At 47.5% G+C, this 71420-nt stretch overlaps 1 protein-coding gene across 3 annotated transcripts; it reads left to right on the top strand.

Moving 5' to 3' along the window:
- The first annotated feature begins 43504 nt into the window (after positions 1-43504).
- Positions 43505-67058, top strand: RSPO1 (R-spondin 1). 3 transcript variants are annotated; one of them, XM_081017082.1, is made up of 6 exons: positions 43505-44235; positions 57718-58150; positions 62360-62551; positions 64076-64225; positions 64523-64714; positions 66360-67058. In XM_081017082.1, exons 2-6 carry the CDS (start codon positions 58033-58035, stop codon positions 66500-66502), a joined length of 795 nt encoding a protein of 264 aa, XP_080873208.1. In that variant the 5' UTR covers positions 43505-44235; positions 57718-58032; the 3' UTR covers positions 66503-67058. The 3 variants fall into 3 exon arrangements, with proteins under 3 accessions (XP_080873208.1, XP_080873209.1, XP_080873210.1); XM_081017083.1 differs by lacking the exon at positions 43505-44235 and adding an exon at positions 45503-45557; XM_081017084.1 differs by lacking the exon at positions 43505-44235 and having other exon boundaries at positions 58025-58175.
- The last annotated feature ends 4362 nt before the right edge of the window (positions 67059-71420 follow it).

Below are 71420 nucleotides of genomic sequence, written 5' to 3'. Positions count from 1 at the left end.
GATCAAGAAGCCTCAGAGAGCAGTGACCACATGAAAGAGCCCCCTGTCCTGCCCTTCCTCCTCCAGAGGCTTTTGTGGGATTAGCAACTCACCAGAAGGATTAGGGAGAGCAGGGAAAATACTCCAGAAGCAACATCTTCCCTCCAGCTTTGGAGGTCTGATTCCAGACCAGGCAGGAGCTGCACTGGGGAAAAAGCAACACCAGGAAGGCTCTGTGAAGATGATCTCTACAAAGGCAGCTGAGCAAGCAGAGAGGAACCAATGAGACTGCACAGGCAAGGAGGTGAAAGCTGGAGCTTGGCTGGTGCAATGAGAGAGATGCAGTTGCAGTGAGGCCATGGGGCCTCCCCACACCCAGCCCTTTGCACAGTGTAGTGTGATAAGCATGTGAGCAGCTGGTGGCCCTTTGGGGTCCCCAGGATCCCCATATGTCTCCCTCTTTCTGTTTTTGTGAGACAGAGCTTCCGTGAGACTCTCAGTCTGTCTTCCATCTGGGCTCAGATCAGCTGCATCCTGTCTGCTGAGTCACAGGGCTAAAACAGCAGCAGTTTTGCAGGTATGGGCTGTGGGCCAGACATGGAGCCACCTCCTCTTCTCATGCAAGCCCACCTAGTACAGCAGGTACTCTTCTCACCAGTTGAGCTTTTGAGGATCCCTCATCTAGAGAACCAATCTTGCCCACAGCCACTCCCTATGGCAGTTTTGAAAGATTAGATAAATTGATGTGTTTGAAGGTGTTAGCAGTGATGGCTCAGTGGAGCCTTCATGTTCAGAGGCATTCTGAATGCAGGTGCTGGGGCAGGTGCTGGGGATACACAATGGCAGATAGTTATCTATCCCCCAGCTGTCTACATTGGTTTGTGAGCGTTCTAGAGGCATCTGGGAGCTCTGTAGTTCAGTGGAGGTCCACCTCCTTTCCACGCAGAAGGTCCCAGGTTCAGGAGGGCTAAGAAAGACTGCTCCCTGAGACCCAGGAGAGTCAATGGGGAGGTAGTTCTGAGCTAGAAGGGCCAACAGTCGCACTCAGGAATATAGGAAGCTGCCTGGTGCTTCCTGTCCAGTCAGTGTTGGTTGAACTAAAAGGATCCACCTTGGTCTCATCTAACATGTCGCTATGGATATTCCTATTTCTTTCCACTCCTCCCTGGCTTCCTGGTATCACTAACAGTGGGGCTCTAGACACACTGCCACCTACTCTGGCTCTGGTGCACTCCCACTACTGGTGTTGGAAGGTGTTCACATGTGACAAGGAACTGCAGGATGGATACTGATTGTGGTTCATGAGGAATACTTCTATTCAATGTCTTTCCCCTCAAACCAGCTTCCACCCCACTTGGAAAAGTAGGCCGTGGTTAAGCTGAAGTGCATACAGTTCAAATAGCCATCATGCAAGTGCAGAGAACAGCTACATGAATAGGAGTTGGTGGGCTCAGGGGCAGGGAAACTAAACAAGTCATGTGATTCAAGTGAAGACATCTCCTTCCCCACCCCTGTCTCTGGTGTGTACACCCCATGTGCAAATGTGACTTGAAACATAGTGGGAGGAGAAGAGCTCACTGTGTTTTCAGCAGCTAATGGGTCCATAGCCTCAGTGCCAGAGGGTGACCAAGATGACCAAGGGTCTGTAAACTAAGCCTTATGAGGAACGGTTGAGGGAGTTGGCTATGTTTAGCTTGGAGAGGAGGAGACTGAGAGGTGATAGGATAGCCATCTTCAAATATCTGAATGGCTGTCCCATGTTTTCTGCTGCTCATGAGAGTAGGACCCAAACCAACAGAGTCAAATGATAAGAAAGGAGATTCCTACTAAACATTAGGAAGAACTTTCTGATGGTAAGAGCTGTTTGACAGTGGAATGGACTCCCTCGGAAGGTGGTGGATTCTATTTCATTGTAGGTATTTAAGCAGAGGTCCAATTTCCATCTGTCAGAGATTCCTTAGCTGTGATTCCTGCATTGCTGGTGGTTGGAGTAGATGACCCTTGGGACCCCTTACAGTTATACAATTTTGTGATTCAATGGAAAGAAGAGGGTGGGGAGTGAGAGGCCTGTCAAAAGCAGGAGACCCTGCCTGTTATGTACTGAGTTGAATAGGATCCAAACTGTAGCAGTCTGATTGGTCCTAGAACAATAGGATCCAAAAGGCAGCAGTCTGATTGGTCCTAGAACAATGCAGCAGTATGATTGGTTGGCAGGAACCACCCAATCCTGCTCCAGATAGAAGTGAATCCACAACCTGATTGGCTTACAGTAGAATTCCAGAATTAGCCAATCATGTGCAGCCCATTGTGTAAATAATGTATATAAAGCAGATACTGTGAGGGGACATTTATTCATTCCTCCTCACCACTATGAGCTGAATAAAGAGCATGAAATCACTTTGCGACTCTGAGTATATTTCACTGGCGACGAAGGTGGGATCCCGCTGAGCTGACTGCCACACACAGCACCGCAGCACCGCCAACTGCCGCACCGCTGCCTCGCACCGTGTATCCAGGCTTCAGCTCCGGGGCACAAGGAACTCAGAATGGCAGCCAACAGCAGCTTCTCGCCATTCAACCCAGCATCTGGAGACTGGGAAGCGTACGCCTCCCGTTTCACCTTCCTCCTAGAAGCCAAAGGGGTCACCGACGAAGAAGACGCCAAGAAGAGGGCGATATTCTTCAGCGTCTGCGGAGAGGAGACGTTTGAAATCGCCCGGGCTCTCCTTGCGCCTGAAGACGTCGCTACTGTTCCATACAAAACAATAATGGAACAGCTGAAGGGGCACTTTTCGCCGCAGCCCTCAGTGGTGGCTCGTCGAAATGCCTTCTACGCAAAGCGGCAAGCCCCTGGGGAAACCATAACTGGGTTTGTGACCTCTCTCCGCCAAGCCGCCCGGTTCTGCAACTTCTCAGAGCTGGAGAACATGCTTCGTGACCGCCTCGTCGGTGGCCTGAAGGATGAGAAGCTGCAACGACGCCTCTACGCTAAGAAGGACCTAACGTTCCAGGTCGCTCTGGAGGAGGCCCTGGCAACAGAAGCTGCCGAGAGGTCGACCCAAGAGGCACGGCCGAGCCTGCCATCCCAACCGAGGGTCCACCATGAAGACCTCACCGACGACTCAGGATCCGACAGGGAGGAGGTGCACCGAGTACAGCAGCGCACTCAAGCAGCGCACAGACCACAGCTGCCTCGACGAGAAGGAGGGAACTGCGCAAGCTGCGGGGAGAGTCACGAGAGGAGGACCTGCCGTTTCCGCAACGCAGAGTGCAGGCAGTGCAGAAAATCGGGACACATCGCCCGGGTGTGTCGGGCTCGGCTCACCCGACACCAGGCATCAGATGACCAATCCAAGAGCCCCAGGTCCCGGGGCCCAACGCACCAAGGCAACTCGACGGAGCTCACGGACTTCCAGGTATACCAGTTGCCCCACCCCAACGTAGAGAAAATTTATGTAGAGGTACAGATAGAGGGGACCCCATGCCGCATGGAGCTTGACACGGGTTCAACTCTATCCATAATCTCGGCAAGGACCTTAAGGAAACTGTGTCCCACTGGGGGTCCCAAACTCAGGCCGGCCCCATTCACCCTCCGGGACTTCCAGAAACGTAAGGTCCCCACAATGGGGGTGGGGACCTTCAGGGTGCAATACCGAGGGCGGACGCGGCAACTGGACTTGCTTGTGGTCAAGGGCCCCTACATTAGCTTACTGGGATTGGCATGGTTTGGACCACTGGGGCTAGCTGTCACCGGGGTGAACCACACTAGCTTACAAGTGGACGTGGACGCCATATGCAAGGAATTTCCAGGGGTTTTCGATGGGAAATTGGGACAGTATACGGGCCCCCCCATTGCGCTACAGCTTGACCCCGCAGTACGACCGGTCAGGCTCAAGGCCCGCCGGGTCCCGTTCGCCTTGAAACCCCGTATAGACGAGGAATTGGACCGACTCGTAGAGCAAGGAGTGCTGGAGCCGGTGCCTAATGCTCCCTGGGAAACCCCAATCGTCACACCCGTCAAGCCTAATGGTTCGGTCCGCATCTGCGCAGACTACAAATGTACCATAAACAAGGCCCTCACGGCCCACGCATACCCAGTGCCAGTGGTCAGCCATGTCCTTGCCACCCTGGCTGGGTCGAAAATTTTTGGCAAGCTGGACTTGGCCCAAGCATATCAACAGCTGCCAGTAGATGAGGCCACAGCAGAGGCACAGACGATTGTGACGCACAGAGGAGCGTTCAGGGTAAAGCGGCTGCAATTCGGTGTCAGCGTGGCACCAGGCATATTCCAGAATATAATGGACTCTCTCCTTAAAGGGATTCCTGGCGTCACCCCCTTCTTCGATGATGTGTTGATTGCCGGCCCCACACCAGAGGAGTTTGAGGACCGCCTCCGCACCGTTCTGCACCGTTTCCAGACGGCGGGTCTCAAGGTGAAGCGGGAAAAATGTCTACTAGGAGTGCCTCAGGTGGACTTTCTGGGATTTATGGTGGACGCAGAAGGGGTCCACCCGACTGGGGACAAGGTACGGGCCATTTGTGATGCCCCAGCGCCCAAGAGCAAGACTGAACTTCAGGCCTTCTTGGGGCTATTGAACTTTTACCATTCCTTCCTTCCCCACAAGGCGGCGGTAGCGGAGCCCCTACACAGACTCCTGGACAAGCGGGCCCCTTGGGTGTGGGGCCAGCGCCAGGAGGCCGCATTCCAGGCAGTCAAGGACTTGCTTGTCTCAAACTCGGTCTTGGCACACTTCGACGAGAGGCTGCCGGTGGTGCTAGCATGCGACGCCTCACCCTATGGCATTGGAGCTGTCCTGGGGCACCAACTCCCGGATGGAAGAGAGGTACCGGTGGCGTACTTTTCCCAGACACTCAACACAACCGAGCGGAACTACTCGCAAATCGACAAGGAGGGTCTGGCAATCGTAAAGGGAGTAAAAAAATTCCATGATTTCTTGTACGGGCGGCCCTTCACCGTGGTGACTGACCACAAGCCGTTGCTTGGCTTGTTTGCCCCTGAAAAGCAGACCCCCCAAGTGCTGTCTCCTCGCGTCCTCAGGTGGTCAATTTTCCTTGCCAGCTACCAGTATGCACTGATTCACCGACCTGGGAAGGCGATGGGCCATGCGGACGCCCTCAGCAGGCTACCACTACCGGAAACAGGCCCTGACCCAGCACCTGCACAAGAGGTTATGAGCCTGGAGCTGCTTCCCGACCGCCCCATTCAGGCACAAGAAGTTGCACACCATTCCAAGAAAGATAGGGTCATCTCCCGGGTCCTGGACTGGGTGTGGAGGGGATGGCCCAGCAGCAGCCCCGGGCCAGAATTCGCCGGCTACACAACCCGCAAACATGAACTGTCGGCCCACAAGGGGTGCCTGTTATGGGGAAGCAGAGTCGTTGTTCCCCAGCCCCTCTGCAAAAGGGTCCTCACAGCCCTACACGAGACACATCCAGGGGTAGTAAGAATGAAGGCCCTTGCCAGGAGTTATGTGTGGTGGCCGGGGATCGATGGAGAGATAGAGGCCTGGGTCAAACACTGCCAGGCCTGCCAAGAATCCCGCCCAGATCCCCCAAGGGCCCCAGTCCAGTCCTGGGAGTCCGCCCGAGCACCATGGTCACGCCTGCATGTGGATTTCGCTGGCCCCTTTCAGGGGAAAACATTCTTCATAGTGGTGGACTCCTACACCAAATGGCTGGAAGTCGCACTGGTACCGTCCACTTCCACGTCCGCAGCCATCCGGGTATTACGCAGGCTGTTTGCAACCCACGGGCTCCCTGACACTCTCGTCTCAGACAACGGGACTGCATTTACGTCAGGAGAATTCCAAACCTTCACAGCGCAGAACGCCATCCGCCACATCCGTTCGGCGCCGTTCCACCCTGCCACCAATGGCCAAGCAGAACGCATGGTGCGGACCACCAAGGACACCCTTCGCCGCATGACGCAAGGGGACTGGGAGTACCGCCTTGCCACATTCCTTCTAGCACAGCACAGCACCCCCAGCTCAACGACTGGCCGGAGCCCCGCTGAACTACTAATGGGTCGGCGCCTTGCAATCAGATTGGACCGCCTTCACCCCGATAGAGCTCAGGATGAGATAGTGGTGGGGGAAGGCAGGAACCCCCGGACCTTCGAGGCCCAGGACCCAGTGTACGCAAAGAATTTTGGGGCAGGCCCAGCATGGGTACCCGCCACAATCACCAGGGTCACTGGCCCCGTGTCGTACGAGGTGCTAACGGATGGGGGGCAATGCTGGCGCCGCCACTGCGACCAGATACGGCGACGATTCCCGGGAGAAAACCAGGAGGAGGACAGGTCAGAGGAGTCCCAAGGGAACAGCGGGGCAGTGAGGCCCATAGAGCAGGAGGGGCCAGCAGGAGAGGCAGAATCAGTAAATACAGAGAGGACCCGTGAGGCCGAAAGGACACCGGAACCAGAACCACGACTGAGCGAGCCGGTTGCACCAGACCAAACAGCCGCATCACAGCCAGCATCCTTGGAACACGAGCCAGAACCCGGAGCCCGGACCAGGGAACACCCCAGGCCACAACGCACACGTAGGCCGCCGGCATACCTTGAGGACTATGAATGCGACCTCCCGGGCAGGACTGGAACTTAGAGGGGAGGGGTGTTATGTACTGAGTTGAATAGGATCCAAACTGTAGCAGTCTGATTGGTCCTAGAACAATAGGATCCAAAAGGCAGCAGTCTGATTGGTCCTAGAACAATGCAGCAGTATGATTGGTTGGCAGGAACCACCCAATCCTGCTCCAGATAGAAGTGAATCCACAACCTGATTGGCTTACAGTAGAATTCCAGAATTAGCCAATCATGTGCAGCCCATTGTGTAAATAATGTATATAAAGCAGATACTGTGAGGGGACATTTATTCATTCCTCCTCACCACTATGAGCTGAATAAAGAGCATGAAATCACTTTGCGACTCTGAGTATATTTCACTGCCCAAGCTCTTACAACCTTGTACCGAAACCAGGGTTGGGAGATGGCTTTGCCAATTGACCTCCTTCACTCCTGGACTCTGTCTTGGTCCCCCAGGGGCCCTTCTCCAGAGCACCCAGCTCAAGTATCTTGCAAGGACTGTGATGAAAGGTATATTTATTGTACTTCATTGAGGCAAGTTGTTTCAGATGTTTCCAATTCATTGGCTGGTTCAGACATCTGTTCTTGGTTGGATCAAAAAAAAAAAAAAAAAAAAAGAAAAGAAAAGAAAAGAAAAAGGGCTTAACTTGCAAGAAAAAATGTGTTTATCTTGGAGACTTATGACATTCTCTCTAATCCCAGTAAGTTGTCTATTATTGCTAATGGACAGGTGAGCTACAGCAAGGGCCAGGCATCTTATATCCAGGGTTAGTTCAAAGCAGCCATGGAGAGGCCAAGCAGGTCAGCTCCAAGCAGCCCTCCCTTCCAGCTGAAAGGTTGGTCGGTCATATGCTTCCCTCCCATAGCACCAGAATTTCAACTGGGCTTGTACTCCCATTGTGCTCAGAGGGACCCAGAAATAGACTCTAGCACCTAGAAGCAGGGATGCTTTGGGACTTGAGTATTTGGGATATTTGCCTCAAGTATGCTTAATGGGAACTTATGAAGAAGGGCAATGGCTTAGTGGTGGAGCATCCGCTTGGCCTGCAGAAGGCCCTGGGTTCAGTCTCAGATTGCATCTCCAGGTAGGGGTGGGGAAGACTCGTTGCCTGAAACCCTGGAGAGCTATTGCTACCAGTTTGTGTTGACAATACTGAGCTAGATGGACCAATAAGGACATGAGAAGAGACAGCTGGATCAGGCCAATGGCCCATCTGGTCCAGCACCCTCTTCTCACAGTGGCCAACCAGATGCCTGTGGGAAACCCATGAGACGAACCGAACCTTCTCCCCTCCTGTGGTTTCCCACAACTGGTATTAAGAAGCATTGCTGCCTCCAACTGTGGAGGCAGAGAATGGCTAGTAGCCATCAATAGCCCTCTCCTCCACAAATTTTCTGACCCCCCACCCTTTGTAAAGCAGTTTCCTACCCCCATAGGATTAGCCAGAGGGTGGGATCTGCCACTTCCGGTTGAAGGAGGGAACTTAGTCCATGGGTTTTCTCATCCAGTTCCAGAACCATCTCAAAGTAAAAATGGGGTGCAAAGAAGAGAATCCCAGGTGGGACTCATGGCAGGAACATTAGGGAGTCCAAAGGCCAACACTAGTGTTGGGCTTGCAGTGCAGAAATGGCTGGGCTCTCCTGATACACTCAGCCAGAATTCCCCCAGCTAAAGGACTTGACATCCTTTGTGGGCTCAGCCCCACCATTCCCCCCCCCCCGGTTGCACCTGCAGGTGGAGAGGGCACCACTTGGACACCGTCATCCTCACGGCATCTTTGCGGTTGCCCTTTCTGCCCCCCTCCTGAGCCAGCCCAGCACTTGTTGCAGCTGCTGCTTTGCTTCCAATTAGCTCACATCTGTTACAGCTCCAGTGCCGCCCCCAGCACCCCTCCAGCAGAGCGCTGAGCCGCCTGCAAGTGATTTCATGTGGCAATAACGGGAATCACGAAACCTGAAAAGAATCTAAACAAGAGAAGCCACTCCAATTAACCTTAACCCTTGAGAGGCTGGGCGATACCCACCACTGAAGGGGGCTTCAGGGTGTCCTTTAGAGATCCGATATTAGCTGTGACCTGGGGGACCTGAGGAACTTCAGTGACACAGGCGTGTGTATGTGTGTCTATATGTGTTTAAGACAGTGTTTGGAGTCAGGTTGCTGAAAGGGTCTGGCTCAAGGAGGCTGCTCAAACCCTCACTCCTTAAAACCAGAGAAGGCTCAGAAGAAACCAAAATGGTTGCAACACCAATATGTTTAAATGCATTGAGCACAAACGGCCTCATGCTGCTTCTCCCAACCCCACATTCCAGATGTGCCTCCGGTTGCCAGAACCAGACCAGATCCTTGAAGGATGTTGTGACACTCTGGTTTGTGTTAGGCGATGAAATAGTGACCTTTTAAGTTTCCCAAAATTCCTTGGGGTTTTTTTTTTTTTTGGTGGTGGGGTTGAACTGCTAATCACATCTCTCATGAAAGTAATACCAAAAAGACCACAAAAGTGTTGTTGCTTTAAAAAAAAATTAAAATCAATTCAGAACTTTCCTTAAAAATGTTAAGCAGAACCAGAAATTTCCGTTTAATGTTTTGAATCTGCAGAACTGCTAATTTCAGAAATAGTAAGTTTCAATTCTGCTCCAAGTCTATCCAGATGTCAAAGAGCATTTGCTGCTGCTTGCCAGGGCTCCCCCCCCCCGAACAATTCCCCCTCAGCCTGGATAGCAGCTGAACCTGAGATGTGCCTGCAGGTCAGGGAGCTCAGCAGGGGCCTGTGTACCTTTGCAGGCTCATGTGCCTGGATGGTACTCACATGAAGCAGAAGCCTGCTGTTCGTGCTGCCTTTGGCATTTGAGCTGAGACCCACCTGGGCTCTCCAGCAGTCAGGGAAGAGGAAGCCACCCTCTTGCATTGTCTGGATAATTGGAGGCAAAGAACCAAAATTGGGATCCACCATGATCCAACTGGGGGAAATGTTTGTGGGTTCTCATGAAGTGGCCCCGTTATCCATAGATGATGACTGATGCTTGCAGTTGCCACACTCCTCCATCTTTGTTGGGAAAGCAGGGAGGCCATGTGGAGCAGGCCATGCAAAACTGCCTCCATTGCTACCCAGCTGTTGCAGAGTACACTTTGCAGAGGGCGGAACATGTGTTTGGATTAGTTATTTTTTTAATGGCATTTCTATCCCACCTTCCTTTCATCCTGAAACTTAAGGTGGCCTACACGTTCACTGGAGGCCCCTCCCCATCCAGTTCCAGAGGCACTTACTGTATTTTTCTGTGTATAAGACGATGCTTTTTGCTAAAAAGAAAATAGGCAAAAATTGGGTGTCATCTTATACACGGATAGTGAATGCTGAGGGGGGACGTGTGATTAATGGCAGCAGCAAGCAGGAGATTGGCAGCGGCAATTGGGTGGGTGATTGGTGGCTGCAACAAGGCCTGCTGGTGATTGGTTGTGGCTGCGGCAATTGGGCAGGTGATTGGCGGTGATCGGCTGTTGGCAAGAGATCTGCAGTGGTGAGCTGGTGGGTGAGCGATTGGCAGAAGTGACCTCCCCCACCCCCCAAAAGCTAAACAACTTAATTTCTTAATTTTGGTTTTAAAAAATAGGCATTGTCTAATACATGGGGGCGTCTTATACACAGACAAATACGGTAGCTTCAGCAAGTTGGTGGCCTCAGGCACCTGCATCATCCAGAGAAGGAGCTCAGGGGGCAGAACTGGGTCTTCTTGAGAACTCCCAATGCCAGCAAGGGCAGGCAGGGATGGGCCAGGGAGTTCCACTGTCTCTTGCACATTATTGGATTGTGTTTGGCAATGGGTGGATGTGTGACAGTAGGTCTTCCAAATTTCCAAACACTTCTTTGTTTTTAATGTTCTAGTTATAACTAATTCTGCATTATTAGTGTGCTTTGCCCTCTGTTGTAGAAGCAGCACAGTAATGCCACAAGCCACTCAGTGATACTGAGGTGTCCTCTGACAGATGGGCTTCCAGCCTAGCCACCTTCTCAGACTGTGTTAAGGTCTGATCTGGTTGACCATCCTCTTTGAAAACTGATACCAAAGAAACTAAATTAGCCCCTCAAGGTGCTGTGGTCAATTTTCCAGTTATTTTTCCAAGGGACACATACGCAAATATTTAGTTTTGTAGTTCCAGTTTTGTACTTCCCTTTTCCTGTCGTTAATTAAAAATAGCATTTGGGTTTGGGTTGATCCCATGATATGACAATAAAAAAGGCTAATTGAATGGTGTAGGGAGTGATGGGGGGGGGGTTGTGTGCAGAGAGCCCCAGAAAGCCACATATGGTGTAATAAAAACAAATGAAGAGACTCAAATGTGTGTGTGTTTTTTAATATAAAATATTTATTGAAGTTTTATGATAAACATAGATTTAAAGAATTAAAAAAAAAAGTTAAACCAGAAATTACACATAGAGAGAAAAAAAAAAGCTAACAAGAAAAATACCAAAAAAGAGACCTAAAAAGGAGAAAAAAAAGAAAAAAAAGGATGATACAAAATACAAAAAACAGATAGCTAAAAAAATAGAGAAAAAATATTTTAAAGAAGAAAAAGTCCATTTTTCAATGTCTTTAGGCTCATTTACTTATTTCCTTGACCTCCTCACACCTCCCCTTCTTGTATTCCCGTTTACAAAATCCTTTCAGCAAATCCTTACCCTCTTTCATTTATCTTTACTCTGTATCTTAACCTATTATAACTATATATTTTCATCCATATAACGATCAATATTTACATATTCTTATTAACCTTATTACCAAAACCACTTATTTTCAGTCCAACATCATTTTAACATTCATTAATTTTACAGTATTTCTGCAAATAGTCTTTAAACTTCTTCCAATCTTCTTCCACCGACTCTTCTCCCTGGTCTCAGATTCTGCCAGTCATTTCCGCCAATTCCATATAGTCCATCACCTTCATCTGCTATTCTTCCAGAGTGGGTAAATCTTGTGTCTTCCAATACTTTGCAATAAGTATTCTTGCTGCTGTTGTAGCATACATAAAAAAAGTTCTATCCTTCTTTGGCACCTTCTTTGACTATACCCAAGAGGAAGGCCTCTGGTTTCTTCAGGAAGGTAAATTTAAATACCTTTTTCATTTCATTATAGATCATCTCCCAGAACGCCTTGATCTTTGGGCACGTCCACCAAAGGTGAAAGAATGTACCTTCAGTTTCTTTACATTTCCAACATTTATTATCGGGCAAATGATAGATTTTTGCAAGCTTGACTGGTGTCATGTACCACCTATAAATCATTTTCATAATATTCTCTTTTAGGGCATTACATGCCGTAAATTTTATACCTGTGGTCCACAACTGTTCCCAGTCAGCAAACATGATGTTATGTCCAACGTCCTGTGCCCATTTAATCATAGCAGATTTAACCGTCTCGTCCTGAGTGTTTCATTTTAACAGCAAGTTATACATTCTTGAAAGTATCTTTGTTTTAGGATCTAACAGTTCTGTTTCCAACTTTGATTTTTCTGTTGGATTATGCCGGACAAGAGTGTAAACAGAGGCTAAACATGGAGCCTGGCACGCCTCCGCTTGCGCAGCTTTGCTGTTGTCCGTGCCGATCCAGCAATCCTTCCTGCCTCTCTCTCTTGCCGGTAGCAGAGCGAACACAGCGGTGAGAAGCAATTGCAAACAGTGTGGGTAATAATTCAGAACAGACACAAGGCATTCCTTATCTTCTCTTGCCTTTAATCATGAAGTTTAACAGCATAAATTCAGACCTGGCGAGAACTGACACATTCTCCCTCTCGCATAGCGTCCCAGAGGCAGACTGAAACACTTAGCGTCAAACCACTCCCTTAAGTGTTTCTAACCACGCCTCAGGAAAGAGACGTCACACAGAACTCTTTAACTCTGTGAGTTCTGAAACCAATAACACCCCCTCTCGTCTCGAATCCTGAGGGAAACTGTGAATCCCTATTTACAGACCTCTTTGAGTTCAACTCACCTCCCATTGCCTTTTGCCTCCCACTGGCATCTATCCCAGGCAATTGTTGAATCCCTTCCACACTCCCAGAATCACACTGTGCGAAACCAACCCACGCACTGGTGACCTGAAACCTCTCAGGTGGAATCCCCTTTGTGGTTCGAGTTGACCGCCGGAGCACAACCTCGGGTGCTTCTCCTGACCCACTGGGGTCAGCAAGTGTGTCTCCAGCAAGCTCAGAAGACTCCCCCTCTGACTTGCTGCGTCTTCGGGCCTCCTGCACTTGGCTAACAGGAGATGAAGGCTCACTCTTGGGTTCCCTCTTAACCTGTGGAGAAACCCACCCCTGTGCTTGACCATCATCAGCAACCTGGTCTTCAGCAACAGGCTCCGCCTCTGCCTCTCCTTCCTCCCTTTCTTCCTCCTCAGAATCGGACAAGCATTCTGAGAGAAAATCAGAACCAACCCTAGGCTGTGACCAACCACCCTGCTCAAAGAACTCAGCATGCTTGCTGACCAGCAGCTTGGTCTGATCACCCTCTGGGTATGCAAACTTCCACCCATTTGTTGCAGGATCATACCCACAGAAGATCATGTCCTGGTACCTAGGACCACCCTCCTTCCGTTGCGCTGTTGGTATTGGCACTGAAGCCCTGGAACCAAATGAACGGAAGAAATGCACCTGTGGCTTCCTCTTGTGCAACAGAAAATACGGTGTGTCACCTACATCGTGATTGTAGGACCTGTTAAAAACAAAGCTGGCAAACTTCCAAGCCTCACTCCAAAAGCTCTGAGGCAGCCCAGAGTCACACAGCAAAACCCTGACAACTTCAGCCAGTGTTTCACTCCTGTGCTCTGCCACGCCTCTCTCTTGAGGAGACTTTGCACCCGTCACCTGGTGACGAATTCCCTTTTCCTTGAAGAACTCCTTCAGAGCAGACCCAGTGAACTGTGACCCACGGTCGCTCCTGAACCCTTGCACCTTGGTGGAGAACCTTAGTTCCACCTCCGCAACCCAATCCTGGATGAGTTGCGCCGCCTCCCTCTGCGTCCTGAGAGAGAAACACCACAAATTCTGAGAAAAATCATCTGCCACTGTCAGCAGAAACCTGGCCCCACCCAGACTCTCACACTTCATTGGCCCTGTAAGGTCTGTGTGAACCAACTCAAAAGGTTTTGTGGTTACCCTCTTTACCCCGGGAAACCTGCACCTTTGAACCTTGCTGCATGCCCTGCACACTAGGGATCCCTCACATGGCGTGATTTTACAACCTTTGGTGCAGCCTGGCAACCTCTTAACATCTTCCAAACAAGCATGAGACATTCTCTTGTGCCATATATGAACACATGAATCATGGCTGGGAACACTAGCACACTGCGCCTGTGCTTTCCCTGCATTCCCACCACCCTCCAGAGGTGTTTCCAGAACAAAGAGATTGTCCTTGCATTCCACGTTGACAAGTTGTCTCCCCCCTCTGAAAATGGAACAGGTATCATTTTCAAAACAAATTTTGTACCCCTGCTTCGCAAGAGCAAGTATCGATAACAGGCAACACTTCATCCCTGGTACAATGAAACACTCCAGCTCCGCCTGCAAAACAGAAAGATAGACATTTGCAGCATTAGAAACATTCCTTTTTGTCCCATCAGCTAATGTAACAGTCATTCCAGCTGAAACAGCCCTGCAATTCCGCAGCTCCCCAGCAGATGGCGTTATCAGGTGATGACTCGCTCCTGAATCCAACACCCACTTCACAGCTGTGTCCCTGCTGGTATTGCTCTGTAGCGTTGCCATGCCAACAAACGTCTGGCTGCACCTGTCCTTGGCAGCGTCCGTAACCGCAACATCCTGCGTTGCTCTGAAGACTGGACTTATCTCAGAGTTCCCAGACAACTCTGCAGCCGTTATCTCCCTCTGCAGCAGATGGCTAGCCTTGAAGCCTTTAGCTCTGTCCTGTTTCCCAGGCTTCGACTCACGACGCAAACAACTCTTGGCAGCCTTTGGAAAAAGAGGCTTCTCTGAGCTTTTACTGCTCACCGCCCCCCCACTGCTCCCAGGGCTCCCAGGACGCTTTCCTGCACCCCCAGTGATGGGTAAAGGGCCCCCAGCAGCTTGCCTCTCTCCAAGCTCCTCACGCAGACATGTTGCATCACCCACGCAGCTTTTAGACTCTGCTAAACCAGCAGCAACAGCAGCAGTGGCAATAGTCCCTTCGCCCCCCTCAGGGGTCCCACAGCCTTTCCCAGCTGTGCACCGGCTTTCACGAAGGTGGTCAGTGCTCTCTTGCCTTTCCTGTTCTGATGCAGCCATCTCCCGGCCCTTGCTTCCGCCCCCAGCTTTACACGCTTCCTGGAGAGCTACCCAAGCGACCTCAGGCTTCCTTGCATCCAGAACAATAGGCCTCAAATCAGCACTCACGTTCTCAGCCAAAAACGCCAGAACACGCTCCTCAGCTTCACGTTGGCTTGCAACCGCCCCAGCTGACGTAGACATCGGCGTGACTGTTTCCCAGAGCTTAGCTCCGACTAGGGACAACTCTGCTAAATAACTCCACTCCAACCACGTTTGAATGGTTAACTTCGCACATGGCAGCTTAAGCTCAAAGCCATGTTCCTGGGACTGAGTCATCTCCTCCTCCCCGGGGTAAGCTTACTCACGTCTGGCATCAGCTTCCTCCGGCCTCCGGCAGATCGGCTCCTCCTCCCAGCGAGCTCCTTCCAGCTTCAGAGAAACAGCTCCAGAGCTCCAGCTGGACCCAGCAACCTTCCTGCTGGCTTCCCCCACACGTGGGACGTTCCTGCAATGCTTCAAAGCGTTGGCAAGCATCCATAACCTGTTGGATTATGCCGGACAAGAGTGTAAACAGAGGCTAAACATGGAGCCTGGCACGCCTCCGCTTGCGCAGCTTTGCTGTTGTCCGTGCCGATCCAGCAATCCTTCCTGCCTCTCTCTCTTGCCGGTAGCAGAGCGAACACAGCGGTGAGAAGCAATTGCAAACAGTGTGGGTAATAATTCAGAACAGACACAAGGCATTCCTTATCTTCTCTTGCCTTTAATCATGAAGTTTAACAGCATAAATTCAGACCTGGCGAGAACTGACACATTCTCCCTCTCGCATAGCGTCCCAGAGGCAGACTGAAACACTTAGCGTCAAACCACTCCCTTAAGTGTTTCTAACCACGCCTCAGGAAAGAGACGTCACACAGAACTCTTTAACTCTGTGAGTTCTGAAACCAATAACATTTTCCACCTGGAAGCCAATTTTTTTGTCTAAATTATAAGCCTCTCTTATTTGATAATAGTGAAGCCAGTCTCGCACTTTATCTTTTAGTTTCTCAAAACTCTGCAGTTTCAATTTGTCTCCTTCCTGCTCCAAAATTTCCCAATATTTCGGCCACTTGGCCTCCATATTGAGCTTTTTCAGGGCCTTTGCCTCCATCAGTGACAACCACCTTGGGGTTTTGTTTTCAAGTAAGTCTTTATATCTTGTCCAGACATTAAACAATGCTTTCCTGACAATATGGTTTTTAAATGCTTTATGTGCTTTGACCTTGTCGTACCATAAGTATGCATGCCATCCAAAAACGTTATTAAATCCTTCTAAATCCAAAATGTCTGTGTTCTCAAGAAGCAGCCAATCTTTCAACCAGCAGAAAGCTGCTGATTCATAATAAAGTTTGAAATCTGGCAGGGCAAATCCCCCTCTTTCTTTTGCATCAGTTAATATTTTAAATTTTATTCTGGGCTTCTTGCCCTGCCAGACAAATCTAGAAATGTCTCTCTGCCACTTCTTGAAACAATCCATTTTGTCCAGAATTTGTAGTGATTGAAACAAAAACAGCATTCTTGGCAATACATTCATCTTTATAGCAGCAATTCGACCCAACAAGGAAAGCTTCAGATTTGACCATATTTCTAAATCCTTTTTCACATCCGACCAACATTTTTCATAATTGTCTTTGAATAAGTTCCCATTTTCAGCTGTCATATTAATCCCCAAGTATTTCACCTTCTTAACCACTGTTAAACCTGTCTCATTCTGAAACCTCTCTTTCTCAATCATTGTTAAGTTTTTCTCAAGGACTTTAGTTTTTAACTTATTCAACTTAAATCCTGCCACATGACCAAATTTTTGGATCAGTTCTAATACTCTTTTAGTACTAGATTCTGGCTCCTGTAAAGTCAATACTAAGTCATCTGCAAAGGCTTTCAATTTATATTGTTTAGCTCCGACCTTTATACCCTTAATCAGATGGTCCCTTCTAATCATATTTAACAGAACCTCCAGGACCGAAATAAAGAGTAATGGGGAAATTAGGCAGCCTTGTCGTGTCCCTCAAATGTGTTTTGTGTCAGGCACGAGATTCATCAACATTAAATATCACTAACATGGAGAATGCATATTAACTTGTAACATATCACAAGACCTTGTTGGCTGATGAATTCAAAGGAGAACATCTTGGCTTTGCAATGGAGTCTTCTGAATGGAACGTGACCTCATAAGTGAAGTTGATTCCTGGGGGGGGGGGGGATTGTGGCCCCCGCAGATTCCCGAGGCGAGGGTGCATTCGCCCTTTGAACTTCCAGACTGTTACCGTGGAATGTTTTACAACCATTCCTCGGTCTTCCATGCACCACTTTAAAGCCTTCAAAGTGTCTGTGTCTTCTTGTTCTCTCGGAATTTGCTGCATATGGCTGAGGACTATCCAGAGTATCTGAGCAATTGCAAGAAGTCAGGCCGCGGGGTTGGCTTATTTACTGGGAAAGGTCTGTGCTCAAGACAGCTAGCAGTACAGCTACCAGAACAAAGCGATTCTAAACCCCAGGTATGTTGGTTTGGAGGGGCTGGACTGGCAGATCAACATCCACCTGTGGATGGAGACTGCTGCAGATTGAAGCCCAGCCGAGTGGAAGCAGCAGGGGCAGAAAGGGACAGTATGGGTGTGTCAAGGGCAGGGCGAGAGCCATGGTTCTGCAGCGTCCAAACCCCTGCCACCCTCTGCACATGCCCCAAAAAACACAGCCCAGCTTACACGACCGAAAGGGCAAGGCTAAGAAATTGCAAGCCCCTAGGTGGAAATGGACAGGCCCCAAGAGGTCCATATTGGCAGCGGAGTGCTCAGGATCCAGTACAACCCACCAGCCAATCACCTGGCACCACCAGACTGTTAGGATATTTCTGTTCCACCTTAAAAGGGAGCAGGCTTTTGTGAGTCACAGAGTCTGCGCATTTCCTGTTCACAGGATGTTTATGTTTCCTATTGCTTTCGTTTTCTCTCTGTGTCTGGAGACATCGATGCAGGCAGTCATGGTTTTCTTTGTTCTGATCAACGCTGAATAAAACTTGTAAATAATGCTCTCCTGAGTGCGACTTCTGCTGTGCATTATCTGCTGATAAAGAGTGTGCATCGGCTCTAGAATGTTCTGGAGCTCATGTCGCTAATTGCTGATACTGCGTGTCTACGGGAGATCGATGGATCGTCCGGCAGCCGGCTTGGGGGCCATGATGGACTTTATCTCCCTGGCAGTATCCCAACACAGACATCTTTATCATAGAATCATAGCATTGTAGAGTTGGAAGGTGCATCCCCTGCAATGCAGGAATCATGCTTGTGGAAGGCCCCTGAATTGGTATGTATTCTGGATCCAGATCAGGTTTGCCCCTGGTCAGATCGGGGCTACTCTAAAATAAGGTAAAGGGACCCCTGACCGTTAAGTCCAGTCGAGGATGACTCTGGGGTTACGGCACTCATCTTGCTTTATTGGCTGAGGGAGCCAGCGTACAGCTTCTGGGTCATGTGGCCAGCATAACTAAGCCGCTTCTGGCGAACCAGAGCAGCGCACGGAAAAGCCGTTTATCTTCCCGCCTACTTATCTACTTGTGCTGGTGTGCTTTTGAACTGCTAGGTTGGCAGGAGCAGGAACCGAGCAACGGGAGCTCACCACATCGCAGGGATTCGAACCGCCAGCCTTCTGATCGGCAAGCCCTAGGCTCTGTGGTTTAGACCAAAATAACCTGAGCCCTAATACAAATACTTGAAGTAAATACTCCTCAATCTGTCTGGCTGTCTTTAAGGTGTATTTGGAAGCTGCAAATGCAGCAGCCGGGTTGCTCACTGGGGCATGTTCTGGTGGTAGGCGGCACCTACTTCCAATTCATAGGGTCCCCCCCATCTAAGAATCCATTATCTCTTGCCAATCCCAAGCCAAGACTCTGTGGTTGGAATGGGATTCCTTCAAAGCCTCAAGTTGCGCCAAGGATGATGTGCTCAGAAACTCTGTTAACACAAACATTCACAAACACAAACTTGTTTTTTGAGTAACCACCGCAGGGGTTGTGACTTCTGCAGAGAGAGCCACTAAGAGGCTCATTTACACAAGTGACATAATTTCAAACATGTCAGAATATGGATTACAGAGGCTGGGGTGGTGAGGAATGCTCTTGGAACAGAACAAGAGCAGAAGGAAACTGTTCCTGAATGGTGGATTCTTCGTGCCTCTCAGTCAGTAGTTCCCAAATCTTTTGGGGGCCACTGCCCCCTTGTTTTCCTGAACTTATCCCCAGTACCCCCAACCTTACCCTATAAAAAGCATTATTCAGAGCAGGGGTTTGCATGACCCACACAATAGAATTTGAAGCAGTAAGTTAATTGCACATTTATTCAAAATCTAATTAAAACTGTTTGGTTTAATTAAGTCAACAAAACTGGTGAACTTGATCCAGTGATACCAGCTTTTCAAAGCCTGATAACCATTTACACCTCCAGCACTCCCTGCCACTCCCATGTGTCTTTGTGTGCCTCCTAGGTTATCCCACTGCCCCCAGGGGGCACCCACTGTGGGAACCCCTGCTCTAAGCCACTGGTCTATAACTGGTGGGTTAGGACCCACTACTGGGACGCAGCCTAAACAGGTGCAACAGGCAAACAGCACAATTCTACCAAACTAAGACCTTGATCACCTAACATGGCATTTGTTCCATTTATTGTATTTTTCAAATACAAGAAGGAAGAGGTGTGGGTGTGTCACTCTGTCTGGATAAGAGGAGGGCCACTTGAGCTGGGATCCTTTAGGCAGAAGAAGCCAAGCCCACCACCCCAATGCCACTTGGCATTTGCTTTACTCATGCTAGCCTTGTTGGAATTGCAGCTTAAAAGAGAGAAGGTAAATGGAGCTGGAGCTGCTAATTGTTCTCTCTCTGTTTAGAAGCCTCCGGCTGCCGGCCAGGCCTGCAGAATCCAGAGCTTCTCAGCTGTGGAACTTGGCACTGGTTGGGTGAGACGGGGCTTCGGTCTTTGGCCCCCTGCCCTCGGCAAAGCACCTGAAGTCAATTAAGTTGCCATTCTGTTCTTTTTAACTTTGTCAGTCGATGGGGGGACGGCACGCAGAGGGAGGGAGGGAGGCCTCGAGCGGTGGTAAGCTTTGCCCCGTCACTGTCTCAGCAGGCAATGCGAATATGGAGGGGCGCTTTGCCGGATCAAGAACATCCCATCCAGGACTTGGAGGAAGGCATCAGCACCGCCCTGCTTACCTCTGGACTTTGTTCTGGCTTGAGCTGGGCTTCCAGGCTTATACTGATCCTTCCTGAGTCTGGAATCTCAGAAGAAATTCCAGCTGAGATCCACTCATGTCTCTGAAGTGCGACTTTGATCACAATGGCCAGGGGTTGTGCTGAAAGACCCACAACTTGCAATCAATGGAGTGGAGGTGCATTTAAAAAAAAAAAATTGTGGGCAATGTTTTGCAGTTTAAGAGCCGCTGTGAGCTTGTACCTGCTCCATCCCACAAAGAGCCTCTTCCAAACAACCATCTTCTCTGTCTTTCTCTCTCTTTCACTGACTACCAAAGCAAACCTGGGGAGTGTTTATGGAATCTGCCTAAGAAAAATCTATCCCTTTGTTCGTAGCCCTGTTCAAAATGTAGAACCGACAATATACGTTTAAGTTGCCCCAAATCTTGGGAATAATAAATAAATAAATAAATGCAATCTGAAAATATTTCTTACCCTTGTTATATTTTTCACATATCCCCATCCCTAGTGATGGGAATCAATACTTTTGAAACCAAACCAAAGGCAGGCCATGGAATACAATATGAAATACATAAGACTGTGCCTCTTCTACAATATTAATGGCTCCCTAGTATTGAAGGAAAATCCAGCCCCCATGTTTGCAGGAAGTGCCTAGGTCAGATTATGGTGGTAAGGCCCTAACAGGAAGGGTTGTATAGGCACCGAGGGACATTTGGGGGCAAGCCAGACCTGCAGAAGAGGGACGGGATCCCTAAGAGGTGAGCGACAGGGAATGCTTCTGATCCCCAAATGGCAATGGGGTAGAAGAGCCAGGGGATGAAAGTGCACCAGGACCTTATGGTAGATCAAAGAGGGGAAAGGCCCTAATGGAACAGTTGTTTTCCTAAATGGATTTTGAAAATTGTCTTGCTAGGCATTGAATTGGAACAGAAAGGAGGGATGGAGGTGTTTGCCCGAGCCCACCAATATCCCCTAGTGCACAGAAGGGTCTGTACCAGCTCCAACTCCCCTCCCCCGCAGTGTGCGCTAATGGGGGACACTGAATACGCTTGCCCAAGATGGGCAGCTTGCAGCTGGCTGCTGCTTGTGAACAGTGCCAGGAGCAACTGGCAATGTCTGAGGGATTCCCAGAGGCATGGAGTGCCTGCCCAGTTTGTGGTGTGATCTGGCCCCTGGCTGGTCTCTGGGAAGCTGGAGTGAGCCCGGAAGCCTGGCTCCAGGGATAAGAACGGAGCATCTCAGGGAAAATGTTTTCCATTTGCTGCCTGCTGCTCAGGGTAGCAGCAAGAGACTTGGTGGGTGCAGGAGGCCACTTGGCAAGGCCACACTACAGCTCTAATGCCTTTCCCCCCAAGCTTCCTCTCTGCGGCTGTGAAGGAGAAACCAAAAGGCCTCACCCTGTCCATCCCACTTTCCTTACAGTCATCTGGGAAAGGCTTTTCAGAACAAGTGGCATGAATTTAGTTGCTGGACTGGCAGGCGGGATGTTTGGTGTCATGGGCTGGATGAGTCCAGCCCTCCCTTGGGTCCTCATCATCCCAACTCATCCAGTCTATGACACTTGGCCTGATTCAGCACACTTCCCACATTCTTCTTAAGCAAGGAGGCATTCTCTAGGTCATCTCAAGAGATCCTAAATATGTACTCCTGCTGGTATATTTAAATTCCATTCTTGTAAGTAGACCACGCAAGACCACAACAGCCCTTTCTTTTGAAACTGACATTTCCTGCAAAGCCCTGAAGTTTATAGTAGCTAATGAGATAGTGTTGATTTCATAGGAAGCCTTGGACCATAAGCCTTTGTTTGAAATCACCAGGAACCATGAAATGTAATGTAATAGCAATCAAGACCTGAAAACTAAGTGTTCATATGTCCTGACAACAAAAGTCTAGCACCTGGCACTTTAAATCCTTGCATCCAAAATTGAAAAAGAGTTGTCATACCTGGGCATCCTTTTTAATTATTTAAATTTGCATGCCACCCTTTATTTGAAGATCACTGGGTGGTTCACAAAATAAAAATACAAAATGAGAAAACAAAAGATGTAATAAAACAAGAACAAAGACAAACCAATAACCCCCATCCCACAAACACATTTAAAAGGCCATAGACTGTGAAGCAGCCAAAGTCCTGGATATAAAGCTATGTAATAAAGACACCAGGCGAGCCTCCTAGGGGAGAACACTCCACGAATCATTTATTAGGGATGGAGGGGTGTTCAGTAATGCAGAAGGTTGTATTAGCTTCTCCCTCTTCTGGAGGGCCTAAATAGATGGTTCTCTGTGGCTGCAGTTGCCCATGGAGATACTTCAGTTTTTTTCTCAGAGATCCTTTCCTGTAAATCCCTTCCCTCTGTTGAATGCAGTGATTTTTACTGGGTTCCTCCACCCTGGCTACTAAATGCATTTGCAATAATTGTTAAGCTACTGATAATCCAGCTGTATTCAAAGTTCTTAAACACACCATAGTTCTTTAAACACACCATTAGTGCATCTACCTGTCATATTTTCCCCAAGTAGCCAGAAAGCCCATGGGAGGTGGGGGAGAAGGAGGTCTTCAGCTGATGCAGGAAAATTGACCAAGTGGGCACCATCCAGACTTGGGTGGGGAACTTGCCCCACAACTTGGGTTGGTGATGGTTGCTGATGACTCATAGATCTCCTGACCTAGAATTGGCCACTACCAGAATTGCCTCCCTAACAGACCTCAAATTCCAGGTAGGACAATATGGGGAAATATACTCTTTCAGATAGTGAGCGAATGTATTTTAATGAGCTTTACCGTATTGGATATAACTGGTAGCAATCACATCTACTGAAATTGGATTTTATTGTTTTTGAAAGCCACCTTGAACTATAGAAGAAAAAGGCAGGCTATAAATCTTTTAAATATATAGGCACAAGCAAATAAGACCTGGAAGTGAATCCCTTTTCAGTTCAGCCAGCTGCTCTATTACTGTGACCCAATATAGGCAGCTATAGGGGTCCGTGCACAGACCCCATGACCTGAACACCTCCCAGCTCAGTCTCTCATCACACTGACTTGGGCCCCTGCCTTTGCCCCTGCGCTAGCCCCACCTTTAGACCATCTCCCTCACTCTATCGCTGCAGGGGGTTGGACTAGATGACACTTTGGGTCCCTTCCAATTCTCCAAGTCTATGATTCTATTATTCTCTCCCTCTCGCGTGGCTGGTGCCTCCTTGGCCTTCTTGCCCATACAGGCCAGCAGCAACAGCAGCAGCAGCTGGAAAATGTGGCAGCCACATGTTGGCAGAGGCTGAGTCCTGGGCACATTTTTTCTCCGCGCAGCCTTTAAGCGGTGGGAAGCATTTCAAAGGAAACCATTCCCCCCATAACATGCTTGTGATCTGAAGATGACTATTTAGAAGGCAGCCCGGCATTAATTTAGCAATTCACTACAGAGTTTGGCGTGAGGTTGAAAGCACTAAAATAAATTGTGGTGAAGTCGTTTCCCTCAAACCAGATTGTGTGGTTTACATTATTTGTCAAAGTTAAGTACAACTGGCAGGTTTGTATCATTCATGCGCAGCTCAGCAGGGAGAGGAGCCTGAGGACAGGCACTCTGTGGGGCTTTGGGGTTGTCGATGTTCCCCCTAAGATGCTGTTTGATGGGATACTGCACAAAGCTGGGTCAACTGGAGGCCAGTTCCCTGTGTCTTTAGCACCATGGCGTCATCACCTCTTCTTCTTCCTTTCATGTTCCCTATAAGTTGATTGGTTTATTTCCCCATGATCTCACATGGAGGAGGGCACGAGGGACAAAGCTCTCTCTCATACCTGCTCCCTAGCCACTGGCACAGAGAGGCATGCTCAGTAGCTATGAACCCTTGTGGTTGTATCCTACCTCCACCGTCTGCAGTATGATGCTTCTGAAAATCAGTTTCTGGAATCCTCAGGAGGGCTTAGCAGCCAGGCAGACTTGGTCCAGGTGAGACAGGCCTTACTCTGGCATGGTGCTCAACAATCCTGTGGTAGTTTTTTACCTGGATACTGCTGGGGAATAGGGCTGCTCCTGCTGTTACCCAGGTCTCAAGGTGTGACCATTCTGGGTTTTAAATTCCTTCTCACCAGAGTCTCGAAGGGAGTGAGTAGAAAAGTCAGGATGACTGGGTGGAATCAGAAACAGGGGAGTTGACTTTGTGTCCTATGAGGTTCCACCACAGTCCCAGGAGTGCGTGAATCCTCACCTTGCTGCTATGCATCTAAACCAGGTTTCCTCAAACTCGGCCCTCCAGATGTTTTGAGACTACAATTCCCATCATCCCTGACCACTGGTCCTGCTAGCTAGGGATCATGGGAGTTGTAGGCCAAAAACATCTGGAGGGCTGAGTTTGAGGAAGCCTGATCTAGAACAAATCCTTCCCCATTTTGTCCTGTTCCATATGCAAAAATAGGATTTTGCCAGTCCTTCCCCTTCACAGTGAATTATATGTTTTTGAACTATTCACCAAGCTTGCATTTAGAAGTCTTCACTACACTTTCATTGCATAAGAAATCATGTATAAGCAGTGCCCACTCTAATCTTAGTCAAACAAACTCTTATGCTGAGTAGGTAACATGGCACATTCCCTCTCCCTGACCCCATCCAGCCTTGTGATTTCATACCCTGTTATTGTTTGAGACTTCAACATCAACTTTGTTGGACTTCTCATGTTGTTCGGATGCCTGGTTATTGTCTTCCAAAGCAACTACTATATTCCAAACTTTAAAATGGAAAATGTAATGCTGGTGGTCAACAAAAGAGGTTTGAAGATTCTCTCAAGGCAAATCTAAAAAAATGTAGTATAAGCACTGACAACTGGGAAACACTGGCCTGTCAGCACTCCAATTTGAGAACAGCCTTTACCAAAGGTGTCATAGACTTTGAAGACGTTCGGACTAAGGACAAAAGGGAGAAACGAGCCAAGAGGAAGGCATGTTTGTCAAACCCTCACCATGATCAGCTCCCGCCCGGAAACCTATGTCCCCACTGTGGAAGGATGTGTGGATCCAGAACTGGCCTCCACAGTCACTTATGGACTCACTGTTAAGATCGTGTTCATGGAAAGCAATCTTACTCGACTACAAGTGATCACCAAAGAAGAAAAAGAAGAATTGTTTGAGTTCTTAAGACATTCCTATTTTGAAGTTATTGTGTCTTAATCTGAGATACGTGCCGACTTCAAGGCAAAGTGAGGAAATGAGAGCATATTACATTCTCTTCAAAGGCAAATGTGATTTTAAATTTAATTTTATGTAAGACAATATAATGGGGATGTTATAAGTGAGATGAAATAGCCTTGTTAGACAGCCTTGTTCCAGGCAACAATCACCCCTCCTCCCAACCGTATTGCAATTTCTTCTTTCAAAACGCTAGAAAGCATCCACCTGCTGAGCCAGAGGTTATGGCCAGCTCCCATGGTTATGCCACCTTAAAGACCCCTCAGAGAGAGGCTGTCGCTTATTGCCCATCTTAAGAGGATATTTCCTGTGAACATTTATTAAACACAATCCCACTTATCGCAAATGCTTTGGGATGAAACAGCCGAGGACTGGGTTTGTTTCCTTCTGCACAGATTATCATTTGTGCTATGGTTGCAGAGCCTGCATTGAGCTTCTAACACCACTAGGAAGGCCACACAATTGCTGTGGGATTAGCATGTCTGGGCAGCAGCCGGATCCCCTATTATATTATTCCAACGATGTGCGGAATCAGCTGACGAGCCTCCTGCAGGGGGGAAGCCAGGATCGGAAGTTCTGTCATGCAGCTTTGGAAGGGAATGTGAGCAGGGAGCATTTGCGGCAGCTGTGAGACACCCTGGGAGCAGCAGGAGAAGGTTGGAAGGACCAGGTGGGGCTGTCTGGTGACAGCAGGGCGCCAGAAGCACCAGCCAGTATCCACAGAAGCCATAGAGGGCAGGGAGGGCTTCGGGGCTGGCCAAAGAGGAACACTCCCTTGTGGGCTGATGGGCACTTTTCATTCACCCATTCTTGAGGCGAGTGCCTTGAAAATGTTGCGTTTGTCCTGCAAAAGACTGCATGACTCTTTCTGGGTAGCGTTTATGGTAAGATGCTGGAACAAAGCAGTGAAGTCTGTACCTGATGGAAAGGAGCAGGACTAACTTTGCTGCTGGCACAACCCTGCCTGTTGATGAGGGCAGGGCTGGATTAACTATTAAGCAAAATAAGCATGTGTTTAGGGCATCAAGGGAAGGGGCGCACCCAGAAACTTTCCGTTCCCGGATTTACCATGGACCATATGGTGCAGCTGAACCAGGTTCTGCAAAGAACCCACAATAAATGAAAAAAACCAAAACCACATACATGTATTTATACAATAATACAAATATTAATATTAATGTTATATTGTTTATTATTGTTTATGTTTTGAATTAGATATATGGGGCGGGGGGCCAAAATCTTTTAAGTGTTTAGGGCCTCTAAAGGTCTTAATCCAGCCACAGATGTGGGCATCAATCTATCCATCCATGTACCTTATGGAGTTTCACAGAGGCAATTCTGACAGGCCCCTGCCCACAGGGAGCTTACCATCTAAATCAAGCTGTGCAGAAGCAATTTGAGGGGCTGGGGGCCAGGAAGAAAGTGAAAGAAAAAAGGAGAAAGGGAGGATGGTGAGCAAATACAGGAGCTACCATTGTGGAGTAAGATGCAAGCCATTTGCTAGAAGCAAGAAACGTATGAGGGAGCTCAAGAATGTAGGAAAACTGGGGGGGGGGGGCAAAGGAAATTGCTTAGACTTTTAAACTGGCATAACTAGATTGGAGGGGGGAGGGGAATGAACTAACGATGCACTTGAGGCCAAGAAGACTGAGAGGTGATATGAGAGCCATCTTCAAATATCTGAAGGGCTGTCACATGGAAGATGGAGTAAGCCTGTTCCTGCTGCTCCAGAGGGGAGGACCTGAGCCAATGAATTCAAACGACAAAAAAGGGAGATTCTGACTAACCTTAGGAAGAACTTTCTGACAGAGCTGTTCAACAGTAGAACGGACTCCCTCGGAAGGCAGTGGGCTCTCCTCCATTGGAGGTTTCTAGGCAGATATTGAATGGACGTGCGCCAGCGATTCTTCAGCTGTGATTCCTGCCTTGCAGGGGGTTGGACTAGATGACCATTGGGGTACCTTCCAACTCTACAACTATATGGTTATATGAAATGTCAGAGGGGCATCACCTAATAAGGAGCTGGTGACATCCAGTGACTTTGTATCCATAGCAAAGCATAGGAAAGGAAGATCCCTTTTGTTTGCCTATCCATCACAATTTAAGGGTTTGGCCTTTGGAAACAGTGTCTGGGCGGAAATCACTGAAATGTCTGGGGAAATCAATTTCCCTAAAAATAGCTCAAAAACTTTTTTGGGGGGAAAAAGCGCAACAACTTAATTGTCCCAGCTAATTCAGAAGTGTGTGTGTTCAGCTAAGTCTGAGTGGCTGGGGAAACCCATCCAGATGGATGAGGTATAAGTAATAAATTATTATTATTATTATTATTATTATTATTATTATTATTACTGTTATTATTATTATTATTAGCACTGAATAGGTGGCCTGGATGATGCTGGGCCACCAATTCTTTCTACTGCCACAGAAGCTGAGCCGATGAATTCTGTAGTGTTTGTGAAGGTAAGAAGGATGAAGCCACCCTCGCTTTGCCATCCACAGTAAGAGAGGCCCCCCTGCCTCCCTGCCCCACCAAGCATCCCTCACTTCTGGTGATGGGAGAAGAAGAGACCACACATTCCGTTCCCTGCCTTTACATTCCCTCCTTCTCCTCCTTAAGTTAACCCCAGGAACCTTCCATATCCATCTCACATTATCTCTCTTTGCAGACGGCAAATATTCGAGGTCTTTATCAGGGGTCTTGCCCACAAGAATGTTCTTCCCTAAACAAGATAACAAGTGGGGAGGGAGCTACCTGGTCCTGAGTCTAGCAAGGAGTGGGCTTCCAGGACAGTGCAAGGATTTGGGATCACAGGCTGCAGCTAGGCAGGTTGGGAGCCACCAGAGGGGAGCTGAGACCAGAATCTGGACCAGAAATTTCCAGAGCTCTTTGCTGACACATAGGCCTAGTCAGGAAGAAGCAGGTGTCCTTTTGAAAATATATCTATTAAAAAAATACATACACTTATTTTCTGCTCCAGATTCAGTTGATGCATCTGCGAATCAGGCCCAAATGAAACAAAGGTACCACTACGTAAATAATAAAATCATAGAATTGTAGAGTTGGGCGGGACCCCAAGAGCCATCTAGTCCAACCTCCTGCAATGCAGGAACCACAGCTAAAGAATCCCTGACAGATGGCCATCCAACCTCTGTTTAAATACTTCCACTGAAGAAGAGTCCACCACCTTCCAAGGGAGCCCGTTTCACTGCCAAGCAGCTCAGAAAGTTCTTTCTAACGTTTTGTCAGAATCTCCGTCTTTGTCATTTGAATCCATTGGTTCAAGTCCTGCCTTCTGGAGCTGCAGCAAAGAAGGAAGTAGCAGTCTTTTAGGCATTTGAAGTTGGCTATCGTATCTGTCCAAAGCCAAGCACAGATAGTTGTTGTTTAGTCGTGTCCGATTCTTCATGACCCCATGGACCAGAGCACGCCAGGCACTCCTGTCTTCCACTGCCTCCTGCAGTTTGGTCAGACTCATGCTGGTAGCTTCGAGAACACTGTCCAACCATCTCATCCTCTGTCGTCCCCTTCTTCTTGTGCCCTCCATCTTTCCCAACATCAGGGTCTTTTCCAGGGAGTCTTCTCTTCTCATGAGGTGGCCAAAGTATTGGAGCCTCAGCTTCAGGATCTGTCCTTCCAGTGAGCACTCAGGGCTGATTTCCTTAAGAATGGAGCAGTTTGATCTTCTTGCAGTCCATGGGACTCTCAAGAGTCTCCTCCAGCACCATAATTCAAAAGCATCAATTCTTCGGCGATCATCAATTCTTCGGTGATCAGCACAGATAGTAGTGAGGCCCATTGTTCAGCACCAGAGAAAGAGAAAGTGTGGCTGCCCCAAGGGGCGTAGGAAGGGGGGTGCAGGGGGTGTGATCTGCCCCAGGTGTCATCCCTGAGGGGGTGGCAAAATGGCACACTGCGTGGGGTGGCACTTACTGTGGGGCCTGGCCTGCAGGGCACCCAAGCCATGCGTCTCTCCTGGGAGTGACGTCGTGGCTTGGGGTCCCACGCTGCCTGAAATGGCAGTGTGGGGCTTGCGTCCGCCAGAGCTGCCTACTCTGTGGGCAGCTCGCTGCACCACCCCTGTGCACGGATCACCCCACCCCATGCGTGGATTGCTGCCATGTCCCCGTGGTTGGCTCGCCCCGTCCCGCCGCTCTGGGTGCCAAAGCAGCTAGCTATGCCCCTGGCTGCCCCCTACCCCACCCCATGAAGGAAAAAGGAGCTTTCTACACAGGGATAACTAACTTCTGTTGTCTAACCTCTAGGTTAGATTACTGCAATGTGTTATATGTGGGGCTGTCTCTGAAGATGGTTTGGAAACTTCCGCTGGTACAGACTCTGGCAACCAGGGCAGGACGGTTTGAGCATATAACACCAATCCTAGCCCAATTAGTTTCTGCACCCAATTCAAAGTACTGGTTTTGTCCTATAAAGCCTTAAATGACTCAGGACTGCAATACCTCAAGGACTGCTTCTCTGCATATGAATTGATGCAGACCCTGTGATCAACATCTGAGGCCCTTCTTTGTATGCCCTGCTCACAGCAGGTCCAGAGAGTGGCAACACAAAAACCGGCCTTTTCTGCAGTGTTTCCCCATTTGTGGAATGTTCTCCCCAGGGAGCCTTGCCTGGCACCTACATTATATATTTTTAGGTACTAGGCAAAAACATTTGTCTTCAACCAGGTCTTTGGATGATTAATCTATAACCTTTTAAATGTGTTTGTTTTTTTAAAAAAATGCTTTTGTAGTTTTTGTTACATATTTTGTGGTTTTTATTTTATGTTTTACATTGTAACCCTGCTGTGATCTTTGGATGAAGAGCGGTATCTAAATAGAAGAAGAAGAAGAAGAAGAAGAAGAAGAAGAAGAAGAAGAAGAAGAAGAAGAAGAAATCTCCAGATTTTAATAGGGATGATAGCAGCATGAGTAAGGAAAATCGTGAGGAATTAAACTTGATACTTTGCATTCTTGTCAGCTTCCTTTCAAAAAGCATTTCCCTTTGGGATATTTGCATTTCCCATGACTGGGAGAAAACACCTGAGGCATAAGGGGGCCTCCTTCCCACCCACCCACCCAAGCTTTGTCTGAGGCTCACAGTGGCCAGTCAAAGCCAATGAGCTGTCACTGCCAAATTATCCCAGGTCTCCCAACTTCTCACCCTTCCTCACCCCTCTGAGTATTTTCACCGTATGGGGTAAAAGATAAACATGACTGACATTTGGAGTGAGGCAAAACCATCCTTTATCTGCAGCATCTTATTTCCCCACTGAAATTCATTTCACAACTTGCCTGATGCATGGCTTGAGTTAAGGAACTAGCAGGCAGCTCTTACCGAGAGGGACATTGTGGGGAAAGAAGATGGAGGAGGAGAAGTGGTCAGATGATGCCAGGATCTGGCCTGCTCCTCTCCCTAACAGCATGCAAAGGTTCACCTGTGGAGCAGCAGGCTGTGCTCATCATGAAAGTCTCACAACCTGAGACAAGCAAAAATCCTCAAGCAAAAGGGCAGAGAGCTGTATGCGGGTGTGTGTTTTCTGTTAAAACTACAGCCGCTGTGTCTCCATCTGAAGTTTGAAGGCCACAGGGAGGGCAGCAGTAGAGCCATAATTGAAAACTAGACAGCCCCGATGCTGAGAGACGCCCCAAAATGCCTTCATGCCTGTGGTGGCTGTTAGTCAAGCTGATATTCTAACCCCTGGAACACTCAGCCTTTCCCTCACAAACCACCAGCTGACCCAAAGGAGTAAAATATCTAATGTGTGTTCGTCAGGAACAAAAATTGGAAGCTGTCTACAACAAATGAGGTTTGTTTGGTGTAACCTAAGCTCTTCCATGGGGAGTGGAAGACAGAAAGCAGCAATCTTGGGCCCTGGGAAATAAAACCCTTTCCTTCCCAACCTCCGTTCCGTCTTGCCACATTTCACAAATGAAACTTCTCAGGCAAGGAAAGTGGGGCTGCTCCTCAAGAAACAGACACAGAAAGGTTTGAAATTTTATAGTTAAAAATGATGGCTTTGATGTGAAAACTTGAAGCTTTCACATCAAAACCCAACATCCTTGAGGGGAAAACGATCAAGAGAGGGAAAAACCCTCACTTAAAGACTACAACAAAGTGCTGCAATTTTTGCAGACTCTTTAGGTGGGCAGAACTGTACCTCAGAGTGCAGCAGAGTCCCCTTTTAGGGTTGGCGTGTGTCCTGCCCAACCCTTAAAAGAGATGGGGGAAGGTCTGCCCCATAATTCATTACAAGGTTTTAGGTTTAGCAGGGGGTGGTTCTTCCTCTCTGCTTCACAATCAGAGAGGCCTCAACCCAGGTGGACTTGCCTGCCCTGCAGCATGGCAGAATAAGGGGAGAAGAAGTCCAGAGTAAAGGACCATCTTTCTGTCCCACCCCCAGCTCCCCAAAATCAAGTTTATGTCGAGACATCTTCTGTCTTGCTGCCAGAGTGCGTACTCAAAAACTGTCTGTTCCTCATTTATCCACTCGTTGTTAGTAATTAATTTTATTCCCACACACTTGGTGATTTCTCTGCTTCCTCCTAATTTTAGATTGTTTATAAACAACTTAAAAAGCACAGGTCCCAATATCGATCCTTGGGGGAATTCCATTTTCTGTTTCTCTCCACTTGGAGAACAAGCACTCTCCTCTTATTCCTTGACTGCTCAGCTTAGTGAGGTACATGTTGAAATTTTTTTGAAAGTCCCAGTACACCATGTCAACCAGATCTCTTCTATCTGTATGTTTGTTGACACTCTTAAAGAACCCAAGCAGGTGGTTGAGATAAGAAGTTTGCCTTGCAGAAGCGATTCTTTTTTGTGAACCATTTTGAGGTTTGTTTGTTTGTTTGTTTGTTTATTTGACAATCAAGCAGTATATACATTTTAATAAATAAATAATAAAATGACGTAATCAGGAAATATGGCACTGTAGCTGGACTGTAAATAAATTTCTGTAAATCCAAAATACTACTCATAACTATCATGCCAGAGGTACAGTGTAAAATGCAAAACTTTGACTCGCTGCCTTAGAATATTTAGGGGTAATGATTCCCAAGAATTTGGCCCATGCTGAAAAATTCCAGTTTACACAACTTCTTAAAGGTATTAAAAAGACCCTTTATTTATGGAATATGATCAAGCTCCCATGGATGAGAAGGATGGTGACAATAAAGATGGTAACTGTACCCAGGGTCTTCGTTTTTATTTCACATGACACCATTAGCTATTTCATCATGAAGGCTCTTCTTTGTGAGATGGTTTCTGGTAGCTGTGCAGTCTGCTGTAGAGGCCATTTACAAGGTCATCCAAGCCAGCCAGCCCCCCACCCTACATGTCTCAAGCCCCTTTTGAATTAGGTGATGGCCCCTTCAGAACATGAGATCTACATTTGGCATCAAGTCTGATCTTTTTAAAATTCAGTTTTAGTATCCATGTCTTCTTATCTTGCCCTTTTATTTCAAACTATTCTCTACACCAACAAGTCCTGGAAAGAAAATATTTGCTTCCTTGATTCAAGCTGACGGATTTGTGATTTGAAACAGGTGTGGGCAGCCTTCAGGCTCCACTCTTTGTGTTGTGCTAGAACCCCAAGGCCTACTAACCAGAGCCAGGTGGGGAGAGGGGAGCTGGTGGGCAGTGTCATCAATTACTAACTGCACCCCATGAGCCACACTCTGGCGTGGCCTGCAGAGGCAAGGACAAATTTGCTCCGGAGCTACTACAGGCAAGGGATTCAAACAGCTCAATTTAGAAGAGAGGGAGAGAAAAAGGCTTTATTGTTCTCGTTAAAGCACTTTGGAGTCAGGAAACCTTGCCAATGCACTGCAAATCGCCTAGTGATCTATCAGTAGATCCTACCCCTGATGGAGGCAAACACCCCCCCTGCCTTCAAAACTGTGTAAGAAACTAGACCTAAGTAGCTAGAATTCAGGTGGCAGAGCTCAAGAGACTGGCAGCTCAGCCTCACCTCCTAGTTCACTGAAGAGTGAGGCAAGAAAAGGCAGAGGCCAACATCTGAGGAGGATTCAGTCCATGGTGTTAATGCAGGGGAGCCCTGGTTTGTTGGGTGGTCTAATCTGGAAGGGTTCAGAAGGGGCTCCGAGATCTGGAACCAATGAGTGCTGTGATTCCTGCATTGCAGGGGTTGGATTAGATGACACTCTGGGTCCCTTCCAGTTCTATGATTCTATGATTCTATGGTCATCTGACCGTCTCTGGCTCTGGTATGTGGTTGTACCTAGCAGAAGAAAGGAACATACTCAATAAATATAAATATACTTTGCAATACAGAGCTGTGAACAACAAGTCTTCCATTCAACACAATTCAGGGCAGGGTGTGTGTGTGTGTAAAGGTGAAGGATATAGAAAGTTGGCTTATACCAGGTAAGACCATTGATCCCTCTAGCCATGGGCGTAGCAAAGGGGGAGCAGGGAGGGGCAGCTGACCCCCATCAATAAAACTAAATAAAAATGCATAGCAAACTAAGGTTCTGCCCCCCCTAACAAAAGGCCTCCCCCCCCCAACAAAACCCCTGGCCACGCCCATGTCTCTAGCTCAGTATTTTTCACATGGACTGGCAGAAGCTCTCTAGAATTTCTGACAGAGGACAATCCCACCTCTTACTGGAGATGTCGGGGATTGAATCTGGAACCTTCTACCTGAAAGATAAGTGCTCTACCACTGAATTATGACCTTTTTCCACGAAGCATGTCCCTTTCCAAATCAGTTATCAAAGCAGATTGCAGTAGGAGAGAGGCTAGGAAAGGATTTCCCCCTTGTGGCAAACTCCCCACTCACTGCTGATGTCAGTGGGATCGATCTTACCCAAACAATGTGGGTATTTTGCTCCGCAATCCTCTGTAATGCCAAAATGAGGTATCCTTGCTTGGGGCTGATGAAGTAGACCTCAAGCCTACCCAGAGAATCAATTGTTGTTAAAAAAGAAAGAAAGGAGGGAAATTGACCCCTTAGTTCTGGGAAGGCCCTCAGATGTTGGTCAGCTACTATCAGCCAACATGGCCAATGGCCAGGGATGATGGTGGGTTGTAGGTCAACCACATCAGGTATTGGGATGGGACGGGGCTACAGGTTCCTCATACCTGCATTCGTGGATCCACATTTGGTTCACTCCAGCCTCAGCACCAAATACCTTCCGCTGTGCTCCTGAGCCGCAGCCCTCCCCATAAGGAAGCAGCTGGAAGCGAGAGAGCTTGACATTTTGACGCAAGTGTGATGACCGAACAGGCCGAGTTGTTTTCAGACAAAAGGTTTTTAAATATTTATAGTCTGGGAAAGTTATTTATTTTAGCATTCTAGCCAATGCGTCTCATCACAACCCCTTCATAAATGGTAACAAAATGGTGAGAATGTTTAGCAGACGAGCAACCAACATTCCATCCCCTCTGAGCATTCCGCTCTCGGCAGGGGGGTGTCTATATGACCCACTGATTGGCTGGCATGTCCACAAAAGCTTCGGAACACAAGAGGGGGCTGCTGGATCAGGCCAACGGCCCATCTAGTCCAGCATCCCGTTCTCACAGTGGCCAGCCAGATGCCTGGGGAAAACAAGCAGGATTCAAGCACAAGAGCACTTTCCCTGCGGGTTTCAGCAACTGGTTTTTGGAAGCATTGCTGCCTCCGACTGTGCAGACAGAACATAGCCAAAAAATTGCTCCAAAGGTTCCAGTATGTTTTCCTCCTGCTGCACATGGCCTCCTCCTGGCTTTTTTTAAAATTTAAATACTACTACTATGACTTTCATGTTTTTGATTCTGTTTGTGACTTTTCCAGCTTTAGTAGCTAAGACCGTTCATTGACAGGGACAGCCTGACCAGTGTAGTTCATGCATTGATGAGCCTAAGGCTGGATTATCGGAGGGTTCTCTACATGGGGCTGCCCTTTGGTCTGCTCCCAAGTTCCAGCTGGTGTAGAATGCTGGATTATCGGAGGGTTCTCTACATGGGGCTGCCCTTTGGTCTGCTCCCAAGTTCCAGCTGGTGTAGAATGCAGCAGCCAGATTGCGGGGAGGGCATGGCCAACAAAATGCGGTATCATTGTTAAACCACTGCACTGGCTGCCCATCTACTGCTGAGCCAGACTCAAGGTATTTGAATTAATTCACAAAGCCCTGGACAATTTGTTTCCAGGATACCTTAGGAACCACCCAAACCCTTATATCCTGGCTCTGTCACTGAGATCCTCTGCAGGCATGGTGTTGGTTGCCCCTTGAATTGGCAAGGCTCATTTGCCATCAACATGAAATAGAGCCCTTAGTGTCTTTGGTCCAATCTTGCAGAATGCTGTGCCGATAGAGATTAAGCAGACACCTTCTGTTTTAGTCTTTAAAAGCCTGCTGAAAATGTTTCTATGCTGCCAAGCTCATGCAGGCAATTAAGAATGCATTTTTGCCCATTAGTTAGTTGATGTTCTCTGGGTTTTAAAATTTTATATATATAGATATTATTGGAAACAACTTCAGTTTTTTAAAAATTATACTTATACATATTTTAAGTTAATTAATTTATCAATATTAATAAAAAATAACACCACTGATTAATATACTGGGGGGATCCTGCAATTCTATTTCCCTCTAAGGAATTTAGTTCTGCTATTTTCCTAGTTAGTATTCGGTATACCCTGTTGCTCCCAGCCCTTTTATGTCTTAGTTCTAAATTCTTAATTTCTTGTAATAAAAGCTCTTTCTGTTCTTGTCCTGTCTTCTTAATTCAGCTCCATTCTGGTATAAAGGTACCTTTCAAAACTGCCCTCAGTGTATGCCATAGCAGATCAGTGGAATAAGCCTCCAGCTGATGAATTACCCCAAGCCCTGTTTTATGTCATCTATTGGGTTTTTGTTGTTGTTGCAAGCCTGCTTTGTAGAAGTGAAGGGTTTAATTGCCACGATTGGGTTTGTTTTGTGTGAAAGGCATAGTCTAATTCAGTTTTGACCGGAACATGGTCAGAAATGGTTGTTAAAGCCCATGTCTGTTTCCTGGATATTAAGAGTTTGAGGCAAGGCTTTTTTCAGCCAGAGCGCACACAGGAGCTCAGCTCTGGCATCTCTCAGGTGGGCACCATTGTCATTCTAAGAAAACAAGGGTGAGCTCCAGCACTTATTTTTCTAGAAAAATAGCACTGGTTTGAAGTTATTATGTAGTCGACTTGTGTCTATGGTGTATTCATTCCTGAGTAATTCTGGTCAGTTTTGCCTAGCTGAGGAGGGAACTCTCAACCATATCAAGAGCAGTGACATAGGCATTGACCTTGCCCATATTATAGTATTATTTTGCTATATATTTTTAAGAAATTGCAACAAACAACCCCCCTCTACTCCACATTTAGAGGAAATGCCTGCTGAAAACTTTTCTGCTCTGCCAGGCCTATGCTGGCAATTAATAATGCATCCTTCCAAAATGGTTAATTGATGTCTGCTTTTAACTTTTTTTATGGCCTTTATTGTACTGTTTTGTCCTTTATTGCTGTAGATCACTTTGATACATTTTCATGACAGAGCAGTATATATTTTAAAAATTATAAGTAAATAAAAGGGCCAAGAGAGACACAGCTATTCATCTTTAATTTTTGGGTTAGCAAGACTTTCATGGCATAAAGTTATTGTTTTGGTTTTTTTTACATTTTGCATGACGTACCATGCATGTTGCGTATCTGTAGACTTGTGATTTGGGGGAGGGGGGAAAATCACACACCTGGTGCAGAAGCACCCTTAGCTGCTGAAGCCAAGGAGCTATTGGCTAACCAAAGCAACTAGTGGTCAAAGGTAATGAAATAAAAACACCAAAAAATCCCTGCTTCTAGTTCGGGATAAAGGGGAGCTGATCTAGTCCAACATTCTGTTCTCACAGTGGCTAACCAGAAGTCCTGCCCACAAGCAGGATTCAAGCGCAAGAGCCTTTTCCCCACTTGTGGTTTCCAGCGACTAGTATCTAGAAGCATTTATTGCCTTCAGCTGTGGAGGCAGAGCATACAGTAGCCGTTGTGGCTAGTAGTCGAGAGAGCTATCAAAGACTACTAGCCACAACGGCTACTGTATGCTCTGCCTCCACAGCTGAAGGCAATAAACTCCTTTTTAAAAACATCCTTTTTAAAAACATCCATTGCCAGGGCTTTTTTTCAGCTGGAACTTACCAGAACTCAATTCTGGCACCTCTAAGGTGGGCGCCATTGCCATTATAAGAGAACAAGAGAGACATTCATGGTGAGTTCTGGTACCTCTTTTACTAGAAAAATAGCGCTGTCTATTATTATTATTATTATTATTATTATTATTATTATTATTATTTTATCCTGCCCTGCTTCCTAAAGGAGCCTATCAATACATCTTGTGGGAGTGAATTCCATTCTTTAAATAAGTGTTGTGTGAAGAAGTAAATGTTGGCTGCAGTGAAGTGAAATTTGTCTTTGTGTAATGGATTCAGAGGAAGGATTCTGAGGCTGTGCTGAAACCTTATATTCCGACATAGCTCAGCACTGCCACCTAGAGCATGTGGGAATTTTGAACTCCTGCCGTGAAGCATGAACAAACATACATCCTTTGCTTTGTCTCTGAATAAAGATCTAGGAGTTAAGCTCTTTTTCACAATGCTGCATCCAATTAGAACTGGCTAGCTCTTCCACTATGCAGGCACAGAGTTGTTAAGAAGGTGGAACTACCATCTGAGTACATTTCTGTTTTGCCCCGAAGACAACTGACATCAGAAATGGAGTTAATCTCTCTGCTTGGCTTAATAACAAACCATCTTAGGAAGAAGGCCATCATTTACTGGTTACAGATTCCCATAAATATGTGAGGCTTTAACCCCACTCATTGTCATTATGGAAACATCTACTCAAGAGAAAAATTATCTAAAATCCAAGACTCTGTCCTCCTTTTATATTTGAACATTTGGAAGGATATTTTCATCAGAATCTTCGCTCCACCTGGTGACAAACTATCACAATTCTTTTCGGGGGGGGGGGAGAGCAAAACAAAAGGGTGGAGTCTGTCAGTAAAGAAAATTCCCCCTCCCCTGTTCTGTCACACAGGCACATTGGCAACAGAGGAAAAAACAAGGAAAAAATGTCTGTAAACTCAACACAGTGATACAGACATAATGCCTGTGATAAATGTATATATGCTGGTTTGTCACCTTCTAGGGCAGTGTTTCGGGTGCTGTTGGGAGACACTGAATAAAAATAAGGGGAAGTAGAAGCATAAAGAAAGAAGAGAAGAGAAGAAAAAAATTAAAAATGATTTGTACATGTTTCATCTGTTGTGAAATGGCACTTACCACCAGGTTGGGTGCTATTGTGGGTAGGTGACCATGCATCCCCTGGAGGCAAGGGGTTTTATCAGGCTTGGGTGAACCCTTTTCATCATCACCTGGCCCAGGAAGTGGATCACAGCTTGCCTGCCTATTTGGCCAATGGCAGGTGGGCTGCAGCCCTGGCCCCAGGACATCCAAAAATAAGGTACCTCTTCATTATGCAACACCTAATCAGTTCATTGAATTCACGGCCACCAGCAAAGCCTGACTCCAGGTTCAAAGGGGGCCTGGCAAAGTGCCCTTTGATGGTACCCCTGGTGGTCTCAGCTGGTGGCAGCATCACTTTCAGTTTCAGTTTCTAGGTCTATTTTAATTACCCACATTGCCCCAAATATGGTGTCACTCTGGAACATTGTGGGAAATTTAAATGGCAGGTGGACACAGCTGCCTGGCACTGCCTGGAGTGCCAGGATGGATTTTATTTCTAAAGGGGCCCAGCACCCTGACAGCTATGACCCCACAGCCTCAAGTCTGAGCCCTGGTCATTAGGTGGGTTGGAGCAAGCAGCTGAATGGAAATTGCCAACGTCCTCCTCACTTCATGCCACAGTGAGTGTGATTCTCCTTTGATATGGACTCGGCTTCTCTTGTTTTCCAACCTCATTCCATCTCCTTGAGAGAGCGATTTTTGGGTGGGAGGGGGATGAGTCACCAGGCTTGGCCTAAGCAATATGTCACCAGCCCCCAATACGTCCTTCAGCGAGGCAGAAATGGACTACAGCTCATTAAAGAAGAATTATAGCTTCTGCTTAAGTAGATCTTCCACCTAAAATAAATTCCAAAAAGCGTTCAGGCGACTTCAAATGTCAATGTGTGAAGAGTGAAGCCATCTGGAGCAAATCACGAGAACAACAGTAGTCAATGGAAGGGAAAAGAGGCTCCAGCTGGAAAATAGGCTTCCTTAGGGGCCATTCTGGTTCTCCAAATGTATCCATTTGAGACCCACAAAACATGGGAAGGGTTTAGAGCATGGCATGGAGAAAGTGGATGTAGAAAAGTTCTCCTCTCTCTCTCATAGCACTAGAACTCATGGACAGCCAATGAAGCTGAATGCTGGAAGATTCAGGACTGATAAAAGAAAGTCCTACTAGATGCAGTGCATACCAGTAGTTAAACTGTGGAACTTGTTCCTGCAGGATGCAATGATGACCACTAACATGGATAGCTTTAAAAGAAGATTGGACAAATTCATGGAGGAGAAGGCTACCAACAGCTACTATCCATGATGACTGTGTTCTGCTGCCACAGCCGGAGGCAGGAATACTCAGAATACCAGTTGCTGGGAACTGCAGGAGGGGAGAGTGCTTTCCTCTAAGTCAGCTTTCCTCAACTCGGCACTCTCCAGGTGTTGATGGAGCCAGGTAGCCCCAGCAGCCAGAAATGGCCAACTGTCAAGGATTAGGGAAGGTTGTACTCTTGTGCTCAAATCCTGCTTGTGAGTTTCCCTTTGGGGCATCTGGTTAGCCGCTGTGAGAACAGGATGCTGACTAGATGGGCCATTGGCCATGATCCAGCAGACTGTTCTTATTTTCTGATACTCTTGTGTTCAAAGCATATGGAAGGCATCACATTGGTGAAGGCTCTCCTAAGCCACCATAAGAAGTTCCTCCTTTTCTACAGCTGTGGGGTGGTGCTTACAGACACTGGAGTCCATGCCAGCCTCCTACCAGCCCCACTGTGGTTCTGTATTCCTACCTCACTTTCCCACTCTGTGCAATTTGTGTAGCATACCAGGAGCCTGCTCTCTCCAGCTCTAGCTTTCATGCATTGATTTCCCCCCCACCCCCGGTAAGATGTTGTTGGAGCCACCTGATCAGTCTCGACTCCTGGCCCTTCTACCATTTTGTTCTCCTGCTCTCTCTTCACAGGCAGAAAGGATAAAACGTAGTAGGCATATGCTGAACTGCATATTTGGCACTGTCTTGGGAGGGAGCCAGGCAGAGGAGGAAGAATCAAGACATCCTGGCAATCAGCCTCCACGTCATGCAACAAGGGTGGCATCAATTAAATACCACAGAGATAACACCGCATGACGCCTTCAGAAAGGCCTCCTGGGCTTTCCCTCATAAATAATATGATACCACAACATCCCTGCAGCAACATCCACACAGGAACATGTCTGTTGACCAAACACTGGCAAGGAGTCCCAACACAAAAACTGCCTTGTTATTCCCAGAACAAGCAACCTGAGATGCACATCCAAATCCCTATCAGTTTAGATGGCACAAACTCAGATGTTGTGGTACGTGGTCAAATCCTCATTCCTATTCAAACTAGATGTTTGGCTTGTTTTTGACAATCTGTTTTGGAGCTAGCTGGGTGCCAAGGAATGATGGATAATATATGGAGGAGTCATAGATGATAGAGACAGAGTTTGCTTGGCGGGTGGGGTATTATTTATGTATTAGCTGCTCTTTAGCCTACCTTTTGGGGTACCTACCCTCCTTAGGCAGTTTATAACCTCAAACATCATCATTATACAATAAATATTAAAATGAGAAGAAAATAACAAAAGAGAGAGAGCAACTATAGAGATTTACTAGTTTAGTAGTTTCATAGTACTACTCTCTAGTAGATTGGGAGCCAGTGTGGTGTGGTGGTTAGAATGGCAGATTAGGACCTGAGAGACCAGGGTTCAAATCTCTTCTCAGCAATGAAGCCCACTGGGCGACCTTGGGCCAGTCACTGCCTCTCCACCTAACCTACCTCACAGGGTTGATGTGGGGATTAAATGGAGAGGGGGGGAGAACCATGTATGACATTTGCTAAAACAGAACACCATAAAAATGGTGAACTAACTGCAGCCTGGAATGAAGAACATATTTACAGTTCTTCTAAAGACCAACCAAGAAGGAGGCCTGTTTCCCTGGGAAGAGTGTCCCAGAGGAGCCACCACAGAAAAGCCTTTGTCACTAACCAAGAAAGGATTCATTTCCCCTCCCCCCCATTTTCGTTTTGTGTAAATTCTTGTAGCTTAGGGTGTCAACACAGATACACACTGGGATGAGGATCACAATGAGCTGCACTTACTAGCTACATGTCAGTGAACCAAGCTCTGGTCTATGCTACGTTCTGAGGCGTCCTCTCATTGGAGAACAAGGCCCACTGCAATTGGTTGCCTGAGGTGGGCTGCTTCCACCTTGGGCACATCTTGGGTCCAGGGAGCACTTGCTTTCTTAGAAACAGGAGGTGCTGGTGCTGGAAGTGAGGGAGCAGGTGAGAGGAAGAGGACCAGGCCTGCCAAGAAGCAAGGATGGGGGTTACTTATGTACCAGGCACTGCAGCCAGCAGGGACCCCAAACTCTGAGAATTCATTGGACAATAAGTATCTAGCCTTCCTGGAAAGAATGTTACCAAGCAAAACTTCTAATTGACTTCTGTGAGATAAGCCAGCCTGGCCCCTCTCAGCCTTGTTTGTGGTTTTAGCCAATGAATGATGTCAAAGCCCTAACAGACAAGTGAGTTGATTGGACACCAGGCAATAGGAATCTCTGGGGTCCTACAGAGCTGCTGTTTCCCTTCCCCTTTAGTGCAATTTTCTTTCTTGCTTCTGCCTCATTTGCTAGTCCTTGAAAGCTCCATCATTTGCCCTTCCTTTTTTCCTAGCAACAAAGTTGCATCTTTCCTGTGGTGGATTCAACTGAGATCTGGTATAACCCATTTTCTGCAAACACTCCTACACAATCAGTGTGCGTGGATGTTAAAAAGCCCTTCTCTCACACACCCCCAAACACAAAATGTAAAATGTGAGACCTTTGCAACGAGGCTTAGAACCATGCCTGGAGCATTTTTGTATATCAGGGCTGGCAAACCCCATTTGTTTGCTGAAAAATTTCAGCGCTAACATTCACTTTGCTGATGCACTACAAAAGGGGTGGAGATCCTCTGGCCTGTGGGGCTGATTCCACCCAGCACAGGTCGTACTTGGGCCTGGGAGGCCATTTTCCCCAAACCACTCCCATCTGCATGACATCACATGTGACAGCAGGTCTGCAGCAGCAGGTAGAAACACAACAGCAAGGGAGGCTTAAGCTAACTGGGGGTGAGGGCAGGGCTATGGATCATCTGTGCTACTGAGTAGCACAGATGACCCCCCTCCCCTAAGTGGAGCATGTTGTGGAGACACAGAGGTGTCCTGGCTCCTCCTGCAGCATTCAGACTCTCAGCCCAACGGTTGCCAAAGGCTTTATTCCAGAATTCACTGCAATGCCCCCAAATCAGACTCCAGGTGCCTCCAAGAAACCCCCAAGCAGCTGCATCTGGCAACCACAATGGCACCTGAGCTGTCCCAAACAATTGAAGAGCCTTGTGGCACTTCAAAGGCCATAGTGGTGGCATAAGCTTCCATGGGCTCAAGCCCATTTTGCCAGATGCATCCAATGCCCACATTCAAACACAGTTTTTCTTTCCTACTGGCCCTAAATATGACCTGAAAGGTTGTGATGGGTGGAGGTTTTCTTAAATTTCATTTCGGTTTCTTCACCATTCATCCATCGGGCTGAAGTTTTAGTGCAATGTACTTAGTGCAATGTAGTGAATCAATATCATTTGTGTACTCAGGGAAAAGGAGTCACAGAGGTGTTTTTTTTCCAATTTGGGGTTTTCTGGTCCGTGGAGTGAAACTGGTCTGATAGCTTTTTATTCCATGAAGGTGAACCTCACAGCAGTGAATGCACAATAATGCATTATACAGGCACAAATGGACACAAGAGAGGTTTAGCTGAATCAGACTTTGGACTGAGCCTCAGTTGGCTTCACTAGGCTACACTCCCAGGCTTTGCGTCCAGCTCCCAGGCCAGCCTCCTGTTAGAAAAAAGTTGTCTTCCTTCCAAGTGGCTAACAAGCTGCTTCGAATATGTGACATGTTTATTAACAGATGCAAAAGTGACCATAGATGACTCCTTAGGCTGGTTACTACTGGAATGTCATCCTCACCCTCATCCTCCATGACTTTTAAATGAAGCCAGACACAGAAGGGCCTCTTTGTCCCATCTTCCACCCACCGTGGCAATTTGCTGAGCTCCTGCTGGCTCTAGACAGAACTTTGCATGCTCCAGTCCAGGTTTTGCAACAGTCGCAATATTTTGGCAGGATATTGTCTTAGGAGGTGGTACGAGTGGGGTGGGATTCCCTCCTGCCGCAGTTTGCACACTCCATGCCTTTGCAAAGCTGGATGGGTTACGTTTGTAGGCAGGAGGAGAAGAGCAGTGATACAGGGGAAGCCGTCCGGGCGAAGAGGGGCTGGAGTCTGCCGCATCAAAAACAGGAACTTATTAATGTGCAAATTGCTTAGATATGATCACATTCTTCTTTTGCTCAGCATATCCAGAGAGCCGTGTGGGATACAAACGAGCCCAGGCAATCTTCGCAAGCAGGAATTCGGCTCGGTGGAGGAGACGGAATCACTTCCCTCTGTGAAATTTGGAAAACTATTTGGTGCCTGGCTTTGGAAGAAGAAAGGATTTGGGGTTGTTGTTGTTGTTTTAAAAAATCCAAACTGAAGGTACAAAAACTGGCAGAGGGAAAAACTTGTGCGGGGAAACTCTTTTCCCTGGTGGAATGGATGATTGCGATGAGTGCTGAAATTGGAGTCTAACCAGAGTAGCGGAGAGAGTTTCTTCAGGCAGCAGCAAGCAACTGACAGCTCAGAGGTAAGGATTTCGCAACACACGCTTGTTTGGAAGGGGCTGTTGCAAGGGCAGATTTGCTGGGCATGTCAGGTTGCTTGAGAACAGCACACCTAATGTAATGTGGTGGATCACACTTTTTGGCATTGCTGGGGAACTGCCAGAGAACAGAACCTGGAGGGTTTCACTCTCAAACCAGGGACAGGGTTTTCCTGGCCTGACTCTGGTTCAGTGTTAGGAAATGGTTTGGGAATATGGATCATGTTCCTAGGTGATGGATCAAGGGAACCATCTCAGGACAACTGTATCCCCACTCACCATGCCCCCCTCCACCTCTTTCCCCCTTTTCTTCCTAATGTAACACTAATGTCTCAACAAATGAAACTGATCTGTAGAAAATTTAACTTGAAAAAAGAGACATTGCACATAGTTTTGTAAACCAAGAAATCTTTAATAAAAATATGTTTTCATCATCATCATCGCCATCAATAGGGGCTAGGGCTCCCTGCTGCATTTGGTTTCTTTGCTATAGTCCTTCCTGACCAGTCCTTTCCTAAGGAGGCATTCAGCCTGGCAATCTTCTACATAATGCCCCATGATGCCTGGTTCCAGGAGGACAACCAGACGGGCAACTGTGGTGGCGATTACACATTGCATTGCATCTGATTAAATCCTCTTTGTTGGTCCCCAAAGCCTGGGCTGACACTCCAGAAAGGTGTTTTAAATTTATCCAAATTGAAGAGCAGAAACTGGAATCCTAAACGTGCTTACATGGGAGTAAACCTTATTGAGCGGGAATTAACTCTGAGCTAACATGCTATATGGTTGTGCTGAAAGGGTTGTCATCAAAGTATGGAGATCAACAGTAGGTTTTTTTAGAGCTTAAGATGGTCTGTTAGAGCCATTGTTTCCTGTGGTGTACACCCACACCCACACACCATTCGCTCCGCTGCAGTGTCTGATTAAGCTGGCCACACTGCATGATCAGCAATTCTAGCAAGGTAGGCATATTCCAAATGAGCAACAATAGTCCCGCTGTCATCTACCACCTTCAACGATCTTAGTTTGGAGGACCATCGTTTTTGAGAGATTTGCATGGTCATCTAAGATCTGTGATGAACAAGTGTTTCTTTTGTCCCTGGGATATACATCCTTTTTTTAAAAAAAATGCATTTATATGCTACCTTTTCCTCCAAGGAGCTCAAGGTGGCCTGTATGATTCTGTCAGTGTTTGAAAAAAGCAAAGGTCCTGACTTCCTTTGTCTCCTCAGCCTGGTCCTCAGCCCCTTGTTGGCATAAGAGTCCAAGAGAAGAGTATACTTGCATTGACCACTCTATATATACAGGTACAATTAGGTAAAAGTTTGCATGAGTCATTGTAGGCCGCTGATTCAAGCTAAGTTCTTTTAGCATTAAAGAAACAGCGGCCAATTTTTAGCCACGACAGATTCTACCGCTCCTCATTTAATCCCCACAACAACCCTGTGAGGTAGGCTAGGGTGAGAGAGGCAGTGACTGGCCCAAAGTCACCCTGTGAGCTTCACGGCCAAGAGGTGATTTCAACCCTGCTCTCACCCAGGTCCTGGTCAGACACACCATTACGCCACACTGGCTCTCTGGTTGAAAAGATTTTAAGATAAGCACATCATTGGCCACAAAGCCTCTCAGATTCTCAAAATAACAATTCTTTGACATGGATCCTTTGGGCAGCAGTTTCCTGTGTGGCTCAATGATTTGCTGCTCTTCAGGGCTGTTCAGGAGGCACTCCTTTGGAACCAGAGCTGGAGGAAGAAGACACCTGGCTTCAAGGACCAGCACAGCCTATCCCCTGAGGGAGATCCAGCAGATCCCTCCTGTTGGGTGAGGATGATGAGTGAGGACAGAATCCAACCCTGCAGCAAGTTCCTCCATGCCTGAAAGAACCGCACCTTGGAATCTGGGGGCGTCTGGCAAAGTCCCAGCAGGAAGCATGATCCCCCAGGGATTCTCCATCTGCCTGGAATGAGGCAGGGCTGGTACTGCACTTGGGGTTGGGGTTCAGGGTGGGGTCCATAAGAAACAGGGAATGCCGAATGCCAAAAAAGAAGAAAAACAAACAGAGAAAAAGGACTGGAGGCTGACGATGACCGTCTTCTTGCAGGGCAGAAATGCACCCAGGAGTTTTTGTTTTGTTCTGAAAGCAATGCCTCCCTGAGAAATAACGGGAAGCTGTAAAATCTGGGCACAATTACGTTATGTTAAAGGAGGCAAGTTTGTCAACAGCCTGTTTCCTTCCTTTGCTGACCCTTTGGCAGCACCCTTCCTCAGGACTCTTCGCCCAAACAAGATCAAGCACAAGTGAGCCTCAGACGTGGGATGAACTGAAAACCCTCAGCCAGTGAGAACATCCACACCTCTTCACCCCAACCCCAAAAGAGCTAACCTTTTGAAGTCCACACCAGCTGATCTCACCATGATGGTTACACTCTGCCTCGACAGTCAAGGCAGCAATGCTTCTGAATACCAGTTTTTGGAAACTGCAGGCGAGGAGAGGGCTCTTGCTCTTGGGTCCTGCTTCCACGCTTCTCATAGGCGTCTCGTTGCCCACTGTGAGAACTAAATGTTTCACTAGACAGGCCATTGGCCTGATCCAGCAGGCTCTTCTTGTGTTCTTAATGCCAAGAGGCATTGTGTGAGTCGTTGGCGATGAGCTTTAGAAAAGCTTCAAGGTGTCATTGTTTACTGCCATTGGCATGAATATCCTGGCTCCATTTCCTTTGGCTACTGTATAAAGCCTGATGGCTTTGCTAGCGTACTTGTTCCCATGCTGGACTTCCATGCAATGCATACTGTAGGCCAATGGACTGGTGAGGAAGCAGGGAAAGCAAGAATAAGAACATCAGAAGGGCTCGCTGGATCAGGCTAATGGGCTATCCAGTCCAGCATCCTGTTTTCACAGTGGCCACCCAGGGAACAAGACCACTCTCCCCTCCTGTGGTTTCCAGCAACTAGTATTCAGAAGCATTCTGAATTCAGAAGTATTCAGGCTAGTAGTCACTGTTAGTTTTAACCTCCTCCACCAGTTTTTTCGAAATCTCTTTTAAAGCCATTTAGGTTGGTGGCTCCCACTGCCTGCTGCGGGAGCGAGTTACGTAGTTTAAGCATGCCCTGAGTGAAGGAAGACTTCCTCCTGAATCTTCCAACATTGCTCCGTTGGATGTTCATGAGTTCTAGTGTTATGAGAGAGGGAGAAAGGCTTTTGCCATGCATAATTTTACAAACTAAAACAGAACCTCTAGTGTGATGGGAGCTTTTGCAAGGGATGCACAGGCAAGAGAAGGTAACTGAGGCTTCTGAGGCTGCCAGAACGAGGCTTTCTGAGGGCAGCAGGGGGAGGGAGAGGAGGGGGTTGCAGGTTAGCAGAGCCCACCTGAGTACTGAGCAGGAGCCATGGTTGGGCAGGAGGACACAGATCTTGAGAAGGCTCCTGCAGGCTTCAGTGGTCTTCTTCCATGGCTTCCTTGCCCTTCAGTTTATATTTCAGGATTAGAGAAACTCCTATCAAAACCAAATGTTGACCTTCTGGTTAGGAAACACAACAGAGCCCAGCCTGTTTTTATGGCTTGGAGGATTAAGCAAAACAAAGTGCATTTTCAGCATCATGTGGGGATAGAGCAGCGGCGGCCCCCCTCTCTCCCCCTGCCAGCCACACGGATTTTTCTCTGCTTTTGGTGACCTTGTGCACCACGGGAGGCGAGAGATGGCAGTTCTGTCCTGTGCGGCTCTCTCCCTGCTCAGCAGGATGTTGACCCCCAGAGCAGGCAGGAAATGATGATGGGCCAGAGGGGTGGGAAGGGGTCAGTCAGAGGGTCACTGCCAGGGAATGCCTCCATGAAGGTGGGAGAGGGCAAACGGATCTGTGTTTCCTTCTTAGATCTTAGAATTGTAGAGTTGGAAGGGAGTACGAGGGACATCTAGTCCAACTCCCCATAATGTAGGATTTTTTTGCCCAACGTGGGGCCCAAACCCCTAACCCTGAGATTAAGAGTGTTGTACTCTACTGAATGAGCTAACCATCCATATCTTGCAAACTTCTGGGGTGGCAGCAGGGGTGGGCAGGCCAGAGAATCAGCCGTTGCTCGAGTCAGCCTTCCAGCCACATCTTTTGCCTTGGATTTTTTCTTTCCCCAATCCTGATATGGTGGCAATGGTAAAACACTCTGCACATGCTCAGGTGAATCTTCTGCTTTGTTATTGCTTCACATGTAGCAGGATGGAAAGGGGCTCCAGGGCCACAGTCGAGCGTCCCAGGTAGTAGTTATCACAGGCTATGTGAGGTTGCTACAGGGCTTACAAGGGCCAGCTATATTGGTATGCCCTGCCCCCCTCCCACCGCAATTGTTGTGGAGTGAGAGATGCCTAAGTGTCAGGATTGCCACCAGCCATCCAACCTGCTTCCGTCTTCCCTCCGCTCCTATGCACGCTGGCACCAGGAGTGGGAACTGCACTTCAGTAGATGCTGGTAGTGCTGGCAAAGGAGTCCTGCTGGTCTCAAGACCCCTTGCAAGCCAGCCAGCCAGCCAGCCTTTGACTGGTCTGTGTGAACCATACCGACGAAGAGACTCTCTGAGCCGTCCCTCTTAGGAGGAAGAGCACAGCAAAGTGGAGATCACAGGATGTAAACAGGGGATGAATCACCCTGCGAAGCTGGCGTAATCCTTGTTTGGCTTGCAGGAATTTATTAAAATCTCTATTTATGAAGGAGATTTATTTATTGATGCTGAGGACATGGTTGTTTTGGCTGGAGGAGGTTCACGCGTCTGCACCAAATCAACTTTCTAGGCAATGAGGCCTGCAGGAGTTAAGCACCTCAGTTGTGGAGCCAAATGGAAACTTAACGGGTTGGGAGGATTCATCGGCCCACAATTGTAACTGCTAAGGAATCTGACAGGAAAGGCCCCCATCACTTTTGATGTACAATGTGACATTATGCATTGCAGCAGCCCCCAGGTTGCTTTGGAATGGGCTTTGGGGCCAGGCCTCCTAAAACCACTTGTCACTTAAGTAAACTATGAGGTGTCAACCCATCACAAGAGTGACCCCAGGGAGCATCTTTTATGGATGGGAACAGCGGAAACTCAAGAGGTTTGGAAGCCCAGTCTGACAGGTAGAAGTCAGTATCTGGGCTTGTATGGAGGCAATGGAGTCTCCCTCCCCAACTCTCTCTTAAACTATGGAACTCATTCCCACATGGGGCAGTGATGGCCACTGACTTGGATGGCTTTGAAAGAGGATTAAACAAATTCATTGAAGTGAGGACTATTGATGGCTACTACCCATGATGACTGTGCTCTGTCTCCAAAGTTGGAGAAAGTAATGCTTCTGAATACCAGTTGTTAGAAAACACAGGAGGGAGAGAGTACTCTTGTGCTCAGATCCTGCTTGCTGGTTTCTGACAGGCATCTGGTTGGCCACTGTAGGAACAGGATGCTGGACTAGATGTCCACCCCCAGCTTTGTCTGATCCAGCAGGATCTTATGTTCTTATGCGTTCTCTGGCCCACCCTTGCATTCTTAGTTACAGGCAATAGGAGCCTCTCCTTCCTTGTTTCTCTTCTGCTGTTTTCTCTCATCTGCAGGCCCATTGAGTCAGGCCAGCTGTTACTGGGGGAACTTGTTGCTAGTTCCCAGGACTATAGTAGGTTAAGCTCTGTGTGCTGCTGTTGTGCCATGTGTGTCCATCTGGGCTTGTCAGGTGGGCTTTGGATTCTCTATCACAAAGTGGAAAGTGGTGCAACTTTCTCCAGGTTCAAAGGCAGTATGAACATAAGAAGAGTCCTGATTAATCAGAACAAAGGTGCATCTAGACCATCTATTTTCTTATAACAGAACTGATCATTAAAGTCAGTCTGTGAGCACTTAGAAAAAGATGCTGTGATTACTAAAAGTCAGCATAGGTTTATCAAAAACAAGTCATGCCAGATGAACCTCATTTCTTTTCTTGATAGAGTTACAAGTTTTGTGGATCAGGGGAATGCTGTAGACATAGTGTATCTTGATTTCAGTAAGACTTTTGACAAAATCCCCCATGATATTCTTGTGGAGAAGCTGGTAGAATATGGGCTGGACAAGGTAACCTTTAGGTGGATTTGTATCTGGTTGACTGACTGAACCCCAAAAGGGCTCATTAATGGTTCTTCATCATCTTGTAAAAAAGTGACAGATGGGGTCCTGCAGCCTTGTGTCCTGGGCCCGTTGTTGTTCAATGCCTTTATAAGCGATTTGGATGAAGGAATTGATGGGATGCTCATCAAATTGGCAGATGGCACCAAACTGGGAAAGGTAGCTGCTAATGATGCAGAAGACAGAATTGGGGTTCAAGATGACCGTAACAGATTGGAGAACTGGGCCAAAGCTTACAAAATGAACTTCAGTAGAGGTAAATGTAAGGTTCTGCACTTAGACAGGAATAAAAAGCTTCACAAACATAAGATGTAGGAAACCTGGCTTGTTAGTAGAACATATGAAAAGGATCTAGAGGTCTTGGTAGACCACAAGTTTAACATGAATCAACAGTGTGATACAGCAGTGAAAGAGGCTAATGCTATTCTAGGCTGAATCAACAGAAGTATAGTATTGAGATGAAGGCAGGAGTACCTGAAGGCTTTTCTCCTGCTAGGTGAGCTCTGCTCCTACCTCCAGTCCCCATTTGGACAGGCAGTTTTTGCACCCAACATCTCATTGCAAAGCCCACTTTGGAGTTTTGCTTTTTTTCAAGCACCTTAAACATTTTTCTGTTCAAAGATCTGATCTGCATTTTTTTCCCATACCAAACAGTTTTATACTTTTGGCTTCATGGAGATGGGGGAGTTGGCTGTGTGATGTGACACAAGAGCACAATCTGCTGGAAAAACAACAACAGAACAGTAGCCTCTACCTTGAACTCAAACAAAGCTGAAGATTCAGGACTGGAATGACTTCTTCATGCAGCGCGGTGTTAAAATATGGGGTTTGCTCCTACATGATGCAGTGATGGTGACCACCACCATTTAACAGGAAGTTAGACAAATTCACAGAGGGTAAGGCTATCAGTAGCTACTAGTCATTGCAACAGGTGTATGGTTCTAAATCTAGAACTACAGTGGTACCTCGGGTTACATAGGCTTCAGGTTACAGACTCCGCTAACCCAGAAATAGTACCTCGGGTTAAGAACTTTGCTTCAGGATGAGAACAGAAATTGTGCTCCGGCGGCGCAGCAGCAGCAGGAGGCCCCATTAGCTAAAGTGGTGCTTCAGGTTAAGAACAGTTTCAGGTTAAGAACGGACCTCTGGAATGAATTAAGTACTTAACCTGGGGTACCACTGTAAAAGTAAAAATGACAATTGCTGCTGTGGGGCGGTGGTGGAATGGCCACCTAGCCTGTTTGGTGGCTTCCCAGAGGCACCCTCTTCCCTGTTGACAGGATCGTGAAGCAGGAAGGCCTTGCCATTGCTCCCTGATCTCGTTCTTCAGCTGCAGCCAAAGGAAACACCCACCTGCTGGCAGGGATGAGCCCATTTCGTCTGCTCTTGGTTTTTGGCTGCTGCATTGCATCCTGATGGATGGCAGCACAACTCCCCCGAGGCAGAGGTAGGCGGTCCTGAACGTGTGCCAGGGAATCCCTCCAAACTTGCAGAATTAATGGGAAGCAAGATCTCTGGCAGGTGAAGGAAAACCAGGGTGCTCAAGGCGCAAGATGGAGAAGAAAGGTGGCAGCCTGCTGGCATGCACTGCCATGTTACTCACCAGCAAAACCTGGCAGAGAATGCGGGGAGCGGGGGGGGGGGTAGTTTTATAGACCGTGAAACAAATAAAGACCCGTGTGATGGTGTGATATATCCTCTGCAAAGGGTGCTAAATTGAGGTCGGGGCTGACTCTAGAAGAGTGGCAACACTGGTGCCCCAAGACCAGGAAATGTCCCACAACTCAGCTCAACAGCTGCACCATCCTCACTCTTCAAGTGGCAGCCAAAAAGGTTGGCTGCAGCATGAGCACATTCTCACTTTGCAGACCACACCCCTCTTCCTGGTGAAGGCAATGGGAGATCCCTGGGACACACACAGAACACTGAAGAGACATTGGTTTACTAGATAGATAGATAGATAGATAGATAGATAGATAGATGATAGATAGATCGATAGATCATCTACCTATCTTCCTATACACATAAAAAGGTATAATGTCATCATGCTGGTGTGGCCACCAATAGGAGCCAGAGGTGGTGTAGCGGTTAGTGTGTTGGTCTAGGACCTGGGAGGCCAGGGTTCAAATCACCATTGAGCCATGGAGCTCACTGGGTGATCTTGGGCCAGTCACTGTCTCTTAGCCTAACCTACCTCACAGGTTTTTTGTGAGGATAAAATAGGAAGAACTAGGTTTGCCACTTTGGGCTCCTTTGAGGAAAGGTGGGATATAAACACAAGAAATAAATGCAATAAATAATAAACTGCAGCATGAGAATGGTGAGCCCATTTAATGTGCCTGCAGCGAGGTTCGGTGGAGAGTGAAGAGGCCATTCACTCAATGACGCACCTGCCCTTGCTATGCTAAAGGAACCTGCAGTGAGGTTTAATGGAGGGAGGGCTTCATCCACATAGCTAGCTGCTCTATGAAATGCCCCTCCCCTGGCTCACTTAAAAAGGAGTGACTGGGGTGAGCTGGGGGGGACAGGGTCTAAGGAGTGGGGAGGTGTAAAAGGAGAGGTGTTTGGTCCGATGTGGGGGAAAGGGGGTTGCCAAAGGAGTAGGTGAGGTTGGTGAATGGAGCAAGTAGGGTCAGAGCCCCTAGTATTTGCTATACAGTATCATAGAAATGTAGAGTTGGATGGGTCCCCCAAGGGTCATCAAGTCCATCCCCCTTCAACCCAAGAATCACAGACAGACAGAACCAACCTGATTAAAAACTTCAAAGGAAGAAGAGTCTACCACCTTCCAATGGGGTCTGTACCACGATTGCATAGCTTACTATCAAAAAGTTCTTCTGATTATATATTACACACACACACACATCTAAGACCGCTTTCGTAAAAGTTTATTGTTTTAACTCTAAAAAGTTCAACTAACACCCCCCCCCAATAATCCACTATGCAAATCCCAAAGTTGCACTTTGCAGAAGACTTAAAAAAGACTGGCCATAATTTGAGGGCTTAGTAATTGAAATAGTTTTCCCCTGATGCCGAAAGGATATTATTAAAGTTGCTTGGAAACATCCCTGTGGAGCCTGTGGAGGAAGAGAAAAAGTCACATCCCTTATATTGCGCACAGAAACAAACTGGAAGCCAGAAAAGATGTTTCAGCACTGGCAGAATCTGGCCAGCTGGCCAGCATCTGTTAATAACCAAGACCAGTTGCAGTTTCCCAACCTTTTATTCATAGGCTTCCCTACAAATACTGCATAATCTAATCTGGGTTTAGTAAAGTGTGGATAACTGTAGTGATCCTGCTTTTTTCCATGGGTCAAATGAAATCAGTAAGAAGCACTTCAAGCCACAGTTGTCACTTGAGCCTCCACAGATGGAGGCAGCAATGCTTCCGAAGACCAGCTGCTGGAAACCACAGGAGGGGACAGGGCTCTTGTCCTCGAATCCTGTTTGCAGGTTTCCCACAAGCGTATGGTTGGCCACTGTGAGAACAGAAGGCAGCACTAGATGGGCCATTGGCCTCATCCAGCAGCCTCTTCTCATGTTCGTATGGACAAAGACTGACCAGGCTTTGATAGGTGAGCCAGCATGGTCAACAGGAAATTCTCCAAGGGCTTTCAGAACACCATCAACCTCTGAAGGTTACTCTGTGAGTCCAAATTCCTTGAGGTAGTGATGAAGGCCCTGTTGACACCTCCACCCAACATGGACCACCAGCTCCTCACCCAAGCCACACCGTCAGACTGTATGGGTCACCTGTTGCCACATGTGCCATACTGTGAGAGACCCCAGGTTGCCAAGGCAGTCATGAGATCCTGAATTGCCCCAACAAGAGGACCTCCGGCAGTGCTGAAGTTCTAAAGAATGAAAGAAATGGAGACCCATGACACCAGGTCTAAAATCATCTCTAGGAAGGAGGGTGGAACATGGACAGAACTCCTAATTTGTGCTGTGATGTCAAATGCCTGGTGCAAACCTGAAAGAGCGTCTCCACCCCCATCGTTCTGAGGTCCAGTGCCGAGGGCCTTCTGGCGGTTCCCTCGTTGTGAGAAGCCAAGTTACAGGGAACCAGGCAGAGGGCCTTCTCGATAGTGGCACCCGCCCTGTGGAACGCCCTCCCACCAGATGTCAAAGAGAAAAACAACTACCAGACTTTTAGAAGACATCTGAAGGCAGCCCTGTTTAGGGAAGCTTTTAATGTTTAATAGACTATTGTATTTTAATATTGTGTTGGAAGCCGCCCAGAGTGGCTGGGGAAACCCAGCCAGATGGTTGGGGTATAAATAATAATAATAATAATAATAATAATAATAATAATTTTGTACTCACTTTCAATTTTGTATTCTGTATGCTTTTATAATAGTCACTTTGAGATATTTTATCTAGTAAGTGATGGAATACTACTCCTGCTACTACCAAATGAGTTTTACCTAGAATCATAGAACTGTAGAGTTGAAAGGGATCCCAAGGGTCATCTAGTCTAACCCCCTGTGATGCAGGAATCACAGCTTTTCCTTTCGCTTCCGTGGCCTAAATTTCTGTTTTTGATCACATGGTCTGTACATTCTGAATGCTCTGCTCACACATTAGACAACATCCACACCATACACACAGAGCACACTTATGTCACACACTGGCATTCCCAGTGTAGACAAAGCAGCATTTTCCATACATACACACAATTAACAATATTGCCTTGTAGGGTGAGGGACGGGCAAAATTTTTGATTTCTGTTTCTCTTAGTTTCTACCCCCCCCCCCAATCTTAAGTTCTCAAAATTTCTACATCATTTTGCAATTTCTTAAACAAAGACATCTTTGTGAAAATGCACATGCATTTTAGTGCAAATTTCTCCTAATACAACACAGTTTTGTTTGCAACTTTGCAAGTCATTTTCATAAGATATGCATTTGTATGTACACTTTACACCAGCATATACATTTTTGAACACCTTAGCTGGCTGGAGGATGGCATTGCAAAATTTGGAGAAGGGCAAATTTGGCTGTGTTTCAGTCCGGGAATTATTTTGAAAAGAGCAAATCAGAAAGGTTAAATGCAAACTGAATCAGATTTCTCCTCCATCCCTAGCTGGGGTGTCCAGATTCAAGACAGCCAATGAAGGTGAATGCCAGAAGATTTCAGAGCAGACAAAAGAAAGTACTTCTTCACATGGTGCACAGTTAAACTATGGAATTTGATCCCGCTGGATACAGTGATGGCTACACAGATTCCTGGAGGATAAGGCTGTTGATGCCTATATTCTGTCTCTGCTCTTAGAGGAAGTATGTCTCTGACTTCCAGTTGCTGAGCAGCAGAAATAGGGATTCCCATAGACTTCTGGTTGGCCACTGTCTAAACAGAATGCTGGACTAAATGGGCCCCCTTTGGTTGGATCCAGGAGGGCTCTTAGGATCACATTCAACAGAGACTCCCTGCACATTCAACAGTGGTTTGGGGTTTAACAGAGGATCCTTTCAGCAGAATGGATTCCTCAAAGGCTGTTTCTCATTCTCAACTACTTGGGAAACAGTTTTGGGTGCTCCTAGTCCCCCTCTCCCCCACCCTTACTAAAGATGAAACCATGCTTGGTCAGAGAAGCTTAAAAGGTGATGCCAAGTGTATCAGACAGACTTCCAAGTCAAGAGGCAGGCAGGATTTACACAAGCAGCTAATTGTTTATTTGAAATCTATGTGCACGTGCGCAGGCATACACACACGAACGATGCAGACAAGTTTAATGATACAGTGTCCCTCGTAAGTGCAAACACATGCTTGACACCAAGATAATCTGGCAGCCTTGGCAACGACCTGAAGAGTGACGGCAGAAGCGTGGAGAGAAGGTTCGGCTCCATCTGTTTGGCTCAAGGGCTTGAACTGCAGTTGCTCCATCTCTCAGCCAAGGCCAACAATGACCTGGCTCCTTAGGCCCGCAATTAGCTATGCCACTACCAAACTCGACTCGGAGCATAAGAACGTAAGAACACCAGAAGAGCCTGCTGGGTCGGGGCAATAGTTCATCTAGTCCAGCATCCTTTTCTCACAGGGGCCGACCAGATGCCTGTGGGAAATCCCAAAGCAAGATTCAAGCACAAGAGCCCTTTCCCCTCCTGTGAAATACTTGCAGCTGGTATTCAGAAGCAGAGCACAGCCATATGGGCTAGTAGCCACTGATAGCCCTGTACTCCAGGAATTTGCCCAATCCTCTTTTAAAGGTTTGAGGCCATCACTACCTTCTGTGGAAGTTTGTTCCATGGTTTAATTCTGTGCTGAGTAAAGAAGGTATTTCCTTGGATGTGTCCTAAGTTTAAGGCATCCTTGGATGTGTCCTGAATCTTCCAACATTCAGCTTCATTGGATGTCTATGAGTTCTAGACAGGGAGAAAACCTTTTCTCTATTCACGTTCTCCATTTATTAACTTCTATCATGTCACCTCTTCCTTGCCTTTTCTCTAAACTGAAAAGTCTTAAATGCTGCAACCATTCCTTATAGGGGAGTCGCTCTATCCCATTGGTTCCCCTTTCCTGGACCTTTCCCAGCTGTGCAATATCCTTTTTGAGACGAGGCATCCATAACTGTACACAGTATTCCAAATACGGCCACACCCTAGAATTGCGTAACAGCATTATGATACTGGCAGTTTTATTTTCAATTCCATTCCTAGTGATCCCTAGCGTGGAATTTGCCCTTTCCGTGGCATGTGTGATGCTGTTCAAGCCTGTGGTCTGTGTAATGCTGAGAAGAGTCTTTCAGCTCCTTTCTCCTCCTCTTCGCTGGAGTCCTGCCACAGTGGTCTTACAAGCAGGAGAGGCGCCCACAGATGTGTTCTGAATTATGGGCCTTTCCAGCTTTAGCAGAGGTGGGAGGTTCCACAGAATGATAAAGGAAGTGGTTCAACCTGTATATAAATACTACATCCCCTTTGTTACTTGACCTCTGCTCCTTGTTTTGTCTGCTGCATGCAGCACCTGACTGTCACAACCTTAAGTGGTAGCAGATCTGGAAACTGTCACAGTCTTGATTGTTTTCCGAAAGGCAAAATGTTAGAAGATGCCTGCTGGGAGCCTTCTAGGGATCTAGAGCAGTTGAGAAGGAAGGCTGTGAAATGAAGGCTTGGAGAGCCAGTGGGGAGTAGTGGTTAGAGTGCCAGAGTGGGAGACCAGGGTTCCAGTTCCCACTCGGCCATGAAGCTCACTGGGTGTGACCTAACCTACTTCACAGGGTTGTTGTGGGGATTAAATGAGGAGGGGGAGGACCATGTTTGCCACCTTGAGCTCCTTGGATGAAAGGGAGGGATGTAAATGCAATAAACCGGCTAACTAACCAGCTTCCTTTCTCCCTTCCTTCCAGTGTCTTGGTGCAAGCAGACGACTCAAGTCGCCCCAAGCTCATCCTCGCTGTCTGTGCCCAATGGGACTGCCGCCTCTCGCCTCTCAGGCTCCTTATGGGGTTGGAAACAGAATCATGTTATCTGCAACCTAATGCTTTCGGGGTCAAGACCTTGGTTCGTGAAGATGGTCTTTTACTGGGCGTTGTGTACAGACTCGTGGTTCTGATCAAGTCCCGAACACATTAGGAAAAAGCTTCACACACCGCGACCCAGTTGTGGGCCGGAGTCCTTCCAGTCACTCTGCCTTCGAGGGTCTGAGCTGCTGGGAAGTTACTATGCAGCTTGGACTGTGCACAGTGGTGGTTTTTCTGAGCTTGGCGGATCTTGCAGACAGCAGCAGCAGCAGCAGCAGCAGCAGCAGCAAAGCACTGAAGGGCAAGAGGCAAAGACGAAGTATGTATGAAAGCCCTTTGAAATGGCAAGTTGCAGACCTGCGTCATTGACATATTCTTCTTGCATTGCGTTTTGAGGCAACGTAGCGCTTGGGGCTGACAGGAATTCTCTAGGAATTCTCTAGGGTGATCTGGCCTTGATTTGATGAAGATGGCTCTGCTCTGCCTCCACAGTTGGAGGCAGCAATGCTTTTAAATGCTATTTGCTGGGAAACTCAGGAGAGGAGAGGGCTCTTGTGCTTAAATCCTGCTTGCAGGCTTCCCATTGGTTGGCCACTGTGAGAAGAGGATGCTAAACTAAACTAAACTAAACTAAACTAATGGGCCCTTGGCCTGATCCAGCAGGCTTTTCTTAGCTTCTTTATAAAAAAATAGCAGCCCCTCCTCCACCTGCCAGACTCAAGCCAAGCTCCCCTCTCCTAGATCCTTTTGGGATGGGAGGATGGCCTTAATATTGATGTGAGAAATGCCGTGTTTCCTAGATTCAGGAAACCGCATGCTGTGTGGTTGAAAGGTGCCTTAGTTGGAGAGTGGTTCTTATGGAACAAAGGAAACTGAGCTTCTAGACACCTTCCTGTCCATTTGCGTAGAGTGTGGGGTGTCATAGAATCCTAGGATTGTAAAGTTGGAAGGGACCCCAAGGCTCATCTAGTCCAGCATCTGTAGCATCTCCAGAAGCTTTCATGGCCTTTCAGTCTGGACTCCATATTTCCACATTCTGGCTATCTGACATATCTGCTACCATGAGTTGTTGGAAAACCCTTATTCTGCTCCCTGAGTGACAGCTCTCAGAGTTCCCAAGGAAGAGGAATTGACTGTTAAATCATTCTGTGAGAGGGACGGGGGTATCTCAACAACTCTCAGCACCCTTAACTACAGTGCCCAGGATTCCTTAAGGAAGCTGTGACTGTTTAAAGTAGCACCATAGTGTTTTAAATGCATGGTGTGAATGTGGTTTTAAAGAATGTCTCACTTTTATGCTGCCAGAAGTGTCATTTCAATAACCATATTGCAATATACCTTCTGCCAGAATAGATATGGGAGATGTGTGTGTATATTTATTTGCAGATCAAACTACATGTGACATTAACTGCATGGTTTGCCCTGAAGGGGGTGGGGTTATTTTGTCAAGGGGCTAGCATGGAGAAGGGATGTACATCAGTCAGGACTGGCAGGCAGCAGCAGGTGGGGTGGGGTGGGGGGCTTAACTTCTTGGGGTCTGCTGCATTCCAGATCCACACTGGGTCCCTATGTGTGCCATTTACAAAGAGTAGGGGAGCAAATGGGAGCCCATCTGCCCTGCCCCTGTAAACAGTAGAGAAGTCACTGTGCCAAAACAACAGCAGTCATCTCTGTGGACCCTGGAGGATGTGAGAGGGAAACAGAGGTGCAATTCCTGCATTGCAGGAGCTTGGACTAGATGACTTCCAGGGCCATTTCCAACTCTACAATTGGAAGAGGACCTTAAGGTCCATGAATAACCGTAGTTTAGAGGTCCCAGATCCTAAGGAAGTCAGACTATCCTCCACCAGGGCCAGGGCCTTTTCAGTGATGGCTCTGACCTGGTGGAATGCTCTGTCCCATGAGACTAGGGCCCTTCAGGATTTAACCTCCTTCCGTCAGGCCTGTAAGACAGAGCTATTCCACCTGGCCTTTAATTTGAATTCAGCCTGATGTTTTATTTCCCTTCTCTTCCCTCCCCCTCCCCTTTTATAAAGATTACCCGCTCTGAGACCCCACAGCTAATTCTCCCCTGGCCTCCTCGCTGGCCCAAGTAGGACTAATTCAGCCAGCTAGCCCTGGTGACTATCTAATGCTTATTAGATGGATTTCCCCCAAATTGATTTCTGAACTTTGAATTTTATTGTAATTCATGTTTTTATACTGTATTTTATGCTGCTTCTACAATTAAGTGTTTTAAATTTGTTGTTAGCCACCCTGAGCCCAGTTTTCTGAACCAGGAAGGGCGGGGTTTAATAAAAAAATGTTATTCTTATTATTACAATTTGAAGTGGTCATGAAACTGTGCCTGAGACACAAGTGTGTTAAGCGGGACTTACCGTATTTTTCGCTCTATAAGACGCACCAGACCACAAGACGCACCTAGTTTTTGGAGGAGGAAAACAAGAAAAAAAATATTCTGAATCTCAGATGCCAGAACAGCAAGAGGGATCGCTGTGCAGTGAAAGCAGCAATCCCTCTTGCTGTTCTGGCTTCTGGGATAGCCGCACAGCCTGCATTCGCTCCATAAGATGCACACACATTTCCCCTTACTTTTCAGGAGGGAAAAAGTGAGTCTTATAGAGCAAAAAATACGGTAAATTCAATCTTCCAATATATTAAGGTGGAAAAAAACTGATATCCCAGTGGTCCATGGTGGTTGGAGTGGACTCACTTTGGAGAAGGAATCGGCTCCCAATTTCTCAAGACAGGCTCTGCTTCTAACAGCTTCCCCCTACAAATCCAGTTGGGGCTGAGTTGACAAATTGGTCCTGCTGCTTCTCTCCCAATCTCGCAGCCTGACGGGAGGCCTTTGCAGCCTCTGCCTATCTCCCCACCACCGAGAAGCCGGGCCTTTGACTCTCAGGAATGTCAGAGCACTTGCTTTGCAGGAAGAATAAATAATGTGTTTAAAATAAAGTCAAAAAAGATGTAGACTTGCTATAAACAAAAGCCAATGCTTGCATAATTAACCAGTATAAATATAAATAACCTGTGACGATTTGTTTAAAAACCTGGCTGAGTTGTCCATGATAATTGATACCAGAAAGCAGCACAGACATAAAAGGGGATGTTTTTGTTGGCCTGAGCCAAGGAGGGCCCAGGAGGAGTGAGTCTCTGTCCTCTCCGGATCTGGACTTCTGCTTCCATCCAAGCGAGTTCAGAGAGGGAAGCCTCCCTGGAGGAGAGCAGAGCAGAGACAAGGCTGTGGGAGCCTTGACTTTTCCTTGTTGGTTCTGCTGGGGCAAACCTTTACTCTTCTCAAACCTTGTGTGAATTTAAGTGAGGGAAGGAAGCGATTCCAAAGCATTCTTTTGAGCTGAGTCTGTTTAGCCTGGAGAAGGGAAGGCTGAGAGCTAATAGGATAGCCATCTTCAAAGATCTGGTGGGCTGTCACATGGAAGATGGAGCAAGCTTGCTTTCTGCTGCTCCAGAGGGAAAGACCTGAACCAATGGATTCAAATGACAAGGAGATTCTGCCTAAACATTAGGAAGAACTTTCTTATGGTAAGAGCGGTGGAACGGACCACCTCAGAGGTGGTGGACTCTCCTTCCTTGGAGGTTTTTAAGCAGAGGTTGGATGGTCATCTGTCAGGGATTTTTTTTTTATGTGATTCCTGCATTGCAGAGGGTTAGGCTAGATGACACTTGGGGTACCTGCCAGCTCTCCAATTCTATTATTCTATGATTCGGCAAAGCTTCTTCTGGGTCAGGCCATAGTCTGCCTGGCATGTGCAGTTTAAATCTTGAATGGTCCAGACCCACAGCCATACATGGACAGATGTGTCATTTCCCTTGCCCCTCTAAGGCTGGCTTCTGCTCTGCCTGGGAGATGGGCCTCTGCACCCAACCACAAACTGCTTTAATGGGAAGCTACAAGAAGCTGGTCCTCCATGTCTAGCTGTTGTTGACAATGGTGGAAATAGTGACTTCAGAAGCCCTTCCCAAGAAACTTAAGCAAACCAGTCCAAGGGTCCTGTGGTGATGGCCCATATCCCTGAGATGCCAGGGGATTCTGACAGCAAGAAATCATAGGATTGTAGACTTGGAAGAGATCCCAAGGGTCATCTAGTGCAACCCCATGCAATGCAGAAATCACAGCTCAAGAATCCCTGACAGATGGCCACCCAATCTCTGTTTAAAGACCTCCAAGGAAGGAGCGCTCACCACCTTCTGAGGATGTCCGTTCCACTGTCAAACAGCTCTTACCTTCAGAAAGTTCTTCCTAAGGTTTAGGCAGAATCTGTTATTGTTGTTTTAGTTGCTTTATTGCTTCAACTTGCCCATTGTGCATTCTGTGAGCATCTCCAGCTTCTCAAGGGCCTAGCTAGCAGTGATGGGCAACCACATGCCAAAGGGTGTTTGGGAGATGCTTTGGGTCTCTGCTCCCAACTCCTGGGACCTCCTGCTTGCACTGAGCTATGACCCTTCATAGAAGCAGGCAGGTGATCTTGCTCTGTGGTGCTCACTTCTCTCTCCCTCCTTCCAGTCAGTACTGAGATGACTCAAGGCTGTGCGAAGGGATGTGACCTGTGCTCTGAGTTCAACGGGTGCCTCAAATGCTCCCCCAAACTCTTCATCCTTCTGGAGAGGAACGACATTCGCCAAATTGGCATCTGCCTGCCCTCTTGCCCACCGGGCTACTTCGATGTGCGGAACCCAGACATGAACAAGTGCATGAGTGAGTCTTTGGGGTGGGGGTTGGGGGGGGATAGGGTGGGGGGAGGGAGCAGCCTAGCATTATTTTCTTGTGAAATTCAGCCATGTTTGAATGTCATTTCCCACCATATAATGGTCTCTTGGTAATATTCTGTGTGATTTCTGATTTTTGAACAACTGATACGTAATCCGAGGTGTGAGCCAGCCATCTAAACTCCTATAAGGAAGGTTCTTAACTTAGGAAATGCATTTTCACCTAAGGCAAATGTTTTTGGCACTCCATTGGAACAAAAAATATCATGGGTTTCCAAGAGCTCATTTCAGTGCATACATCAGTGGAATGGATGAAGAAAGTCCTCTGCCCCCATAGCCAGTGGTTGGCATGTTGGACTAGGACCTGGGAGACCAGGGTTTGAATCCCCATTCAGCCACGAAGCTCACTTAAACCAGTCATTGCCTCTCAGCCTAACCTACCTCACCAGGTTGAGAGGGAGAACTATGTAGGCCAACTTGAGCTCCATGGAGCAAAGGATGGGCTATAAATGCAATCAATCAATAAAATGTAGATGGGATCCCAGAGCACTCCTTGGTTCCTCAAGAACAGCTCTGTAAGCTATAAGCTTGGTTGCATTCCTGTGGAACGGGACAGTGTGGCAGAAGGAAGCATGCCTCCTTTAGTGTCAGGACTGGATGAGTGTGCACAGAAAGATCCCTTAGAAAGTATGGACAAAGAGGAGGAAGCATGCAGAGCATCACACCTGCAGGGAGGTGAAGTCAGGGCTGACCCAATAACTTTGGCTGCCTGACGTGGGAGAGCAAATGGGACCCCACTCACCAAGTCAAAAGGCACAGCGCCCAAGGCTGGTCAGGTTACCTTGGCACCTGTGGCAGGTAACCCCACAAGCAGGACCACTCCCTGGGAGTAGAAATATAGCAGCAACACCACTTTGCTGCCCTTTCATGCCACTGTATGCCTGTAGGAAACCTGCAACCAGGATTCGAGCAGAGCAACTCTCCCCTCCTGTGGTTTCAAAAGCATTGCTGCCTCCCACTGTGCCATTGATAACCCTTTCCACGATCATTTGCCTAACCCTCTTTTAAATCCATCCAGCTGGAAGGTCATCACAGTGTCCTGTAGGAGCAAGTTACGTAGTTGAACTATGTGCTCTGTGGAGGACTTCCTTTTAGCCGTCCCGAATTTTAGACAGACAGGTGGGGACTGACCAGGGCCATGTTCAGTTCTCAAGGCAGAGAATGGACACTTCACTTTCCCCTTAGCAAGCCCCTGATCGATGAGGGCCCAACACACTGGCAGGGCACAAACTGTTTCCTGTGTGTTGTTTTCTTTTAGTGGCAGGTGCCAGTTCCATCTTACTTCAGTGCCAGCTCTGTTGCCATCCCTGCCCCCCCCCCGCCGACCACATGGGACCCTCTTGGCCACCTAATTTGGGATCCACTCACAGGAGGACTGTTGGGTAGGAGGGAGAGTTTCATTTGAGGCGGTAATTCTAACTGGTCATTTTTCTTTCTCTCCCACGGGACACAGAATGCAAAATCGACAACTGTGAGGACTGTTTCAGCCGAAACTTTTGCACAAAGTGCAAGGAAGGCCTGTACTTGCACAAAGGAAGATGTTACGCCACCTGCCCTGAGGGTTATTCTGCTGCCAACGGCACCATGGAATGCAGCAGTCCTGGTGAGCATGACAATCAAGAGGGGTGGTGGTGATGGAGGAGGTCTCCTTGCCTGCCCTGCCCAGGGCAGCCAGTAGCTCAGGCCCAGGGGGCCCTGGAGGTGCCAGAGCAGGAGGGGACTTTGGTCAGAGGCCACCATGTTCTCCAGGATTATTCAGCCTTTGCTGTAGTCACTGAAGCACCTTGATGTATATTTTGGTTTCCATGGAAAGAGGGGCAAAAAAAAATCCCCCAAGGTCTATGACTCTGTGACAAACAGACCTCTCTCTCTCTCTCCACCCCCCTGCTTTTTTTTATAGCACAATGTGAAATGAGCGAGTGGGGTCCATGGGGCCCTTGCTCCAAGAAAAAGAAGCTCTGCGGCTTCCGGAGAGGCAACGAGGAGCGCTCTCGGAAGGTCCTTCAGGCGCCCTCCTTGGGGGACGTGTCTGTGTGCCCAGCCACCACCGAGCTCCGGAGATGCACAGTGGTGAAGAACCCGTGCCCAGAAGGTGAATGGGTTATGAGTTCCACTTAGCCCCTTTGCTTGGTTGGCATAAGCACAGGGCAAAGAATGACAGAGACGGTTGCTTTATTTCCCGAAATGTAAGCGTTCTCTTCATCAGGCTAGCTAGCAAATCCAATGGAGGCTCTGCTGGACTTTCGTTGCTGCATTTTGGACCGGCTGAATTTTCCAGGCCCTTTTCTGAGTCTGCAGTTCTCCAATTCCGATGCAGTTCAGGTTTGCATAAGCAACACACGGCTAGGGATGTATCTCACAGGGGCAGGTGGTGCTCAAGCTGAAAACCGGCCAGCTAAGTCAAAGGGAGCAACTGTGCTCTTGTTGCCTCATTTTTCAACATTGTTGTCTTGGGTGTGCAGGGAGGAAGAATGTGGGCTGTGACCCTTTAGCCCCTTTTTCAAAATGTATCAGGCTATCTGTTGATTTGTGGTGCTGTTTGCCTTGGATAAGACTACATTTCCTGTGAAAAGACAGGTTTGCATTGTGTGCAACTCCATCCCATGAGGCACTCTTGCTTCACACCTAGAATAAAAATACTGTAACATGGACCAAGGCATATTATTATTATTATTATTAAAATTTATATACTGCCCTATACCTGTACGTCTCAGAGTGGTTCACAAGATAAAATTACAATATAGAAACACAAAATGCATAATCAAAACAGAAACAGCCAATCAACCCCCTCAAAACACAAAAAGTCAAAAACCATTTTAATTAAAATAAAATAAAAAACAGTTTAAAAGAATGTAAACCGTACTCTCTGCTGGGCAGCAGCAGCAGTCCTTTTGTAGTCTATCAGGCCAAGCCCTGGGCCTGGTGGAGAGAGGCAGAAGCAGGACCCTCAGACTCTCAGCATGTTCAGCAGAACCTTCTCATCCCCCATTCCCTTCCTGCCTGTCCTCCAGGCTGACTTTCCCTCACCAACAACTTCTGAGTGTCAGCAACATCCCAACTCACCCAAGGCAGGAGCCTGTACTCCCTATGTCTATTTCAAAAGCTAGGTGAAAAGCCATCCCCTGCCTTTGCATCCAGGGGAAGGGCCATAGCTCAGTAGCAGAGCATCTGGTTTGGATGCAGAAGGTCCCAGGTTCATTCCCTGACAGCATCTCCAGGTGCAGAGAACAGAGAACGCAGCCTGAAATTCTGGAGAAGCCAATGCCAGTCAGTGTAGACAATAGTGAGATGGACAAGTGGTCTGACTTGGTATAAGGCAGCTTCCTGCATTAATTGATCTGGGGGAATGAGCTTTTTTTGCCCCTTAGAGACAACATTATAGCTTGAAGAAGAAGGGTGCTCTCTCTCTGTTGAGAAGGCCCAGGGGTAGGAAACCTGCTCTGTGCGCAGATGGCCCCAGGTCTAACCTGCAGCACTTCTACATAGGGCTGTGAGAAGCTTCTGCCTGAGATCCTAGAGAGTCGTTGCTGTGACTCAAGAGTAGATAAGATTGAGCTAGGTGGACCCATGGCCAGTCTCCATATAAGACAGCTTCCTATGCACAGGTAGCGTGTGGTGTTGACTATTTATGAGCCATTTCAGAGTGTCTAATGTCCTCTTGCTGAACAGCAGGTGCAGGTTAGGGGACAACCTCCTCTTTTCCTCCATCTCACTCTTGGCCTTTTGCTTGTTTGCAGGATGGAAAAAGAAAAAGGAAGAGCAAGGAAAGAGAGACAACGCGAATGAGGACAGAAGCCGGAAAGATGCCAAGGACGGCCGTGTCAGGAGAAGGAAAGGCCAGCCCAGGGGAACAGTAGTGCCTGTGACCTCTGCTCCGTAGCTGTCCCTCCACAGCTGTGCGATGACAAACCTCCATTGCTGCTATGTAAATGAAAGCTTTATTGAACCAAAACACTGCACCACGATGACGTGGTCATCGATGGCTGGACAGACGGAAGGATCCTTCTAGGGGCAAAACGTACAAAAATGCAGACCCACCTATATCCGGCGTAGTGTATCAGAAACATGGAAATTCCTTGTGGTTCCTTAGCAAGGGGACTGTCTCAACAAGGTGCTCTTGACCAGAGTGCCCAGGACTTGATGTTGGGAAGATGAGAGGGAAGAAGGCATGTGCTTTAAGGAGGGCCGCTGAGCAAACATCTCCAGCTGGAGTCGCTATGGACAGACGGCATGAGAGGAGACAGTTCCCAATGCCAAGGACAAGACTGGAATGAGTTTGCTCAAAATCTGGAAATGCACAAAGGCTGCTTTCAAGTCCTCTCCATTGTGTTTCAACCTGTATCACTGAGAATATGTGTTGCATATCTGTGATGAACGTCCAGGGGTGTTTGCCCTGATATTGCTTCAAAATTTCAGATTAAAAAACCCCCAAAATAGTCCCATTCTTATGTCTGCAGATCATCTTCAAAGTAGTAACTCCGAAAAGAGTATTCTCATCCTTCAGGGTACATAAAAGGTCTGCTTAAACATTCTTTCTATTGTGCATTCATGATGTTTGGTGCTTATGCCACCATGGCATTTTTATGTGATTTTGCTTTCAATGCTGTTTGCACCCACGAAACATCACCCAGACTGGAGGCCCCCAATCCTGAGGCCTCCTCTGTCCCACTACTGTCAGAAAGTTCTTCCTAGGTGGAATCTCCTTTCCTATAATTTGAGACCTTATCCAGGCTTACCTTTTGCTCTGCTCTTTTCAGGCACAAGTCCACGCTTAAAAGCTCTGTGTCCAAGTGTTGTTTTGTTTTGTTTGTTTTGCCCCACAGCTACCCCCATGAAAACTCACTCTTTAGCACTCAATCAGAGAAAACATTAATTCGGGTTTTTAGCGCATTGCTGCTTGTGCCAATTTAGTTGTAAAGAGCAGGTTTTCACAGGAAAAGCTCTGCAAATGAAGCTTTAATGCGCAGACTGTGCCTGGAAATAGTGGAGAAAAGTTAAGTGCGGATAAGCCCTGAATCCAATGGTTTGGGTCCTACCCTCTGGAGCAGCAGAAAACAATGAAGAGCTTCCTGAGAGTAAGAGCTGTTTGACAAGGGAACAGACTTCCTTGGAAGGTGGCTGAAAAATCATAGATTTTTCAACAGAGGTTGGATGGCCATCTGTCAGGGAACCTTTGGCTGTGATTCCTGCATTCCAGGGGGTTGGTTGAGATGACCCTTGGGGTCCCTTCAAACTCTACAATTCCATGTTTTTATGATTCTGCACTGGACATGGCTGTTGAGCAATGAGCCCTGGAGGGACGAGCGTCAGGCCGGCAGCATGGGAACACCAAGCTTCTCCTGTGGGTGTACACCAGCCAAGTCCGGTTCCCTCTTGCAGTTCCATTGTCCTGCTAGGAATTTCCACCCTGGTTTCTGTTTGCAGCCAAGGGGATTGGGCAGTTATGTTTCTAGGGAAGGCTCACCGGATTGTCTTCCTGGCTCCAGCAGGGGTGTGGGAGCGGAATAGTTGTGTCAATTCCAGAGCTGTACCAAGCTCTCCCGGACTGCTTGTTCACAGCAGGGCTGCCAGGCCCATCATCCACTTTGCACTTAAGTAAACACTGCGCCGTTATATCTTTCGGAGGGGATTCCATTTCAGCGCGATGATAAACGAGCAGCATACCAGGCCACAAGTGGGCAAGAGCTCCTCCAGGCTCAGCCTTTGAACCGCGCAGAGATTATGTTGAGGCAAAAGCCGAAGGAGGTCTTCTCGGCTCCTTCTAAAATTTCTCCCCCCAGCGAGTGAGAGATAAGCAGCTTGTTTCTGCTGCGGCATCTCAGCAGTGGGCCGCGTGACCCTCCAGAACTCCGAAAGCTTCCTGGCAAAAGAAGGGCCTTTGTCTGAGTGGGGCCTCAAGTTGCTAAGATGCTCTGTTATGAGACTGACTCTGTCGGAACAATTGCCTTAGGAGAGCACTCCCTTGCCCTGTGCCTTTGCAACAGATAAGAGTGGACAGAGGAAAGCTTTTCTCCCTCTCCCATGGACTAGAACTCATGGGTGTCCAATGAAGGTAAATGTTGGATGATGCAGGACAGATAAAAGCCTTCTTCTTTTAAAAAACAACAACCCTCAAAGCTGTTTACAAAAAAATAAAAAAAATAAAATTATCACTGAGAAAAAATTAACAATATTTAAGACTTTCAAAAAGTTTAATAATGACGGCCAAAAAACAGATGACAACTCATATCACCTTTCTGAACATCTGGGTGGGTTTGTTTAAGTAAATGTTTTTAGCAGGTGCCGAAAAGAGTATAGTGAATGCTCCTGCCCGATATCAACAGGCAGGGAGTTCCAAAGTGTAGCAGTCGCCACGCTAAATGTGGAACAGGTACTATGCGGCACCTCTAACATTGCCAGTTCCACTGACTGAAGTGGTCAAGTGGGCACATACGGGGTAAGGTGATCTCATAGGTGAAATATTGATCTATATGCTGTGACGGGGAGTTGTTAGTGGTGCTGCTTGCAGCCCTTCCTCGCTGGTACTTTGGCATCATCATCATCAAATGGAAAGCCCCCGTAACCTGCAGCTGAGATGAGCCCCAGCAGAACCAGAGAGTTTTGCTTCAACCTAGATCAGGAATCAACCTCACCCCATGTTCTCTCTTTCTGGGTACCCAGAGGCCAGCCCCTTCTTGTGGGAAGTTTGTGCCACCCAGAGCCATGATCTCAATGTACAAAGGGCCCTGCAGAGTAGTTAAGTAATAAGAACATGGCAAATAAGTAGGAAAGGATGAGGAGCAGTCACACCCAGGTATGGGTATGACTTTAGCAAGGCTAGTGATAAAAAATTGAGTGGTGGAGAATCAGCAGTTGCCAGAAAAATATTATATCACATACAACGCCAGGCTCTCTGTCTCTCTGCCCACTCTTGTCTTCCCAAAGAAACCCACCCAGAGTTCAGCTGAAAGTCCAGCATACCCCCCACCACAGTGACAAATTGTACGGATTATCTTCTCCCTCCCATGTTTAATATAAATCCCAACTTTTGCCAGCTTCCCTGGCAAGCCAAGTTTAACATGCTCATGTGCAGCCCCCCAATAATAATTTACTAGCCTTCTGCCTCCATAGCAACCTAGAGAATGTATATACCTTGCTTGTTAATGTTTACATTAAAATGACTCTTTGCTCTGAAGAAATCCCAGTTTATACATTCAGAAGTGTGAGGCATCCTTCGTCCTTCATTCTTTCGTGGTCTTTCTCTAGAACGCTGCAGAAGTGACTGTTTTTGTGAAATCGAAAGAACAAGAAAACATAATATTGCTATTGTGGGTTTGGGGTTTTTTAAATTAAGGCTCTCCTTTGAGGTATCAGAAACTCCAGATTTATATAAGCAGCTACCCCAGATTAATCACTCTGATGGTATTTATACACAGTATAATATATTGCAGCCTGGGATCTCTACACTCAGTTGGAGAAGCAGGGTAGGTGGGTGGGGGGCGTTCAAGGGAGAGAGAGAACAGGGTTCAAAAGAACCCAAAGGGTTGTTGTGATATAGGTTTTACTTCCCATGGTGTGTGTAGGTGCATATTGCCTCTTGTATTGCATGGAAATGATGCAAATGCATGTCCATCTGGTTGCCAGAGGCGATTCTGGGAGGAGGGCACATACATGACATCAAGAGCAACAGAGAACCCAAATGCAAAAACGTGGTGGCTGCCAGAGAACACTGAATATCACAAAAACGTAAGAAGACGCTACTGGATTAAGCCAATGGCCCATCTAGTCCTAGTCCTGGATCCTGTTCTCACAGTGGCCAACCAAATGCCTGTGGGAAACCTGCAAGCAGGAACCAAGCACAATAGCAATACTCTCACCTCCTGTGGTTTCTGGCAACTGGTATTCAGAAGCTTCCTGCTTCCAGCTGTAGAGGCAGAGCACAGCCATTGTGGTTGGTGGCCACCGATAGCCCTCTCCTCCATGAATTTGTCTAGTGCTCTTTTAAAGTCGTCCAGGTTAGCAGCTGTCATTGCAGGTATGCCTTCCCAGTATCTGCCAGGCAGGCACAGCCAAGGTGAGTGGGGAGAGGAAGAGGAGAGGAGAAGGGGAAAAGGTCAAAGCTTTCCATTTCACCTTGGCAGCCTCTGCTTTGTCAAAAAGCAGCAGGGGCAAAACTCCGAATGGAAATCCATTCAAGAGCTTCCATTTGGCTGAGAAATGTTCATTTCTTCTATGGAAATGATTTCACAACTCTTGTGGGGGCTGTAAAAGGAAAGCACAGATTAAGACATGTGGCATGATGAGGCCATGGCACTCTGCCCCGGTGGTGTGCAACACACATGGGAGAAAGAGGAGGACTCTGCCCAGAGAGAACTTGTAAACTGACTGGGAGGGTGCAGTACCCACTGACAGGGTAAGAAGGAAATTAGTAGAAGCAGATAGAGAGCACAGATGGAAAAGGACACAAAACATCAAAGGAGAACACCGCTCAGAAAGCAAGAGGGACTTCTTGGTTCTTCGGATCTCTTTCAATACCTGCTCCTCATCATTAGTGTTGCTTCCATCCCGCTGTGTGTGCTTCTGCCCTGGAACAAGTTATCCTGTTATTTCTTATGCGTTAAAGAGCACAGGAGCAGACTGCTGCAGTCATCTTACATGTCCTGCTCTGTGTAGTCTCTTTGCCAGTTTGGCCACAGCTTGAGCTGCATTCCTGAAGCTAACTTTTTCTGCTCTTGCGGAGCCTGGACATCAGATTCCTGGGAAGATCCCAAGTTTCTCCCCCCCCCCCTTCCCTTAAACAACACACAAAGTGTGTTTTT

The sequence above is a fragment of the Podarcis pityusensis genome (genome assembly GCF_964106645.2).
Source record: "Podarcis pityusensis genome assembly, chromosome: 8".
Taxonomy (NCBI): domain Eukaryota; kingdom Metazoa; phylum Chordata; class Lepidosauria; order Squamata; family Lacertidae; genus Podarcis; species Podarcis pityusensis.
The sequence above is the reverse complement of the archived record's forward strand: the minus strand, read 5'-3'. Positions and strand labels throughout refer to the sequence as shown.

Bases quoted from the DNA above. Each gene is read 5' to 3' on its own strand.
- RSPO1 (XM_081017082.1), top strand. From the start codon at position 58,033: ATGCAGCTTGGACTGTGCACAGTGGTGGTTTTTCTGAGCTTGGCGGAT. The intron at 58,151-62,359 runs GTATGTATGAAA...CCCTCCTTCCAG, and splicing joins GGGCAAGAGGCAAAGACGAA to TCAGTACTGAGATGACTCAA. The intron at 62,552-64,075 runs GTGAGTCTTTGG...CACGGGACACAG, and splicing joins AGACATGAACAAGTGCATGA to AATGCAAAATCGACAACTGT.